Source organism: Pyrus communis, chromosome 2 (genome assembly GCF_041283825.1).
Source record: "Pyrus communis isolate YQ-2024b chromosome 2, ASM4128382v1, whole genome shotgun sequence".
NCBI classification, from domain to species: Eukaryota; Viridiplantae; Streptophyta; class Magnoliopsida; order Rosales; family Rosaceae; genus Pyrus; species Pyrus communis.
This window is the reverse complement of record NC_142566.1, coordinates 17,761,245-17,831,094: the sequence shown is the minus strand read 5'-3', so window position 1 is coordinate 17,831,094 and position 69,850 is coordinate 17,761,245. Positions and strand designations below refer to the sequence as shown.

Genomic DNA, 69,850 nt, shown 5'->3' with positions numbered 1-69,850 from the left:
TGGTCACAGAGCGTGTTGGTGAGGTAGCTTACAGGTTGGAGTTGCCACCGGAGTTGGCTAGAGTGCATAACGTTTTTCACGTGTTTATGCTCCGACATTATGTTGCTGATCCGTCTCATGTGATACCTCCTCAACCGTTAGAGATTAATCCAGATTTGACGTATAACGAGGAGCCAGTGACGATACTAGATTGGAAAGAAAAGGTTCTGAGGAACAAGACGGTGAACCTAGTGAAAGTTTTGTGGAGGAATCATTTAGTCGAGGAAGCTACGTGGGAGACGGAAGATCGGATGAGGGATTTGTATCCTCGATTGTTCTTCGACCACTAGGGGTTGCTGCTTGGTTATTTTGAATTTCGGGACGAAATTCTATTAAAGTGGGTAGGTTGTGACATCCTGTCCCGGGATTATCGAAACGAACGTGCAAAATGACCATTTTACCCCTGGTTTATTTTCGTTGTGTTTTTGGTCATTTGGTGTGGTGTTGGCATGTGTTGGGCCACACCCACCCACACTCATTCTCCCTGTCACTCTCTCTCTCTCTCTGCCTTTCTCCCTGTCTCCTCCCCGAGCTCCCTTTCCCTTCCCTTGAACCTGTACGGACACACACACAACTGCACCAAACCTTGCAAATCGAGGGAACCAAACATACCTTTGAACTCGTGAGGCTCGTGCGAGTGCAACCATACTATTTTCAGGTAAGAAATCCGTCGTTTTCACGTCGATTCGACGATGTCCGTCTTGAGCACTATTCATGCAAACATTAATCTAGCTTGTTTTTGGGATTTTGAAGCTCGTAGTTGTCTTAGTGAGGTCCCAAGGAGCATCGGAGTACTTCGTTGGACGAATTTGGACGTCGGGATAGCTTGGTTCGAAGTTGGCCAGTTTTTGGATTGTGTGGACAGGTATGATTGCGTGGTTTTTAGCCCTTAAAACTTGTTTAGATGTGTTCTACTAGTCCTAGGCTTCAATTTGGTGCAAAAATCATGAAGAATGGTTGAAAAACGAGTGAGAAAACATGATTTGAAATTTTTCCAGTTTTCCGGCGCCGGAGCCTCGCCGGAGAAGGTGACGGAATATTCCGTCAAGTCTGACGGAATATTCCTGACGCCGTTAACGGAATCTGTCAAAACTGACGGAATATCCCTAACGGCGTCAGTTGATGCCGTCCGTGTGCGCCGCACGTGCCTGCGCGTGGCCGGCGCGTGTGGCCGTGCCTTGGCCGGCGCGTGCGGCGGAAGAAAATTTTTCTAAAAATATGGTTGTGATCCTGAGGTTGTGTAGAGCACGTTGGTATATTCAATTGTCCAATTTGAGCAATGTATGAGAAGTTATTACGAAAGTTAGGTTATGTGCTTTAAAGTTAACGTTTTTATAGCTATTTCGCATATAGGTGACACGTACCCCGAGGACGAGCGTGCACACGCGAGGCAGGGGGGCTACGACCCTTCTACATACCAGTGAGTGGGCTTTTGGTTTTCCGTATATACCTATATACTATATTTTCCCAGAAATTGAATAAATGTTTATTAGTTTATGCCATGCATTACATTATCGTTATTCGTGCATCGTTGACAACGTTATTGTTGTATACATATATACATATATACATATGAATATTGGGTGTTGTGGACGCACAGGTAAGTGGTATTCATGTTTACATTCAGTAGTGAATTGAGATAGTTAGAGAGCTCATAACCTGCACCCCCGGTGTTAGTGCTCCCGCCCAGAGTAGGGCACAGTCCTTCACGTGATGTTCACCTCCCGCACCACACGCTCAGCTTAGATCCAAGTTAGGTGCACAGTCCTGTCGTACATACCACTTTAGGTGGTTCCGACTCGTAGGTGACCCGCGATTATTCGCACAGCCTTCACGTGATCGTAGCACTAGAGCGTACATATGTATTACACCCAGGCCTGTCGTACAGACCACTTTAGGTGGTTCCGACTCGTGGGCAGGTTCAGATATTGAGATTGAGATTTGAGCTCTAGATGCAGCCGTACAGGTCACGTTAGGTGACTCCGGCTGCCAGACTGTATGATATTGATATGATTTATACCTGGGCACTTACATATCTTATTGAGATTTCGGCATGGCATAATATTGAGCACGTATGGCATATTATTGAGCATGATTGGCATATATATTATACGTATGTCTATTTTCTGGGAAGTATACAGGTTTTACGGCGAGGGGTTAGAAAGTATTTTATAAATGGTTTTCGAAAGATTTGTTTTTGCCCACTCACGCTTTTGTTTTGCGCCCCTCCAGGTTCTAGTTGAGTAGCAGTTCCGGTGGTTTCCCAAATGACTTTTCCGGCACTTCTGACAGACACCTATCATTGTAGGGTCACCTTCGGGTGTACTTTTATCGTATCGTTTATTTTGGGCTGCTGTAGACTTGCTCTGAATTTGTGACTCTCACGCTAGCACTGTATTAGTACCTTGTATGCTAGTTAGTTTTTAATTATTCATACTTTATATTACTATCTTATTAGCTTCCGCACGTGCACATGGCTACGTCACCTTCGTGTGATGGCCAGCACGCCCTGATCTTGGTCGGGGTGTGTCATTAATATCACAAATCTCCCACAACCACAACAAACATCTTATCTTATCACAATTCGTTTGAAAAGAATAATTTTTTTTCTAACTCAAATAATTTTTTTATTTGAATTCTAAAAATACTCAATCATCCTTTGAACATACAATTATGAGATACTAACAGGATCCTCTTCGGATCATTTTGATGAGGATCCTGGAGATCCGTGAATCGTGTTTGTTCATCATATATCGTACGGTCAGTTTTTGTTAAGTACTATTTGTGTTTAATTTTAAATAAAAATATTTAAAATGATTTCTGACCGCACGATATACGATGAACGAACATGATTCACGGATCCTTGGAATCCTCACAAAGAGGATATGGTGAGGACCGGATACTATACCATTAGAAATGAACACCGTCACTCTCTTCACCACCATGATCCCAGGGGTCCCCATCAACCCCTCACCATCGTTTCCGCTATCCACCACCGTTAACATCATGTTCATTTTACACCAATTAAAACAAATTTATATTGTTAAACGATATGATACTATTTTTTTTCACTCACAACACTAATAAAAATTTAACTTACCAAACACTTAACATCCTTAGTTTAGAACTTACTATTTTCAAAGTACAACAAGAGCAGTTTATTAAAAAAAAAAACAACAAAACAAAAACAATATTAAACTGGCCTTTAGAATTTTTATGCGATCGTTTCCTTGGGTCTAGCTGGAATATACCGTTACCTGATGACTTGAACTATGCTCTAATTCTAAAGGATTAGCATCAAACATGTATACTATTACCGTGACGCCTAGTCTAATAATTCAATATCATGTGTAAGTTTTTTTTCCTAGAACATTACATTATTAGATTAGGACACTATATGACGGTAAACCTATTACATGTAGTTGGTTCCCGAAATGTGCATGTTTTGAGTAAAATGAATATGAACATCCGTAGTCGTCAAAGGAAGGACGAAATTTTTGTGGACACACATGTTCACGCCATGCAACTGCTCTCATGACTCATTTTTTGCTCGCTAAGTTTCCAAAAGATATACCTTTAACTATATACATATATATATATATATATATATATAAAACATGCACCGGTCCTTGGGAACAAGCTTTTCATGCTTCCATAGTACAAACAAAGTGGGAGACGTGGAACATTAATTTCCATTCCTTCCTATGACGTTATTTGTTATTTTCGGGTTCGATCGCATTACACATTATCCACTTGACTCCAATAACAAAGACAACGAATTTTCTTACGTGTAACAAGTTCATTGAAACTCAACTATATTTAATCAATAATAAAGCTTGTTTATTCTGCTCAACATAATATTACATTATCAAACCAAAACACCAAGTTGCACTCCACCGAAGACCTAAACCTTAATTAATCATCCCCTACATATTAGTTAACTTTAATTACTATAATTAACACTTTGAAACAAAATTAATACAATTACGCCGCGATATCATATCTAATGTGCTTGAGCAGCACTGGATTCACGATATCCGGCGAGCTCAACTGTGGGAGATAACCGTCTGAAGACATGACCTCAACGATCGACTTGCCACCGAGATTCTGGTGCAAATACTCGGTCACAACCATGGGGACAGCAAGGTCTTTTACACTCTGTAAAATGTGACATGGCACCGTGATTAACCTAAGTATTTGCCTAATGTCGCTTTGGAATATGGTTTGTGCCACGCTGAGGGAAATGTCCGGTCGCATGTTGAACAGGGTCCGGCTAAACTCCTGGATCGCCACTGAGTCCATGTCGCCGCCCACCACCAGCGATGCGAACCCGGAGCACCATGCCTTGTAGTTGGACTGGATCGCCTCGAATAGTTGCTCCACATCTTCTTGCTCGAATCCTCCGTAGTAGTCCACGTCGTTGAGAAACCTATAAAAATGTTTCATTTTAATTGGTCGAATTGTTAATAGTGTTTAGGAAGTGTAATTAAATAACCTAAAATGGATTGAGAAAGATTGGAGAGTCAACATACTAGTCAAAAGGTAATTTTCGAAGATTTAATTAGTTAATTAGATGGATGGATCCACTTTGACAAACATGTACTAATTTAACAAAAAAAATTACCACATAAAAAGCTCACGAAAAAGGTAAAACTGGAGAAAAATAGTAACAGTTGACTTAATTAGTTAATCAAATTGATGGTTCGAATAAAATTTCAAAATAATCAGTCTCTACTTTGTTGGATCACAAAAATGAAAACTAATATCTTATTGGAAAGGTAAATTTGGGACGATAAAATAATGGGGTTTTCTCCTTCATTGAGAATTCCTTACCTTTACATCCTCACACGTCTCCTCACCTATGACGACTTTTCAGTACAAACACGTGCACAACACGAATAGGATGACGTGAAACACATGACGTAGACAACACAAATTGGTGACGTGGAGCATGTGTGGTTATTGAGTTTCATTGATATGGACTCTTTTATAAAATAGCTTGTATTGATGTATTTTTGTATATCATAGCAGCTGTACATAGGTAGTAATTTATACAAGGATGTGAAGCTATTCTAGGTAAAAAGAAAGCTAATTACAATCAATCACTACAATTACTCCAATCTCTTATTGTGTCCTACAATCACTCCAAGCCATATATGTAAGTTGACTATTTTATTTCCTTTAACATCTTTTACTTTCATATGGTCACATGTCCCCTCATGTATGAGAAATTTTCCAATCAAACATGTAGACAACATTTATTGGGTGTCGTGGAGTACGTGAACCCTTTGAGCTTTGCAAGTTGGTCAACCTGCTTTGATTCAAGAAAGTTGAGGTTACACTTGTCCTTGCAAGGTTGTAGGACTTTTTAACTTCATATATCACAATTAATTCCTAATTAATGTTGAGAGTGAGTCTCACATTGATGAGATGAGGTACCTTGCATGTGCTTATAAGCAAGTTTAGCTACTCCTTATATTGCTAATTGGAATTATGGTAGAACCTCAACTTTCTTCATGATATCAAAATAGGTTGTACCACGTGTAAAGCCCAACAACCACACATGCTCCATGTCACCTGAGTTGTGTTGTCCACCTTGCATGTGTTTATAAGTAAGTTGGGCTCGTCCTCATATTGCTAATTGGTTTTATGGTGGAACCTCAACTTTCTTTAATTAACAGGATCATTTTGGTTCTAGTCCCTAATAAACTTAATTGTTCGATTGAAACTTTGTTTGTTTAAATATTTTGATCGAGGTCTTTAACCTCATTTAAGAGATTTAACTCATGCATTTATACATTTAATGTCCCACAAATTATGAAATTTAAACAAATTTAAATAATTTTTTTAAATTTTAACAAAAAAGAAAAAAAAATATTTTAAAAGTATAATAAATACTTAAAAATTAATTTTAGAGTAATCTTGTTCTTCACAAAAATTATAGCTATATATATATATATATATATAAAATAATGTACCAACATAATTTTTAACATATTTTTTAAAAAATAACTATTGATATATTTTAAAACATAAAATAAATACATATAATTAGCATGGTACATTTAGCAAAATTAAAAATAAGTACAAATAATTTTTTTAAAAAATGAGTACAAATACAAATAACAGTTTAAAAAATATAGATACAAAAAGGAATTAATATATGAGTACAAATTAAAATTGAAAAGAAAATTAGTACAAATTAAAAAAAGATTACAAAATAAAAATAAGTACATACTAAAAATAAAAATACACTATAAGAAATTTAATAATAAACATAAATATATCAAATGTAACATTTCTAACACTATATAAATATATTTAGAAATAAAAAAATATTTTATTATTAAAATAATTAATTACGTTTATCAAAATTGAAAAAGAATAAGATTTAATCTGAAATAGGAAAAATTGAGATAAGAATCTAATTTTTCTTAATTAAATAGATTAATTGGACGACGATGGAATTTTACCTGGGAGAGGCGGCGATCATGATGAGCTTGGTGAAGAGGTCGGGACGGGTGACAGCGGCGATGGCTCCGATCATGGCGGAGATGGAGTGGCCGACGAAGATGCATGACTGGACGTGGAGCTCCTCGAGAATGGCGAGGAGGTCGTAGGCGTAGCCTTCGATGGTGGAGTAGCGCTCGAAGTCGAAGTATTCAGGGTTAGTGGTTCCGGCGCCCATGTTGTCGTACAAAATGACGCGGTAGTCGTCGACGAGGTGGGGGACGAGGTGTTTCCAGACCGACTGATCGGTGCCGAAGCCGTGGGCCAGGACTAGGACTTGCTGACCCGACCCTACGACCCGCACGTTGTGAGCTTCTTCCACTATTCCCATTGTTGCTCTCTCTCTCTCTCTCTCTCTGCTTTTCTCCGTTGTTTGTTGGTTTGGTTGACACGTAACAACTGGCACCGTATCTATATATAAGAATCGTGGTGATAAGATCAGTTGGGAGAGTGGGGGGTGGAGAACTGGTCAGCTAGTGCTGGTGTACTGGAGCTTTCTGTATGTTCCATTGACTGTTTTGACAGTAAACAATTTTATGGAGTTATATTCAAATGACCATCGATTTAGGACAAATATAAGAAGCTAGTTTTGTATTTTTAAGAACGATAGTTGTAGACATGAAACAAGGACGTCAAGGTAGTGGCGTTTTAATCTTTTCTTGCGACGTCAAGTTAAAACACTTGAATTTATGGCGTTTTAATTTTTTCATAGCTGTACAAATTGCTTATGCCCTTCTCCCGTTGAAAAGGCAGATGCTTTTGTTTCCTAAAACAAATTTGTTACCAAAAAATAATATGTAAAAAGGTTAAAAGCATATAATCCATGTTATAAGGTTGACAAACAACGAATTTAGTGTTCCTAATTCATATAAGCCTCCCTTCTACCACAGACATACTTTTTTTTAATTGACCACATAGTCTTAGACTCATACTTGAGGATAGAGTTTTAAAGTCAAAATCTTAGGTTCGTCTTTCTTAAATGAAAAAAAAAAAATACAAATTGATTAATATGTTCAAATAAAAATGTGATTGAAAGCATGAAGATGCTGAGCTTTGTTGATTCATAGGCAGATGTATCACTTAAATATCGATTTATGACCATTTTAGTTGTATAACTAAGTTGAGCTATGAGACTAGTCATAACTAGATATTGGATTATCAAACTCATTATAAATATGTTGTGCTTGCCACTCGCGTTAGACCGGAGACCTCATCTAGTAAAGTAAAGAACAACAACTGCTAAATTCAAAGATGGTTTGGTGCCGTTATATGTATCAATTAAGCTTTTCAGAGTAGTTTAGGTCAGTTTAATTATTGTATAGAAGAATCATGCACCGTATAATCCGTACAACATATTGTTTTAGTAGTGTGAGATGTGAGCTATATCAATTAATTGTGAGTTATATCATTTTGTTGGCATGTCTTGATGGTCATTTATTGTATGGTGAAGTCAGCAATTTAAATCACTATCATAGAACTCAAATTTAAAACTCGCTGTAAATTATTCTTATAAAATTAGCACAAAATTCAATTTTCAGGTCCGCTGTGAAACAATAATTGTACATTGTGGGTATACATCCTTTCGTGTTAAAGCTCATATTAATACATTCAATATTATTTACCCTAAAAGGTGGAGAGTGAGCTAAACTTCTGTTGACCCTAAAAACTATTTAGCCTACGTGGCGCTTAAACCGAATAGCTAATAAGTTAACTACGTCATTCAGTTGAATGTAGGGCATGCCAACTCATTGGCAACCAGGAAATGAATGAATGTTGTTGTGGTGTTGGGTGTGCTGATGACTTCAAATCTTGCGATTACGGCCGAACAAGGAACACATCTCGGCCTTCCAGTTTTAGAGCCTAAAGACAAGGCTGGTAGTTGCTAAGAAGTCCAATATAAATATTCGGCTTTTAGTATGCCGAATGTCGTAACCTGGTAACACCTCACTCCCCATGAAGCTAATGAAGTGACCTCTTCCAACAAGAATTCAAATATTCCTTATTGATCGAGACATGGATAGATAACTAGTCAGTCTCAAAGCAATGTTGTTTATCCAAACAAAGATGTGTTAATAGAAAAAAGGGTAAAATAAAAATCTTAAGATGTTTGAGAGGTTTCGAGTAGAGCGAGAGTTGAGAGGTTTCGCATAAAGCGAGAGTTTACACAGGGCAGATTTGTGTGTTGATTTGAAGGGGGCTTTGAATGATGCACTACCATCTCTTTTTATAGTAGTAAATCCCACATGGCCGAAGTATAATACCAATCAGACTATAATTCTTCGATTTATTTTAAGTGGGCTTCAGCTAATTCTAGTGTTTGTAGGACTCTGAATCCAGCTCTATTATCCTCCAAATTCAATCCTTGATCCTCAGCATATGCTCCTTGATTCGATGCATCACCGATATTTGAGGACTCCTTGTTGTATCAGGACTCGGACGAAATCCTATCCAAGTAAACCAATTCCTGGTAAGACTCAACCGACCCTTTTTGGGCTGGACTTCCTTTGAAAATATCCCAAGGCAGCCTAGGCTTTTCCTCTGGGATGAGCCCATGATCGTTCTCAGCCTAAAACTATTAATTTGGGTTACAACTTCATAGGTTAGCCTAATAAGTTGGTTCAAATTTTCCTTCGCCGAAAATCGAACCTAAAGACTATCACTTACAAGTGAAGAAAATACCATGCCATAGCTATTTTTAGAAATAGAAAATTTAGAATTTGGATCTCAAATAATCAACAATTATTAGTTGTTATATTTTGGCAACTGGAGACCTCAACTCAAAGTAAAAGAATTTTGGCCCCCAATAACTAATAGTACATGTTGCAAGTGTAGCAAACGTTAAGTTTTTCTTTTAATAAATGATATTATCTATATTAAGGGTGGAGGAGTAGGCTAAGCCTCATAATGGGTTAGCAAAAATGTGGTTCAAATTCGCCTTTAGCGAGAATCGAACCTAAAGTCTCTCACTTATAAGAAAAGAAGAATACCACTACATTATAATACTAAGTGACAACATACATGAAATTAAAGAGTGGAGAAAACTACAAGTCCAAAGAGAGACTAAGAAAATTGTATTTGTTTAATACTACGCAATTATTGATGCAAGTTTTGGTGATCCTTATTGGGTAGTGTACATTTCGTTTTATGGGAGAAAAATGGGAATTGCAGGTGTAGCAAACGAATGTTGTGGTACGTGGCAGCTTTAGTTCTGGCAAACTAGTTGCTACAGCTACATTGATTGCGTATCTTTTTTTTTTTTTTTTTTTTTTTTGGTCTTTTTTTCTCGAATCCTTATAGGTAATTAGATATTATATTCATAGAGCTGGTATAGTGGATCCTTCTATAATTTCATATTCTTCTGTTTTTTAAATAATTGTTATGTACGATTTACGTTGTTAGAATGTAACAGTGTGACCTAAAATCAAGGTTCTAAAAGACGCTCATCGCTAATTGGGCGGCAGGCTGGGGCCTAACCTACCTAAGCGCCTAGGCAGATTAGGCGGATTTAAGTAAGTCTATTATATTTTTGTGTAAATACTTAAAATATATAGAATTTCATCATAAACTACATATATATTATGAAGTATTGGAACATAATGAAAATATGGGGAAGAAGTATATAATATGTGTTCATTTAAGTATTCAACAAGCCTTTACAATTTATTAAAGAAAAAATAAAATGCAAAATGAAAGTTATCTCTTTTCTGTCTAAGTGAGTCGTAACCTAGTCGAGTGCCTAGGCGGGTCTAGGCGATCTAGGCGAGCGCCTCAGCAGGTCTAGGCACCCTTTCTTAATTTTCAAATGCCTAGGCATCAATCAGGACGGTGGCCAGCCGCCCAACTCCTAAGCAGGGCCTAGGTGGCGCTAGGCAGAGATTTTTAGAATTGTGTCTAAAATACATATTCAATCCATTTGATCCCATTATTGAGCTTTTACAGAAGTCTAGGTTCTAACATAAAAGTAATTAATTGAAGAATAGTACAATTCTCTAATTGGCAACATAACTAGTAGTCCAAATTCGTATAAGCGCTGCACTTACAAGGTCTCTTATCTTCCTAGCATGAAATTGATACTCTCGACACGTACACTTAACACGTGAACAACACTTATGTAGTTTGGGTACGACATCCGACTTTTAATCATAAAAAAGTTAAAATTTTACCGAAAAACTAATTGACAATAAAAATAAAAATAAATAAATAACCTATTATAAACATGTACAAAATTCCTCATTTTTGGACATGAGGTTGATGCTCTCAACAAAACCAAAAACCCTAGATATATACTATATAGTATATGATGCCACTTATAGCATGTCAAATTTGTGTCAACTCTTTGTTTGTTTTGTTGGGGTCTGTAGTAAGTAGTGCGACGGTGTCTTGTATTTTCCTAAAAACTTTGACAGCTATGAACCAGTGGTTCACATGAAATACCTGTTAGAATTCTTCTGTCCCACATCGGCCAGAAGGCTTGAGAACAAACAATTTAAATAGAATTATCCCACTCTAATTATCACCGAGGCCTTTTAGATTAAAACCCCACACCTGACAGATTGAGTATGTGGTTAAGTGGGGACAGTATCGGTGTTGTTGGAGTGGACCCTCGGCCCGTCTACCGAAATTTAACATGGTATCAGAGCCAGGGGATGGGCCCGTATATCCACGTGAACGGATGGGTCTCCTTTGACCTTGCGTGAATGGGTAAGCCCCGACTTGGCTCCACATAGGCCAAGAGATGCCACGTGAACTGATGGGTCCCAATTGGCCCTACGTGAACAGATGAGCCCTGGCTTGGCTCCATGTGGTTGCCGATGTTTGGAACTCCACGTGTGACCCATAAAATGGGGTCTCACGTGTGGTTGCCGATGTTTAGAACTCCACGTGTGACCTATAAAATGGGGTCTTATGTGCAGAGGAGTGTTAGAATTCCTCTGTCTCACATGAGAACAAGCAATTTAAATAGAATTACCCCACTCTAACTATCGCTGAGGCCTTTTGAATTAAAACCCCACACCTGACGGATTGAGCAGGTGGTTAAGTGAAGACAATATCAATGTTGTTGGAATGGACCCTCGGCCCGTCTACCTAAAATTTAACAATACCTGCCACATTGACACCACATACGAAAAAGGAAGCACTCGTGACAAGATCAGCAGACAAGCATTTACCAAATTAGTACCACTACTCTTGTACTAGAAAAGCTTTCATTACCCACCATAGATTTTTGGGAGTTTTAACGAAAATCTCACGGTACTGTTCACTTTAACGAAAAACCAAATTTTTACACTAAAAAGTCAATCCTGGTACTATTCACTTTACGCTTTATTTTGTCCTTATCATTAAAACCCAAAGTTTTCAAGCCCTTTTCATTAGTTTTCCTTAGATTTTTCAACTGCTAGATATTTAAGCTGTACTTATAATGTACAAAATATAATATATATTTTTTGTGTTCTTTTACGTATTTTATGACACTAGAAGTATACATGCCTGAATATCGGGTACATGAAAAAATTTCTCATTACTTATGTAGTCGTATCACTAAACAAGTTAAATGTTAGTAGGTCAATCATGCAATGAAAGAAATTTCCATGCATTTGAATTCTATGACATATTATTACTAGGCCCGGCCCAGGCCTAGTGCTGGCAGGGCTACCGTCTGGGGCCTAAAAAAATTGGGGGCACCAAAATTATTAGGGTGTTATATTTACATATGTTTTTGTAAGAGTATAAATTTATAAAACTTGGTTTAGTGATAAAGAAATTTAACTAGAACTGGTGGTTTTGTTGTTTAAAATTAATGAGGAGGTCTTAGGTTTAAAACACCATGTGTGCATATTTACATTCCAATTTTTACAAATTTCTTTTTCATAACAGTATAAATTTATAAAAATTGGCTAGATGATCAAGAAGTTTAATTAGAAGCTATTGTTTTTGTTGTTTAAAATTACTGAGATGTCCTAAGTTCGAAATGCTATGTGCATGTTTATTGTTTTCAATTTTTACAAATTTTTGTTTGGTTGTTAATTTATTTACTAGCTAGTAGCTATGAGGGTTGCTATTTTTAAATATTCGTTCCAATTCAAGTCTAATCTTCAACAAAGAGTAACGCGTAGACTAAATTTTTAGACCAAAATTGAAAATAATATTACGTGTCATCAAAAGGTTTAATTTAGTGTTCATTAATTACTTATACATATCCTTAAAGACTCGAAAACATTATTATTTTTTTACGAGATTAGTAGATAAGAAAAAATACCTCACGATTTATACAAAAACATTTTAAAAGTTCAGATGGAAAACAAAATTCATAATCTATCTACTTGTAAGTCCAAAGTTTTTTTGTTTCTTTCTCTCGATACAAAGTAAATTAGTTATTTCGTATTTCTAAATTATTGAGTTTGAATGTTTTTCTCAATATAATCTTATCGATATCGGTCTTATATGTGAAAACAAATAATTTTTTTTATATGAAGTGAGAGTACATTTTTTAGCGCGTCCCAGACCTCAAAAATTTTTGAACCGGCCCTGATTATTACAAGTCAATTACTCAATGCATGTGTGATGTGAGACTGCAAAGCGCATGAATGTAGCGTTAAATGATTAGATAGCAGTATACAAATGGGCATGGCTTCATGAAAATATCGAAACACTCAAGAATGAGTGATTGGCTTTGAATAAGGAAGTTACTTCCGCACGTTTATTTTTATCCTCTGCACGGTACGGTTTAATTCTTGCTTTGAAATTGAACAAAAGAATAAATAATCGATGGAACGAAGTAAACACATGCAAAAGAAGACCAGCGACTGAGCGAGTATTTACACAGCGAGTGACTGTGAGTTGCAGTTCAAGATAAATATAAACTTATATAATAAATCCCAGTAATATACACAATGTGGAAAATCACAACAAATTATACACCGACGAGAGAGAGCTGAAAATGAAGTCAAAGCTCAACGCCGAGAAATCAACAGCACCTTCAATCTTGCCATCAAACAATGTACAAGCCATCATCTTTCCTGTAAAATCTAGCAGCCGGATGCATCTACGTATAAATTTTATCATTCTACTTACACAACAGATGCATATTTTTTTTCCGCCACCGATTTTTTCTCATGGGAAGGTGTGGAGTGATCCGTCTGCTGCTTCCTCGTTCATAGAGAATATATCGACAGGGACACTAGTGCAGTTAAAGAAGCTCTGGTCCTTCACACCAGCATTTGGGGAAACTTGTGAATGATCTAGGAATATCACGATTACAGTGATATCGTCGTGGAAATGGCGCCTTACCCCCCTTTCAATTCTTTTTATGTCGTCATATCTCAATTCTCTTTTCCTTGCAGCCTCGTCGATGGCAGCTCTTACCAATCGCTTTGCTATTCCCTGTAATTAAATTATCAGCAACTCTTAAGTTCTCAACATATAATTTCTATAAAACAGAAAACTACCACAGAAACGAACTTTGTTGGGGCCTTACAGCTCTTGGATTTTTGGAGACGATTTTCACGGCTGTTTCATCACTTAAATGCTCCCAGAGACCATCTGTTGCAAATATCAAAAACATGTCCTGTGGTTGTAACTTTCGAACTACTATCGACGGTTCTGCTGTCATTACAGGCTTCTTTAAAGGAATGGGCATACCGAACTGGTGGAAGAGAGGATATCTGTTAAACTCAGGTTTCTTCAAGTAGACATCACCGATTGACCTTGAGACCTACAAAGGGGAGGTTTCTTCAGACAATAAGCATAAGAAAGTACCAGCGAGATAAAGAAACAACGCACAAGAATATTACATTCACTTTCACAGGAGATATAGGATTTATAAAGTTGACTATCACCAAACGGAACTTTCATCATAAGGCCGCTGGAGTATTTTTTTTGCTTTATGTGTGTGTCTGTAATGAGCATGAAACCTGTCATATCTCTTAATTGCATATGAGAGTGGGGTTCAAAATGATCACATACAAAGAATATGCTCGACCGTGATTTTGACTGGTCACCATACAATACTTTTTAGGCTTTCATATGCATTTCATGAACCGTCATCCCATTTGCTTCAGATACTTTAGTTCTTAGCTGCCTAGAAAGTGGCTAAAGAGTAAAGAGGCAAAACCTGTGAAAATAGATGGATAGGGATAAACAATAAGAGAATACCATATCCAGAAAAAAGTGGACTTTTCCTTCATACTCGTCAGGAAAGAAAAGCTGTAAGATACGGTTCATGCAATGCACCTAATCAGAACAGGACTTTCTAGGACTATGTTCATGCCCTCAAACAATATGCTGTAAGATGGCAATAATGAAAGGCATGAGATAATTAGCCGTTTGTATTACTATTACTGCAGGACAAAATAATATATTACAGGGAACCTCCTCTTCACAGGACTAGAAATACTAATATCGGAAATTCAAAAGTATAACCACACCATTTTCATTACGCTCATACCACAAAGTTTCATAAGATTCTTTTAGTTACAGTAGGGGACAAGTTTCCCCAGATTCTTATGCATCACTGAAATCAAACCTCGGGTTCAGATTCCAAATAACTTAACATTTGAACTAAATTTTTTCAAACAACCCCCTAAGAAAAAAAAGAAATAAACTCTCCAGATATGTTAACCAATAGAACCATCCTTTTGCTATGACTTCCTTTTTACAATTTTATTTCAGGTCTTACAACAGATATTCTACGCATTCATCATATTACTCGATTGATTAACAGTTTAAGATCACTTCTATTTATAAATATATAAAGAAATAGAATATGATAGAAATAGGAATATGATAGAAATGGTAATCATAAATTGATTTATTACCCTTTTTTTTTTTTTTTTAATCCTAAACGGAGCTTCAATACTTCATTTTATTGGCCTAACCAAGACAACCATAAATTATTCTAATTGATAACATTTAATCTGTATACATTCCCAAGAAAAGGATCTAATTGAACTTCACACTCCCAATTTTTGATAATTCAATCAATTTTTCTTGAAGAAAGTTGGGGTTCCACCATAAAACCAATTGGAAAAATGGGGAGTAGCCCAATTACTTATAAGCGCATGCAAGGTCCCTTCTTTTCCCGATCAAGTCTTGGATCATAACACGGATAACTATTTTCAAATGGATTGGGATCGGGGAGAATTCCTGAAATGTAAAGTCAATATATCTATATGTATTAGAAAATCATATGAAAGGGATATTATTATTTTAGTTTGGATCTAAGAAATTCGATGAAAGTATTCTAGTGTTGAAAGCCAAAGGAGAAAGAGAAAACAGAGCTAGTTGTGAACCAGAATAGTGATAAGACAGTTCAAGGGAGTAGTGAATCGGCCATTCCCACGCCCTTGTTGACAATCCTTTACTCCGGCGGCATCTAGGGTTCCTCGAACAATGTGATATCTGACATTGGGTAAATCCTTAACCCTTCCCCCTCTTACTAAGGGATTCATACTGTCAACACTACACTACAACGAAGTTAACTTGCATCAAACTCTAGTATTCCACTAGTCATTAAGGTTTGCTCCTAACATAAGTCAACATTAAATATGTTAACCAATACGAATAATGTTCAGCAAGATAATTCATGAACCAAACAAACCCGACATTTAGTACCTGAATAATGCCCTTAATTCGCCAAACTCCATGTGTATACACCACAATGTGCGCATCATCAGGGTGAAGATCCTTAACCTCCTTCCTCACTTCCTCCACTGAAACATTGTGATCCGTAGACAACCGCTCTGCGACCACGGCCTGGCCATCCGATGCTCTCCTGCCAAGAACTGCCCTCGAATCTCCGAGATTAGCCACATATAAAATACCATCTGCAATTGCACCAACCAGACAACACGATCCTACTGAAGCAATCTGCGGCCGCACCATCCATGATCGCTTAACCAACTCCAAGAACTCCTCCTCTGTTGCATCAAATGCCTTCCTTATCACATCCTCTGACAGTCCACCTTGTTCAGTTGCAAACTCTGAGGGAACAACAAACAACCTTAACTTCAAAGAAAAACACAATTCTTTTTTGTCTTTTTACTTTTTTGTTGAAAAAAAAATGTGAACTTTATCATAATAATCCAAAGAAAAAAAAAAAAAAAAAAACCCATCTGATTAATTGATCAGTAAAATTGAGTTAACAGGAAAATAAATTAATAACTATAAAATGGGATCTGAATTTCTTTAAAATTGTTTAGCTAGAAAAACCATAAAAAATCTGTAAGATCAATAAGTCAACTGGGATTCTTCCTGGTTTTAATACATATAATTCTTCTGCTAATTGGAATAAAATTATTGAAGAAAATAATTAGATAAAAACAGAAAAATACAGAGAAAAAAGAACACGAGCATTTCTGCAGAGGGGTATACTACTCACTGTGAAGGAAGGGGAAGAGGCGGTTAGTGATGAAGCGGGAAGCTTCAGGACCGCCATGGCCGTCATAGACTCCAACATACGTGGCGCAAGGAGATGTGAACACCTGTCCCTGATCCTCCAGAGCAGAATTAGCTTGAACCACTGCAATCGAATAGTCCCCAGAAGAGTGGGGCTTGAGGTCCATGTGCCAAAGCAGCCCATCGCCGCCGTCACCGCCACCAAAACACTTCTCCAACGGCCTCCGACACATCTCCAACATCATTGTCAACTTGGGTCCTCCGGTTTTACTTCGATTCCCACTTTGGTTAAGGGGAAAAACAGGAAAGGAAACACGTGAGTTTTGGTTTGGTTTGGTAGTTGGGCTGTTGGAATAAAAAGAGAGGGACGTGGGGATTCCGTGTTTAAAGGGTAAAATGGAGGAATTTTTCCGAGAAAAATACTTTGGGTGAGGGCGAAAGGCAAAGACTTTGATGTGTTTTAATATTTTAATTTGTGATTTAATTAAAAGAAATGGGGTTTTGGTTTTGGAATGTGGTTGCGAGGCGGACGGAGAAAACTTATCTAGTGCTTTGTAAGACGAGAAAGAGAGAGAGGAATCATGTTCTTAATTATTTTTAAGAATTTGGAAAAACAACAGTGTTATGATGCGTTTAGGAATATGGGATAGGACTCACAACTCATGAAGTGGTAGAGACCCTTTGATTTTCCCAGGATTAAGTCTTTGGTTTTGCCATTTGACTGATCTTAGAAAAAGAAGTAGAAACCGTTTGATTCTTGTTGTCGACATACAACAAGAATTACTTTTAAAATAACTGAAAGTGCTTTCAGATTATCAAAAAAGATTCTAATCATGTTTGACAAAAAAATATTAGTGCTTTTTCATGTAGCACTTGAAAGTTCATAAAAAAATTTCAATGTGTTTTTAATATAAGTGTTTTTATTGAAAGTGAATATGAGCATAAGTGCTTTTTCAAGGGAAATAAAACACAGTTTCGAATGGGTCAAACATTACTATGTTTCGAGTTTTCGAGTAATATAAGAGAGAAGTAATTGATATCAAGGTCTCAAAGTGGGTGAATTGGAGGAAAAAAAATTAAAAAAAAACCTAGCACAAATCGTCAATTTTGATTGCGGGTGTTTTAGGTTGTCTTTGGTAAGACCCGCGGTACTCATCATTATGGCTAACTCTTCTCTAAGGGTGTTGTTGATCCTAAAAATTACTAAGATTACTTGATACGCAGACCAATGAACTAAAAGTTAACTACATCCTTCTTATGGTTGATACGAGTGTGCCAAGGTGAGTCGGGCGAGTAAGATGATGGTGGTGGTGGTGTCGAATTCCATACTTATCACAATCGATGGCTAATCCATAACAGTTTTAGTGTATCTAATACTCCACCGAATCGTGCTCAATTGTATAATCTCTCCACGGCCCTTTAGTTATAAAGACTCGACTGGGCTATTGTTGTCTTGGACTGGAGCACCGAGCACCTTAAACTTACCCAACCGATGTTGGGCAAAATACCAAGCCTTCTACTACAATTTACTTACCCTTGGCCCAAACTTGAATTTTGGGGCCGAACAGGTTTATTGTATGAGTACAATTGTCTTTTAATGAAAAAAACAAAGAGAAGAAAAACAAACTTTAAATAGTTTAGACATTACAAACTCAGTCTTGTGATTAAACATTGGCTTATCACATTGTAAATCAAACAACTAATAATGAGCTTCCAATTTGGTTGGTTCTATGCATTATTGATACTTGAAGGAGATTTAGAAAATTATGTTTGGTTCATCATGCATAACATAAATATCATTTCCTTTTAATGAAGATATTTATCCCCATATAAAAAGGGTATCAATTTCTTCTTGCAAATTGAGGTGACTAAATTACAATTATACTATTTACTCATTTATTTTTCATATGGAATAGAACCAAATCACATCACATTGTGGAACATGTTTGTTATTTTAATTGTTGAAATACTCCAACAAAATATAAAAATAATAACATAGACAAAATCGTGAAATGAACAACATTTTGAGAGGGAACCTTCAAAGTCATGGAGAGCAACTCTTTGAATTTTATTTATTTATTTTTTTTTTAATTTCTCAAAACTCTACTGCATGCATGTAATTCTCCTCAGCTATTGGGATGTAACTAGGAAAGGAAACAATCAAATATATCTCTTCCTGTAAAGTTAATAGAGATGTGAGGAGACCAAAAAAGTCGGTATCAATGTGGAAGTTTTTTATGAAATTCAAAGTTGGCCATTCCATTTCAACAAGGTAAATTTAATACTTTGAATGTACATGATTTAGAAAATTCCGCACTTTTTAACTATTATTTGGAATTTTTGTATCTCTATATGTGCTACAATTTTTTTTTTTTTTTTTGAAAGCTAATTTGAACACATTTTTATGGATATCGCTCTTTACTTTTTGTTATTGGCTTAGATAAATCAAATAAAATCAACGAATAAAATTAAATAGAAGTCTGTAAAAAGAAGAAAACAATACGCGTATTTATCATATTTTTTTTACGAAAGATAAATTTTTAAAGTAGTTATATGAACTTGTACATATTTTTTAATTTGTCATATGAATTTTCTAAAATTGTTAGTTTGTTATCTCACCCTAATTCAGTTAAGTTTTCCATCCAAAAGAAGGGCTATTTTGGACTTTTGACCTCATTTTCACAAGTTTATTCATTTATTTATTTATTGTTTTTATACAAAGATATACGTAGATTAGGGATAGGTGATAAAGAATCTCACATTCGTTTCATAAACTTATGGTGAACTACTAAAAAATACAATAGGCTCACTAACATGGAGTTTCGCTATAATTACAAGCTTTGAAAATTCAATCTGGTCAATCATGTTCATTAAAAAAAAGAAGTTGTAATGTCTAAAATAGCCTTGAAGATAAGTCATGTGCTTAGTACATGGTTTATTTTGGATGAAAAATTTAATGGAGTTGGCAAATTAATGATTTTTGAAACTTGATATGACAAATCGCTTAAATTTTTAGTTTATATGACAAATTAAAAAGAGGGTATAAATTCATATGAGATTTCAGATAACTGAAAAATATAAATCACATAGCTAATTTTATCATTGATATGGACTGCATACGTATGCAAAAAAAAGGGAAAGAGAATGACTCACACTCACAGTATTAAGAATAAGAGTATAAGATACGAAGCTAAAAGAAAGAAGTGGTATAGAGAGCAACCAACAATCAAAAGAGAACGTAGAAACTAGACTACTAAAAAACAATGTACGACAAGAGAGTTTAGCACTTTCTTGATAAATTCCGAAGAAAAGACTTACAAGTTTTTTAAGAAGCAAATGAGACCCCCATTTCCATATCTGGCCTTTCAATTTGGTTTGGTTTGGTTGCGGGTTTGAGCTTTTAAAATCGACTAAAATGAAACCGGATCAATCACTTACACATTGATATTTAATTGATTAATGTATGTGAAGTCTTTTTATTGGTTAATAATTAGGTAAGAAAGTTCAATTTGAAGGTTGATGGAACATTGTAGAGTTTGAGTTTTAACTTTATAAATTGATTACTAATCTTTAAACTTTGATGTTACTTTGGATTTTAGGATGAGTAGATGTATTGTAAGAAAAGTATGTACCAAATTATTGGATTTTTGTTACCGTAATTGGACTATAACGTTGAAAATATGAAAGAATAAAGGATAATTATATTAAGGCTTATTAGTCGAAATGCCTCCTGAAACTACTATTGAGTCTCAGTTTACCCCCTGAAATTAGTTTTGTCTCACTTTGCCACCTGAAACTGACATTTTCAACTCTTTTGTCTCACTTTACCCATTTTCGTTAATGGACTATTAAATTTAAGGGTACTTTAGACATTTCATTTTTTACACATTTATTTACTTCTAGTCTGCACACTAAGCAAGTCTCAGTTTTATTTTTGGAACTCTAATTCAAACCCATAATTTGGGGCATTTTTAAAAATAAATTATTCAATCAATAGAAAATTTATGAGCAACAAAATCATTGTATCAACCAAAATAAGGATTACATTTGTTCATAGAGGCATTTCACTTGCAAGACATCCATGTATTAGCTCAAAACTTTGCAATTGAAAAATATTCATGACAGCAAAGTTATTATACCATTAAGCTATCATATCCAAAATACTTCCCAAACCAAATAAATCATTTAAAGCAAATGTGCACATTTTGAAACAAAAAAATTTTCGTCACAGGGAGGAATCCAAAATGAGGGTGCTATAATCAATTCCAATCACAAGGAGAAGTACAAGCTGTTGGTGCTTCACAAGCTCAACCTGAAGTATTTGGTGCTTCACACACTCAAAGTCAAGTAGAATTTGTTGCCCCACAAGCTCATTCTCAACCACAAGAAATACAACCATCTTTTCAACAAGCTCATGCCTAAAGGAATCAGTGCTCAACAATGTAAATTTTTTTGTTTCAAACTATGCACATTTGCTTTAAATGATTTTTTTGGTTTGAGAAGTATTTTGGATATGATAGCTTAATGGTATAATGATTTTGTTGTAATGAATATTTTTCAATTACAAAATTTCGAGCCAATACATGGATCTTGCAAGTGAAATGACTCTACGAAAAGGATGTAATTATTATTTTGGTTGATACAATTATTTTGTTGCTCGGAAATTTTCTATTGATTGAATAATTTATTCTTCAAAATGCCCAAACTTTATGGGTTTTAATTAGAGTTTCAAAAATAAAATCGAGGTTTGTTTAGTGTGTAGGCTAGAAGTAAATTAATGTGTAAAAAATAAAATGTCTAAAATACCCTCAAATTTAACAGTCCATTAACGAAAGTAGGTAAAGTGAGACAAAAGAGTTGAAAATGTCATTTTCAAGGGGCAAAGTGAGACAAAACCAGTTTCAAAGGGTAAACTGAGACTCAATAGCAATTTCGGGGGGGAGAATTTCGACTAATTAATAAGCCTTATATTAATGCCGAACCCACCAGTACTAAAAGGTTCAAAATTGGTTGGGTTTGGTTCGGTGCACTTAATTCGAATTTTCATCAAATTCGAACCCCATCAAATTGTTATGTAGTAATTGGTTTGGTTATGATTTTTGGATTTGAAAATCAAAATATGCATAATAGACGAACAATCAAACCAAACTAAAAATAGATTACTCAATTAATTGAGCAGAGAGACCACTACAAATATGCCAAGATAACTACATATCAAAAGGACTGACTTACTTGTTCTAGCTAAATAACAAAACATTTTATTTATAGAGTGCTAACCTTAATCCCAAATAGACAAACAAACGAAACCCTAATTTAATGGTCTAAGCCCAAATTTAAACTCACAAGAAAACCAAACAATAAAACAAACCCAAAATACTAATATTTTCCAAGACAAATTCAAATCGGACCGTACTCACCCTTAGTCTGATAACAATATTTTGAGTCTACTATGAACTTGGGGTTTTAAGCCATCTCCAACGGTTGGCAGTAGGCAGAACCATAGCCCAATTTGATTAAAACCCCATATTCATTGTTTGCTAAGATCGGACTGGTTTCGATGAAAAAGATTTGCGAACCGTATCAAACCTCGTTAAGCGTTGGTTCAATCGGGTGTCGTTAAACGGGAACTCAGGTGGAGCCAATCTAAAAACTCAATTATGTTAAATTTGGCTTACATACATGAGTAAATCTGACTTAATTGTGGCTTCTAATGTCGTATGACATAATTAATAGCTGTGAATTATGAGCAAGGGAAAGTGTAGAAAAGATGCGAATTCTATTGAGTAACTGGATTAAGTGGAGATGAGAAGGATGATTTTCTATTTAGCTTGGTTCAAACTGAAAGTTAATGTAAGGGCATTCAAAATCAGACCGGTTTGGTCTGCTTTGGTTCGGTATAAAAAGTTATATTTTCTTGAAAAATGGACCAAAGCATAAAATTCGGTCTAACTCGGTCGGCTTTTCCCTAACCCTAGAATTATCACAGTATCTGTGTCAAAACCCTACTAGTTTTTCTTCTTCTTCTACTTTACTTTTTCTCAACAGCTCTCTTATTAGCTTGTATTCCAAACACCCTTTTCCCATTCTCTTTGACCTTTGAAGGGACTTCATCAGTTTCCATATTCCTTAGCTTCCCTCTTCCATTAGCTTTTTCCCGACCTCTCTTTTTCTCTCTGTCTCGTGCACCCTTGTGACAGTCATGAAATTTCAAACATATTGCAATATACATGCATATCGGAGATGTCTTAAACCCCACCACACAACACAACACAACATCCAACCAAAAAGCTTCTACACTCACACTTTAATCATGACAACCACAACTATATTTTACAATGTGTTCATATGTATATCATCGCCGAGCATGCTTAGGCATATAATTAATCTAATTAAACCCCAAATTCAAAGCTAATTATAAAAATTATACCTAGAGAACCTAAAAGTTTACAACCTCATCCATTAATCTCAAGAAAGAGTTCCTGATATTGGTGCCCCTATAGCTAACAACAAACAACAAAACTATACTAATGTAACATTATTTCAAATTAAAGCGAACCAAAAAAAGCTAAAAACAAAATGATAGTAAAAAAAAAAGTAAATTGCAGGCATGCTAGAGAGCCTATAATTGTTTGTCCAAAGTCCAAGCTTTCTTCAAGAAAGATAAAGCCTTCTAGACATTGGATCGATGTAGCTTTCTAGACGAAATCTTTTTTTACACCAGAGAAAGTGACTTCCCCACACCCATCTTTCTCTCTCGACACGACCATATATGACATTTAGATTTATAAATTAAAGAAGAAACGCTGAACGAAAATAAATAAAAGTGTACAGAAAAATGAAAAAGCTGTAAATAAATCATTTTCCTTTTTAACTCTCTATCCCCACCACCGGTCCACCACCACCGCCACCGGCATCAACTTTAAACATGCACAGGAGGAGAGTTTGCATGCGAGAGCTGCTTTAGCCATTCATTTGTTCTGTGATGTGAAAGGGCCTGCTTTTCCTTTTGCTTACAACTTTGCTGCTGCTTCTTGTTATTATTCTTCATCGTCATCTTCAACTCTATCGCTACTTTTTCTTTCGACTCGGCACGCGTAATCAAATCAGCTGCTGCCGCTCTTCCACTCCCACCTTCATTGATGTGACCGGTACTACTACTCCTACCGCTACTCGATCGGCTCTTGATGATCACGTTATTAGACGCCAGCGTTTCGATCGAGCACTTGCAGCCATGAACATTGCTAAAAAAACTCTGCTTCCTCGGTTTCGAATTCTCTGACTTCAAACCACTAATAGTACTAGCAGCATTGCTGTAATTGGAGACGAAATTTGTACTGTTGGTGCTACTAACACTACTATTTCGACTGACGGAATTTTTCACGTTGTTATTCGCGCGAGTACTACTTGTACTACTATTGATACGAAGTACCTTGTTAAAATCCTGCAATTCCATGTCCGGAGCACGCACCAATCCCAACCGGAAAAAATCCCACATCGAGGACTTATGATGCCGGCTGCCTGCCTTTTCTAATCGAGAATTTGGAATTTTGATTTGCGGTTTGGGACTTGGCTCTGTGTAGAATTGGTTTATTGGTCTTGTTCCTCCTGGCTTTGAAGTAATGCCTGTTACGGTGGTGGTGGAGCTGGTGCTGCTGCTGAATGATGAGTTGTGACTAATTCTGCTTCTGCAACTGCTGCTTCTGAGCCCGACACCACTCAACAGACACTGCCTAGTTAGTCCGTTGGAGCAGGTGTCGGAGCTGACGGAGGGACGGAGAGGTAGAATTTGGCCTTGGAAGAACACTTCATCTGCAGCACACATTTTTGTTTCTGTCAACAAATTATTTGGCCCGCGACGCATTGACGAACCAAAATCAAATTCTTGATCTTGGGTTTCAGCGGCGACATGGTGAGGATCAGATTCGGGATTGGAAGGTTGGGTTTTATCCTGTTTGATCAAATTCACTGGAAGATCACAGAGTGACACGTCATCTTCTTCTTCTTCTTGCTCGAATTGGTCAGAGACAGAGGCTGAATCTTCATCAATCACTATTCTTTCTTGTTCATCATCAGCAATGTTTGTAATTGCTGCCATTGTGATTTCTGAACCGGGGTTCTCCTTTTTTTTTTTTTTTTTTTTTTTTTTACTCTATCAAGAAATGAGAGTTGTAAGGATGTTGAGAAATGAGAGGATTATAAGTAGAGATAGGTCAGAGACTTCAGGAGTTCGGAAGTGAGACGTGGAATATAAAGAGAAGAAAATTCCAAACTTAAAATATTAAAAATGAAGGGGACCCACTAGCACTACCAATACCTTTATAATTTTTTTTCTTAACTTATTAGTGCGATGTGGTCACTTGTCTTATTTAGCCTAAATCTCACTCAAAATAATTTTGTCCTTAAAAAAAAAGGATATTTCAAAAGTAGTTTTAACGAAAAGTCTGTGGTACTGTTTATTTTAACGAAAAATCATATTTTTACACTAAAAAGTCAAACTTGGTACTATTCACTTTACCATTTATTTTGTTCTTATAGTTAAAACTCAAAGTTTCTAAATATTTTTCATTAGTGTTCCTTATTTCAAAATACCCTACGCTTGATTAAGAGATTCTATCTTGAAACCATTGCATGGTCTTGTCACTGATCAATTAAATGTTAGTCATGCGTTAAAATTACTCTAATTCATCAGCTAAAATATTTTTGAATGGTCGAAAACTAAAGATAAGGGTTTTGTGAAATCTTCTAGGATATTAATGGGTAAAAGAATTGGATGTTCAATTGATATTTTCCATGTGGCATGGTCGGTTACATGAGAATATCTCTCCTATACAAGAAGTGAAAATGATGTGCAAAAATTATTTCCGAAATACCAAAAAAAAAAAAAAAAAAAAAGAAGCAAGTGGAGTTCGGAAAAAGCAATAAAGAAGGAATATTAGGAACAGGGAGAGGGGGGAAGGACCCAATTGAATAGTGTCTCTTTTTTCTTGTTTGGGAGTGAAGAAAAAGAAGACTGGACACTGGAGTTTGTGGCCGGCCATTAGCTGAGACCGAGTTTGTCTCTTGTTTCTGTGTTTATTCCTTTTATTTTGAAATATATAACGGGAATTGGAGCGCATGAAAATATGGAAGTGAAAGTGATTACTAATAGTGCATGCCCATCTCCAAGTGGAGTGGTACAAATGATCATTCATGGCAGTTGAGATTCTTCCCATTTTTTCGGTTGGATAAAGTTTTATTCAGTATAAACGATATTCTACATTAGGAAAAAAACGTAATAAATTGAAAAAAAAAAAAGAACCCTAACTGTCGGGACAAAGAAAAGTTTGTCCTTAATTTAATGTTGTTAATGGTTCAGGAAAACAATTTAAGAGACGCGACTGTCATACTATCATATAATGTTATTAGTTCGTATGTATAAATATATAGGGGTTGCATGATTAATATTTTAATAGATCTAGAGTATAATATTAATAAAAATATAAATGTGTTCCAAAATGAATGAATTGATTATTAACATTGTGTGAAAGTGTTTGTATCGAAATTAACGTTTAGGTCAGATATCCGTGATTGTAAAGCAAGAATCTTTAGCGGGCTAGCTTATTTTGGACTTTTGTAAGTCTAAATTCTAAAAGTGATCTTATCGGGTTAGGAGTTTTGCTGAGAGTCTCATATGTAAAAGGAGGTATCCTTGGTGAAAAAATAATTCTATGAGGAATAACATATAGTTTAAAAGGATATGTCTATCTAATTAAGGATGGAGTCTTGGCTAAAGAAGTTTGGCAAATGGGAATAGATTGAAGAAAATCGTCAAGGATTTTATCTTCGCTAAAGGGATAAAGTCATGTGTGGTTATTGTTAAATCTCTGTTTCGCCCATCACAAATATCAACTCTTTTATGATCGGTTATTCCCATATTACTTTCCACATTCGACACAAGCACGCCGAACCATGTTTACTGTTACCTTTGAATATATCTGCTCAGTAAGCTTGATTTCGGTGACGTGGACCTACATCTTTATCAACACTATTACTACTAATACTGATTTTATTACTACTCCTACATAGACCTGTCAATGGATCAGATTTTAGCTCGGATCTGATCCAAATCCTATGCAATTGATAGCATATGAATTGTGACTTTCAATCCAATTATCCGAATAAGATCTAAATCCGATAATTCAGTTATAAATGGATCCCGATATAGGTCGAGGCTAATTCATCTAATAATAAGCCCGACTTAATATAACATATTATTTGATTTATATATATATTATTCATACTTTAGTGTGGTAATTTAAGTTCTTAATACAATAAAAATACACTTATATCTGATTTTCTTATTGTTCAGTATGAAACTTTTAATTAAAAAAAGAGAAATATAAAAAAGAATGAGGGTACTAATTATATTTTTAATTTTCTTAGGCCTTAAATTAGATTTGATAAGGATCTGATTGAATCCGAATTCGACGCTAATCAGATCTGGATGAACAAGTCATATTCGATGATCCAAATAGGTTACAGATCCATTAATCCGATTGTAAATGAATCCGAAAATAGATCAAGGCTGATCTGATTTGAATCCGACCTGTTAATAGGTCTACTCCTACGTCCTTATTACCAATAGTACCACTACTATACTGAGCCTGACACCCTAAATTAAGACCTTCACAATGATATATTGTAATTGCAGTCACTTGTTTAGAAATTTATAGTAGCCAAAACCACACGAAAGTATAGCCTTCTCGGATGCGCATTAGCATGCTTACACCAACTCAAGGCTCTGAATGATGTAATTAGGTCATACATTTACAAAATAAAACTATGGGACCATGATTTTCTAGACCATAACATGTGGCACCTTGAATGGCAAGGGCAAGAAGGACCAGAATGCCCATAGTCCATGAAGTTCAGACGATCAAATTAGTCAAGCGTCATTGTCAAAATCAGAGTAAGCTATTCGTAGATGCGCGCAAATTTAGTTCCAACAAAAACATTTCCTACTTAATATGAAAAATACCACCTATTAGTGGAGATTAAGTGTACTAGAGAAGCACTCCTAAACATACGTTGGTTTTTAAGTTTATTACTTCTTAATCCCTCGCAACATTGAAACTATTCAAAATCTATCAAGTTGGCCATTGTGGTTTGTGAGTATAAGTATGAAATTGAATATTGTAGCTGGCTATAGTGTTTCAATTTGACATGAAAAATTCTTGTTGAATAGCTTGGTAATTTCCTAATTCTTAGGATTATAATTCAGATTGAAATCTATTTGTTTGAACTGATGCACTCAAAGTTTGATATAAATTCTTAGTTGGTATTATATGTTGATTCTAATAGGAGAGTAATTAAGGTTGATCTTTTATAAATAATGGATAGTGCTCTCACAAAAGATACGTTCTATTATCCAAATACCTATTGTTTGAAAGTTTATTGAATTTTGCTAGAGAGGAGAAGATGCTTTGTTTCGAATTTATCATGACTTGTTCTTCAGTTTCAAATTCTGCTAAATTTTCTTTATGGTTTTTCGTGGCACAAGTTCTTTAGTTATTTCTTCTCTCTCGTAATTATATAGCTAAATCTTTGATCTATTGGTTGTGTTATAGTTACTCTTACAGTTTGATTGCAATTCAAAATTCATGAAATTTTAATGAACTCAAGAAAATGATAAGGGGATTTATTAGATAGACACATATATATATATATATATATATGTGTGTGTGTGTGTGTGTGTGTGTGTGTGTGTGTATGTATATGTCTTCTATTACAATACACGAAGAACTTCAGTCAGAATATAATTAATGTCTTCATTTTAAGAAAAATGCTGGAGTCGTCCCTACGCATACGGGCATTGAATTAACATCGTCCATCATCCCTGAAACATACTTGAATCAAAATTATGGACTACAAGCCGGTAGGGTTTGGACGGCCTCTTTTCATGTCTTCATTCTCAACTCCGCACCAAAAAATGCCTTATGTGTCATGAGATAATGACTTATATGAAACAGATGCCACGTTGCATGGGCAGTCAACATATTCCGTATAAATTACTCTCCGTGTGGATTAGTGAAACCTAATATCCACTATATTACAATTACATTTTGAATAACTCCACGTTAGTAGATACATGTTTCAAATTCAAGCCCTATGACCTAGAAATGTTGAATCAAATTAATGCACGCTGAATTATGAAACTATTATTGACCCTCCAAAGAGTTCATTACTTTCTCGTTTGTACTGTTATAAAAGAGTAATGCATAAAATTAACGTTGGATAAATCTAGATGATCCCTAGTTAGATCTGACAACATGATCCCAAAACAAAAACCAATCCATACCAAACACAAAGTCACATTTCTATTGGATCTTGACACAAACACATGCATTACTAATGCAATTTTTTCATAACTAAATAAAAATGTTTTGTGACGTGTTTCACAACAAAAAGAAAAAAATGGAAGGAAACTAAGTTAAATTAGAACTCCTTGTTGGTTAATAGATTCAGTGGCGGAAATATCACACTGAGAGGTGATCGTGGCGCCGGAGACGGTGGGGCCCTCGGTGGAGCCAGCCCCTCGCCCTGGCTGAACCTGCTGATGGCCTTGTGTTCCGTACGCCTGACGCTTGTAATCCTCCAAGTCCTCGTACTGCAGGTACGGACTGTCCTTCATTGGCAGCCCTTCCTCTACCTTCCCTCTTGCCTCTGCACCCTCAGCTGGCTTTCTGTTCTGCTGCTCTTGCTTGCTCGCCATCTCTGAGATCTCGATTTCTCGGTTATATTTCTTCCAATCTTGGACTTCAGTTTTGATTAACTTGGATCCGATTTCTCGTGGGTTTGCATGGCTTTTATAATGTTTTGGTAGTGCTCTCTGACTATGCCACGTGTTTGGACCAAGACACGTGTCCCGCGGATAGGAGTTGTCGGCTTTGCGTGGCTAGCCAGGTAGTATTTTATTGTGTGGCTTGCTACATATATCCATGACAATGAAATCGGATAAGCTTAAAAAAGGACAACGGAGTAGGATCTGCGGTGAGATAAATGCAAAATTATTGCGTATTCGGTACTTTAAAGTGTTCTAACGGTTAGATTTTGATTTTTGCATTGTTAACAAAGATCTACAATTAAAACCTTCAGAGCATTGAGTACTCTATACCACCCAAGAAAGTCCCATGAATTATATATGATTCAATTACTATAGATTTGCATATAATTGGAGGCCTTAGTGGATGAATCCCCAATTTTTTTAAAAAGTGGAGATTAGTTGTAGGGTTAATACCACATCAAATTTCAACGATTCAAACGGTTTGTTTTTCAATTTGCAATTTATAGATCATCATTGCAAAATATTAGCCAATTGAAAATATTTTAGACATCTAACTGAGTTCAAAGAGATTGACAAACACTTTATTCTATAAAAAAAAAAAAAAAAAAAAAAAGGGAAATCGCCATTTTTTAGTACTACAGTCTAGTACTATTCCTCTTCATTGGTAAGTGAGTGGTCTTAGGTTTAATTCTCGTCAAAGACGAATTTGAACAATATTATTGCTAGCACTTTGTGACGCTTAGCCTACCCCTCCCCCCTCATCCCCTCACCCCCACCCTTTTAGTGTAGATAAGATATTGTTCAAAGAAAAATAGGCGCTCGGATTGCATTGAATTTTTGTAAGGAAAATCTAGGAATCGAAACTTACAAAATAAATGGTTCGGATCATTGAAGTTTGATGTGGAATGAATCTCACAACTACTGTCCATCTTTAGAAATAATTGGGGATTTACATATAATATTTACAACATGGACATTTGTACGGGGAAATGCTGATTTCTTTTACTTTGTACACTCATTGAATTATCACAATATTAATTCAACGGCTAAATGAGTTTGAGTTTAGTAATATTTTGCACGAATGGTTCATGAGGGATGGCTTACCGTCTCGATTATGGTACAACATTACATAAATTAATGAAGAATGAAGGAAAAAAAATAGAAATATGTGCACAGAGACGGATCAATAGTCTAATACCGATATTGCTTCCAACTTAGGTACTTTTTATATCGAGAGAAAAGCATCAGTTCTTAAAAATATGTCATGGTAACACTGGTGGAATTGCATGTTGGGTGTGGCTAACATTTTGCAAGTTTTGTCTACGGAAGTGAAAGAGGTACAGTAATTGAAACATTGTGTGTTCTAAGATCCCTACATGGTAACGGTACTTTGCTCGAATCTGGTGGCAGAAAGCTTAGACAGCAGCAATTAGTGCAAAATCGACGATCCACTATCCTGCCATATATTAGTGTTTACCATGACAGTAGCATATACTGAAGGGCATTTTTCTAGAGTTTGCAGAGCTTCTCTGGGAGGGGTACCGTTTGGGCCTAACTTACACTATGATATGGTGTACCTGTTAGCATCCATGATCACAAATGGCTCTTGGCATATTGTTGCGGTCCCATTGTTTACAGCTCACAGCCAGTGCTAGAAACCTGATTGCCAGGGATATTGTTTGTGGACTTACACTAATTTGGTTGAGCTATATATGGTAGTATAATGAATGAGTTCTGACATCAGAGGCGCTGCTTTTGATTTGACCAAAAATGCCACCAATCAAAGTTGTTTGGATGGCGGATGTCGTATGCATTGAACGGCATGGGGGGTCAGCTGCCCCTCTGAGCTTTGGTGACGTCCATGTATACTTTGGGTGTTGATCTTTTGAACGGTGAATATCCATGGATACCTTGGGTGCTGCTTTTTTGAAGATTAGAGTTGGCTTCATACATGCCCTCCAACTGTTTGATAAAATGTCTGAAAGAAAAGTGAATAAAATGGTGATTTCAATGAATAACAAAGCATCATCATTCTTGGACAAACATATTAATGGGATGTAATGATATCAAACATTGTTAGTGTGTTCAAAATAAGTGTGTTTCTTTGTTAAGCATTCATATGGGAGCAGTCTTGGAACATGTTAGTTACTTTTGCAAATGAAGCATTAATAGGTATGCAGTATGTCTTTCCAAATGACTTCAGGCCTATTAAGACTCGATGAAATGGAGATATGCATGCTATTTCTGGTAAAAAACATTTGCACACTGCGCGCTATTCTTACTGACCCTCCTAATATTATTTCCTAGATCCGCCGTTGTTTGGATGCCAAGTATGGCTGGCACTTACTATCCAGAATATATCATTTTTGTGTCGTGTTATTGGAGACGGAGATGACTTCACATACTGTTATCAAGGTTGTAAAGATTATCATTTACATATTTGAGGAAGCATGACTGTCTAGTTTTTCCGCATCTGTTGTCCTGATTCCTGAAGCTGTTCTCAGGAATTTCTGTTGGAGGCAAGATAATATGCAGTACATACATCTCAACCCCATGAGTCCAGTGATTGAAGAGTTATCTTCTTTTCCAAGTAGTTCACTTGCTAAAAGTGTCCAGGGTGCAGATGCCGTGGAAGCAAACCAATGGTATTTGATGTGCCTCATGTATGTATATATGTATGTACCTATACAGTTCCATTTTTTTTTCGTTCCCTATTCTCCATGTTCATCATGGATATTTACTATAACAACCGCCAGGTTCTTTGGGAAAGTTATTGATTTTTCCTCTTCCATTAATGTCATAATGTACAGACAAGTAGTAAATGAAACTTGATGTGCTCAATTTTTGTCACTTCACCTTATATATATATATATATATATATGTTCCACATTGTATCATTCTCCCATTCTTTGTTTTATGTTTGTTTTCTGATAAGTTTTCTCCTAGAATAATGAAATAATACCTTTAGATTCTGTTGTTATATGTTACAAATTACAAGCATAGTTATCAGCATTTGTTCAAAGACTTGCACAAAATCTGTTTTACAAAATGCTGTAGTGACTGAGAGGCATTCCACCGTCTCACACCACGCTTCCCTCCCCATCTATTTGTGGGTGCTACTGGATTTTCCTTAAACGACATTGGCATTTGCATGCAGACCCCTACGTTTTTTTGTAATACAATTTTGTAGAATTTAGAATGGCATATGAAATATGATTTTATCTTTTGCCTTTTAAGCATCACTTAAGTAGATCCTCCCATTTGCAGTACTGTCCACCTGCTAATGCACGATAAAACCTATCTCGGCAGTAGACTGGTCTTCCATCAGCAGCCTCAGCAGCTGCTGCTGCTAGATCATCATTGGCCTTCACGTCCGTAGGCAGTTTAAGTAACTCCTCTTTACTGCAAGATTAACATTCAGAGAACAAAGTAGAAAAAATAGTACGTATATATTTGATCATAGGGTAGGAATCTCTATTCATCTATAAAACCTTATATTGAGCTTTGAGCTGATCTTTGAGGCGGAAGCACTTGATGGGTTTTGTTTTGTGCCGAATGTGGTGTGAGTGAAATCCTCCACCTGTGTAGCAAAGATAAATAGCAGCACTCCTGTAACAAGTAATGCTCCTGTTCCCACTAGAGTCTGCTTCAGCAATTTTATGACTGGTTTAACCTGCACGCATGAATTTCAATTTTTCATGTAAATCCTCATATTCATCCTTGACTAGGTTATATTTTGATAGTTTTCACGCGTTTCAGTTTCCGGTTACTATTACCTTGTAAGAGCCCAATAGTCTGTCGCGAGCCAGGACCTACGAGGAAATTTTTGAGCTGTTAGTTTTTAATTACCAAACCATACGCAAGCGTGATTCCTGCATTAATCTGTATGAGTAGCAGAGTGAAGGTGAAGGATGATCTTATGTCCTCCTTCCTTCCATATTCATTTTGCTCGTTAACTCAACCGGACAGCTCCTAGAATGAGCTGATCTCAAATTAACAGATGCTTCATTTAGGTCTGCTGATATCATTATTTCAGTGGTTGTTGGCAACGAGGTGAAATGAGTGCGGTACAACATAGTAGATGAATTATGACAGAATATTGTGGAAGTACTTACCCTGTTTTCTCAGTTCAGCATATCCTTACAAGGTGCTCTCTTGCTGCGTGATGTTTATTTTTCTCAGTAATAAAATGATGAAATTTACTGATACTCCATTGATACTTTCTGCCTAATTTATGGGTTACCATGGGCAAATGGATGTGTTTTAACCTTTAATTGATTCTTCACTTTTCATTCATATTACGTGGTACATAGACCCTTTATATGAATTGTTTAAGTTGCTTAATGACCAATTTTGGATATCTTCAAATTTGCACTGTCTCCAATGACCCTTCTCAGTTAATATTTGGCATACATATGCACATATACACCACACAGATGGACATAGTCCGATTCTTGGAAACTTTGTTCGAGTATTAAGCCTAGTGATAAGCAACATGATACAGTTTCCATATAGCATAATCAAATTTTCGAAGTTTTGATTTAGAGGCAATATATGCATAAACGCTAAGGCTTATGTGATCAGTTAATATCATTGAATGTTAAGGCTTATGTGATCAGTTAATATCCTTGAACGTTAAGGCTTATGTGATCAGTTAATATCCTTGAACGTTAAGGCTTATGTGATCAGTTAATTTCTTTGAATTTCATCATACCTTGATCCTTATTAACTGAGAAAGGATAAGGAGGCTGCTAACCTCAGGTGGCTTTACCCACATTTGTCCGTCATACCAGCCACTCTCTTCGTAAGGTATAACTGCTGATAGTAGCCTATCACCAACATAACTCCATCCCTGCAGTACGGTAATTATATGATTTACTTGCCTTAAAGATTCTACAATGAGAGACGTTCTACTAAACAAATATTAAGCATGAAAATTGCTTGGATGTGCTTGTTTTTCTTTCTTATTGCTTACAATACTACTGTTTAATGCCTCAATATGAAATTTCAAGCGTTGCATTTGTTTTCGTGCAATCCATACATACCGGGGAACCTGTAGTAATATATGTTCTCTGGTATTCGAATTGAATCCATGGCTGTCAGCATTACAGCAGACCATGTAGCGGCTGTCTTATCTAATTTTAAGTTTTGGTTGTGAGGTTTTCTTAGTGCTCAATACAAAACTTTCACTCATGCACTGCAGTAGTGATTGTAAGATGAAGTAAGCTAAAAACCGTACCAGATAAATTCTTAAGACAATCAACGACACAACAAAAAGAGTTCCAGTTCCAGCCGCTAGCGCAAATCTTAGAGGGTCCTGCAAGGTTGGAACATACAAAGTAAAGACAAATGAATTACCTCTTGCTGGGGTAGATGTATATTTCCTATTGAACTTGTTTAGTAGCATGTCAATATTTCTGTATGTCATTTTGCTGACTGTTTGAGTATAGCCTTAGCCTTAGGCATGGAAGCACAGAGAACATTCTCTTCCGGTTTCCGAAAACCTGGTGGTGCCGAGACATTAATCTTTTTCGCTTTCTACACTACAACACATATATTATGATATCGGCCAAACAAAAAATGTTATTGCTATGGGAGCATGCACAACTACAAGGAGGATGTTCAGTACTGATTCTCATCATATCCACATATATTTTCTGATGTTGACTTCCAAATGCGCAATATCTGTATCTTACCCTTGATGGATTGAAGCTTGCAGCTGCAATAGGCAATCCTAGGGTTGTGAAAGTTACCAACCACAAACCTCCAAGTCGAAGTAAAAAAGGCCCAGGTCCCAGTTCGCCCCACGAGTACAAGACTCCGTCCTTCAGAGACGAGTACTCATTCACCTGCCATGGCATCAAATTACTGTAAGTGCGGATTTTTGATGGCATATATATTGTAATTGCATGGCATGATGCGCCGGGATCCATTTGTTTTGTTTATGGATTTTCTTTGCTGCTCAATGGGCGGGGTGCATAATAAGGGATTCAATCACCTACTTGCTTTGATTCAATCCCATGACTTAAAGTGCGGATAGAGGTTACTCTGCTGTAAGAGCCAGAAGTTTGTTTTGAACTGCGGATATAGAGAGGTCACTCTCATACTCATTCTTCTTGGTTATGCGTCCTTTAATATTTTCTGATTTAGAAAACTAATATCTCAATTTGTTGTCCTCAAGTAGTGAACCGCGAGTTATTACGGACTGGACCTAGCTAAGAACAACGTGTGCCTTCTGAATTCTCTGTTGAACGATGGAGGAGCGAGAGTACAGAAAAAGTAGACGGAGAAAGTGAAAACTTACCGGCCTTTGCTCAAAAGGAACCTCAATTTCTGACCCGGGATCCCAACTCTGCCCGCGGAAGCCGCTCGTTTCCCCACCTGCCCCATCTTTCGAGGCCTTGACAGAAACCTCCTTGGGTAGCCTCTGAGCACTACGGTATTGGATCAGCCATGAGCTAGAGCTGCTACCAACCTTCACTAACTTGACTTGTGGAGGACTAAAGAGCAGAGAGCAATACACCTGCGCCCGGAGCATTTATTTCCTAGAAATCAAACCGAACTGGATCGCGGCCGAGGGATATTCGAAGTTTCTTTGTTCAACGGGCACGAAATCGGGGAAGGAGACGAGGGTTTCTTCAGGGATGGTTGTGTTTTTTCAGGGACCCCGCATTATTTACGTGGAGGAAAACAACCAATTCGGAAAATCATATTTGTAATTTACTTGGAGGGGAACGGATCAGGATCCTCTCCTGATCTAAGAATGAGGATCCTCCTGACTAAGGAATATAGACCGTTGGATGAAAATCCAACGGTTATAATTATTATAACTTTAAAGGGATCCCCCTGTTTGTAGTCGTTGAATTTTCATTCAATGGCCCACACTCTTGATCAGGAGGATTCTCATCCTTACATCAGGAGAGGATCCTGATCCGAGGGGAAGGGTTTGTTTGGACAATGACCCAAAGCCAGGTAAGCAAAATGTGCGATATTTAAAGGAACTGGATCCTCTCCTGAGCTCAGGAGGATCCCCATCCATTGGACATGTGTGCAAGCTCTCCTTTGTGTGTGTACTTTTGGACCGTCCATTATGTAGGCTTGAGAATCGGATTATCCAAATGTTAGGGACTTCGGAAAAATAATTTTGTTCTTGTGTAGAAAGTGTGTTGGGGATGTTGATAGTGCAAATGCAATGTGGAAGTCTTACCCTTCCATGCAGTTTTGTGTGGATTCCTCATGCTTTTCATAGGGTGGCGTAAGCGGCCAGTAGCTCAATTCACTTGTTAAGAGTGTTGTTTAGTAGCTCAGGTCATTTTTTAAGACCATTTACTCCTATCCTGATGTATTTAGTTTGAATCTGTCTCGCCAAGTATCAGTGGCGAAGTCAGGAATTGACCAAGGGAGGGGCGAAATTAAAAGATTGCAATGTTCAAAAGAATAGCAACAACCAAATCTTTTTATATAGTAATGTCTTCCATAATTTATCAATACAAATAAATTACAATTGTTGTCGGCGATGTTTCATATCATGAAAACGACGCATAATAGACTCATTATCAATAAAAACAAATACAAATTATATGAATAATTGTATACATTGTGTAATAATTCAATTAATTAATCAATAACCAAGAATTCAAATTTTAATTTTCACCCTAAAAAATAATTTCATAATTTCATATAAATAATCATAGAATCATATCAATAATCAATAACCAATAACTGCATTACCATATGATTCTATACCAATTAAACAAAATTAGTATTAAATAATTAATTAAGGTTAGGGATTATAAATTTAGGGATTAAAAAATTTACCTTTTAAGGTTGGAAGCCGACGGCTCATCGGCTAGAGAGTGGTTGGAGTGGAGCCTGGCCAGTAACAGTAGAAAAACCAATAGGAGCAGGAATTAAAAATTGGAAACTTTAACGAAAAACTTCCGGTACTATTCACTTTAATGAAAAACTACATTTTTACATTAAAAAGTCAATCTTGATACTATTCATTTTAACTTTTATTTTATAATTATCGTTCAAATTCAAAATTTTTAATTTATTTTCATTAGTTTCTTTAAAAATTTAAAGGTTCTGGATTTTGGGGGCCAGAGCAGCTTTGCTCTCTATCTTTGATTGGATGGGAATTGGGAAAGGGTGAAAGTAAAGGGGGACACTGACTCTGACACACGGAAAGGGCTGAGGGAAGGGGGGGACACACGGTCACCCCTATACATATACATATATATATTTATTTTATTTATTTATTTACTTTTTTTTTTTTTCAAACATGCGAAACGTACTGTTCTGTTTTAGTTTTTTTAATTTTTTTTTTTTTTTTTTTTTACCAAGACCAAAACAACATCGTTTTGGTCTGGATGTTTGACAAAAAAAAAAAAAAAAAGCCAATATGTTGTTGTGCGCAGCAGAACCAGATGTCGGAGGGGATGAACTAGTCGAATTTTCTGGCAAGGGGAGGGGCTGAACCCAGAACTCCAGTCGTGTTTTCTGGCGAGGGGAGTGGCGGCCGCCATTCCTCGCCCTCACGTGGCTTTGCCACTGCCAAGTATTGATTGTATCAAAACAAAAGGGGTTGGAAGTTCAACCTAACAAAGGGAATTCTTGGGTGTTATCGGGTATATTTCCCCATTAGTGTCTATGTCATCAAACGACACTTGCCATATGATTTTCTTCTATAATATATGTATAGTTTTAGTGGCATCACCTATTCAATGAAAACTCATAATCCATCCATCTAATAAAAGAAGGGTTGTCCTCAAAGGTAAAAGGAACAATTACCACAGTAAAAAAGAGCAAAAAGGAGTTCAACGAACTATGAATAGAACAAAGAATTAATGGGATATATATGTGTTGACCCTAAAAACTACCAAGCCTACATGGCGCGCAGGTCGAGTAACTAATGAGCTAACTACGTTATTCGGTTGATGTAGGGCATGCCAACTCGTGGAGTAAAATTAGTTGATGTTGCGTTGAATGCGCTATTGACTTCTTGATCTTACAACTGGGACCGAGGTAGGAACACGTCTCGGCCTTCGGGTTCTTGAGCATGAAGACAAGGCTGCTAGTTCTGCGAAGTTCACGAATCGTCGGCACCGGGTTCAGTCACGATGATTATATTCGTAAGAGTATAAGCACGTCAAATCAGCTTTAAATTATATGGACACAGGTACTCAAAAGAGATGTATGTCTTGATGGTAAATGTGGTTCGGCCGTCAGAATGCCGAACTCTGAAACTCACTTGTGAGTATCCAATCATAAAATCACTCAGCATTCAATGTGTCAAATGTAGTAACTTGTAACACTTTACTTCGCTGAGAAGGCTAATTAGATAACCTTTGCCAATAAGGATTCGGAAACCCTTCTTGACTGAGACTTGGATAGGTAACCAATCGACCTCAACGCAGTGCTGTTTATCTAAACTAAAGGTGCTCATCAGTCGGTTGATTTTATGGCAATAGTGCTGTTTATTCAAACTAAAGATGTGTTGGCGGAAAAAGGAAATAAAGAAAATCTCAAGATGTTTGAGAGGTTTGCGCAGGGCAGTTTGTGTGTTGAATTGGAGGGGGTTTGAATGACGCACCCCCATCCTATTTATAGCAACCAATCTCATCTTGGCCGAATCAGAACTATACTTGGATTAGTATTCTTCATCCTAGTCCAACCAGGGGTCGCCCAATCCTACTCCTGTTAGGACTTTGAACTAAACACTATATCTGGCCACTTCACTTCTCAAATCTCAACGTCCTCCCGACCCATCCGTTCTTATCCAAATCACTCCTTCTTGCAATAAGACTCGACCCCTTTAACTGAGCGGCTTACAACCGCTAGACAGCGCATAGTACATTAGGAAAAGTTTTGGGCCGAACATAAACCTACGCTCGGCCCAATAATATTATTTTGGGCCTAAACAATATGATAGTGCCCTTGTGAATGTCACTTGGGCTACCTTTTCTAGTAGAATGTCTTAGGCACTCAAGTGGTGCACTTTTCTTACTAATTTCCTTCTCTCATTTTTTTTCTACTTTTCCTTTTCCATGGTTGTTTTTTAAGGGAGATGATTCTTTTCGAATTCACTTTGTGAGGATCTCTAGTCATTCATCGTATATCGTTCGGCCAGTTTTCGTTAGATATTATTGGTGTTTAATTTTAAATTAAAAAAGTCAAATAATTTCTCATTGCACAATACACGATGAATGACTAAGATGTGAGGATATCTAGGATCCCCACAAAGTGAATCCAAATGGGATCCAATTCCGTGTTTTAGTATTTGCAATCCAAAAAGATTGAAACTCGTTTATTTGGTTGCAACTCGTTTATTAGGTTGTTTGTCCTATTTTATACATTTATGTTTATTTTAGACCATCAGATTAAATAAATCAAGAGAATTAATGAACAAAAAGAAATAGAGTATGCAGATTGAATAAATTAAGAGAATTCATGAACAAAAAGAAATAGAATATGCAAAAGGAAAAAGAGAAATTGTGAAGATCATTTTCTTTCTTTGTTGTCTACCACTCCATCAACCTAATCATGTGATTATAGAGAGAAATTAGCATTCAACATGTATGTGAGTTTCTTTTGTTTACAATGGCATATTTAGTCCGAGGCCATCGGAGATACTACTCGACTTTTATTGAGAACTTACGTGAAAATAAGTCTTGATTGTATCTCTAATCACGTCTTTTTATTTTCTCAACATAAAATGCTAAACATGCCACATTTTAATAATAAGTCATTTTTTTGTATGACTAATTGGAATCAAAAGACTCATTACCTTAAAAAAAAATTAAGAGACTCGAAAAAGGATGACGAAAATTAAGAAAATGTTGTAGTCCTATTAGATTAGGAATGTGATTGTGTAAATCCTATCATATTTGAATATCCTTATGGGATTCTACCATATGTCTTAGACTAGATATTATCCTATTAGAGCTGTAATCCTATTGAGGTAAGGAATTTACCTTCCCTACTATTATATATAAAAGCACAATGAGTAAGATAATACACACCTCACAATTACACATCTCTCTATTTCTTTCTGTTGTTGCCGCACCCCCTTTCTGTCCTTTATATGATTTAGTAAATTAGGCTTACAACACGTTATCAGCACGCTTCTGACGCTGCACTAAAGAGAGTTTGTTCTTCAATTAGGGGAGTATTGCGTTTTAATCATTCTTTTTATGACTAATTTATTACTTTATTAAATTGATCTAAATGCTATTGATTCAATTTAATTTTTCTTTGTTAAACACGATGCAATGCATTGGAGATGCAATTCCGATATTCTAAGAAGGATCTTCTACAACATCAAAGGCTCAATTGTTTTCTACCAATCAGGTTCTTTTAAAATAAATTAAGATATTTAAAACGACCATGAAGCATGAAAACATTCCCCATGAAGCATGAATCCCTACATTTATATTTTCCTTCCGTTATATATATATATTGTATATGTTTATATATTTATCAACACACACACACACACACACACACACACATGTTCATGCAATACGCAATTATGTTGTGTGGAATTTGTGAGTCAACGCATCAAAATAATTTAGAAGCAATTAGAGTTTTCAAACCCTAGATGTCGAAAAAAAATTAATTACTTAATTTTTGGGATTTTTGTAGTTGAGCTGTAGCTCCACGTTGCGCCGCTAAGCTGAGTTGGTTGGCTTGCAACCATGCCACCACCTTGGACTATGTCATGGACAACCTGTAGGCTGGTGGGCTTGCTACACCTGCACAGACAACCAGGCCTTCGGCTGGGTTGGGTTCCTACATGGGCCTAAAGCCTAGAGCCCACCAGCAGGCCTGCAACCTTGATGGGTTTGTGCCCACGCACACTGGCCCAACTAGCAAGCCAGCTTGCTTGGCTTTGCCTTAGTGCACCGACGCGCCTGTAGCAAAGCCTACTGCAATTGCTAGGCTTGCCCGCGTCTTGACCCATATCCAAAACAGCCTTGCAAAGTGATCATAAAGCGTAATTCAATGATTGTCCAGACCTTGGTGAACACATCAAGCTTTTAGTTTCAACCTAGTGCTATGCAATCTTATACGAAGCTATGTTGGTCCGCCTTGAAGCCCATGTTATCCATCATATTTCGACGTTACAGTTGGTTACTGGGTATGAACCTAGTGTTTCTTACTTACGCAATCGGGTGTGCATTCCATGTGCCAAATTGCGTCGCCGTAACATACCAATATGGGTCCTCACATAAGGATGTGAATCTTTGTCGATCATGATTATCCTTCAAACTAGCTCTCTTAGAGCTCTTGCAAGCGATCTTTTTACCGTTCATTTGCGAATTGTCACTTAAATGAGGCAGTCTTATCGCCATTATGGAGAGATAAGAACGAGGCGAATTTGTGTGGATGTTGCCCACTATGTCTCATCTTGATCCCCGTATCGCACAAGTATGATAAGCAAGTGCGATGTATTCTAGCCTTTAAAATGTTTCTCCAGATGCATTCCTCTGATCTAGCTAAAGTAAGGAGATCATATACCAGCTGCAAATATGCATACGAGGATAGATGTACTTAACAGACATTGAGTCAACATTCACGAGGGGTGTGTCGCCTCTATTAGACTGTGCAGTACATTAGCGGATAGCTAATCAATCTGTCTTCGCCTGAAGCATGATAGATCACTCAGTTTATAGAATTCACTTCCCTAGAAGAGAAAGGTCACAACACAAAATGAATCTATACTCGATCGCTGTCTCAAATCATTTCCATCTCATGAGATTAATCCATATTACTCCCAAGACATGAAGTCTTGGTCTAGTATACTAGTTTGGATGAGATAATGGAATTGGAATGAGATTATCATTGATGATGTGTTCATTTATATGCTAACTACCGACGTAAATGAAAAACAACATTATCAAACCATGTTTCGTTGATTAGTGACAATGTAAAACTGATTGGACAATGGAAATTACAATCTAGGTTAAATTCCTTACCAAAGTGTATTTGGACATGTCGTTCCTACACTGCCCAAGGTAACCTTATTGTGTTACAAGTGACAAATGAAGCGTAACAAGATCAATGAAACAGTGTGATATGATGCACGCTTTACGATGCAAGGTTTCTTTCAAACGCCCTATGATTGATTGCAGCATTACAAAATGTGGTTATTGTTTCCCTATGGGGATATAGATACAGAGATTTACATGTGAGTTCCTGAAGAATTACATGGACTGGTTCAAATAGTTCCAAACCACATAACACCCTGTCAACTTGTTTGAGGCGTTCACTTACAGATTGAAATAATCCGGTGGATGTGGTATACCCATCTAAGTGATTATTTGATCAGTCAGGGATATGAAATGTTATTCCTAATTGCTAGAGTTGCAGTTTATGTCAATGACATATTTCTTACTAAGACTCTGGAAGAGCTTGAGAAAACTGCCTTGCACCTAAAGATGGAATTTGAAATTAATGATCTTTGGATAACTTGTTTACACCTTAACCTGAAGTTCAAGCATTGTTTTGACGGTACTTTTGTCTATTAGTCGAACTACACCCCAAATCTGTTACCTTTGAATATACCTATGATCTTTCATACTCTATATGCAAATAAGACCCTTGAAAAGGTTATGGAATCTGAAGTTCCATATCTGAGTTCAACTTTGCGCTTTATTGTAATTAACTCATTGTATTAGGCAGGACATCTTATTCGCCGTTGATCTATTGGTAAAGATGCAGCACCGCGCCTACATGTATCCACTAAATTTGTATTAAAGGCATTTTTCCGCTACCCTGAAAGGTACTATGGATTTGGGCTAATCCCAATACATCTTGAGCGGATCCGACCCCCTGATCCTCGGAATGATGTTTGCCTTGTTAGTTATGCTGACATTGGTTACTTATCAAACATGCACAACATACATCCCCGAATGGTTATGCCTTTATCCTTAGGGATATCGCAATATCTTGGAGGTCCATGATATGTCCTTAGTTGCAAAATCTTCGACTTGTTCCAAGACTCACTTTACTTCACTAAGCCTCACGTGAGACATGGTTGAGAGCTCTTGTTGAGCACATTCGAAGTACTTGCAATGTTTTCATTTATCGTTGAGTCCTGATGACAATTTACGAAGATTATGCCACATATATCCACCTGACTAAGACTTGATACATCAACGAAGTCAACGCCAAGACATATTGCCTCTACATCACATCAGCAAAGCATCAGGAGATTGAAGTCATGCAACCTGATCCCAGACAACCTTGCCGACCTCTACACGACGTCACTACCGAAGTCAACTTCTAGGAGCTTGTCCGAGGAATTGGTATGCCTAACTATTCATATGAAATGCTTATAGTTCTCATTTGGAAGTTTTGTCAAACTTAGGGGGAGTATCTAGAAGTATACTCACTTAGTCTTAATGTACTATTTTTCTCTATGATTAGGAGCATTTTTCTCACTGGTTTTTTGCTACCTAATTAGGTTTTGAGGAGGCACCCATGGTGGGCTGGTCATACCCTTGTAAGCTATTCTACTTGCATCCAGAAGACGTTTAGTTTTGACTTAATACAACTTCTTACCTTTTGCCTTAGTCTATGAGTTTTTATCCCACCTTGGGTTTTACCATAATAAGGTTTTGTGAGTTTTACCTTTTATGCATTCTTCCGTTGATTTGAGACTTACATTTGCTCATTGTGTTGACAACTTCATCAATTGAGCTTACTTCATCGCTAAAGACCTGATGCACTATTTGTTTGAGTATTTAACACTCAAGGGGGAGTGTTGCAGTACTATTAGATTAGGAATGTGATTGTGTAAATCCTATCATATTTTGGATATCCTTATGGGATTCTACCATATCTCTCTTAGACTAAATATTATCCTAGTAGAGTTGTAATCCTATTGGGGTAAGAAATTTACCTTCCTTACTACTATAAATAAAGACACAATAGGATGAGATAATACACACCTCACAATTATACATCTCTCTCTTTCTCTTTATTGTTACCGCACCCCTTCTCTCTGTCTTTTTTATGATTTAGTAAATTAGACCTACAACAGAAATGATAGTTTGCCAACATTTTTTAAATGTTATTGATGCAACCCTCCTAGATTAGAAGGAAATTTCTATTTCATCATGAATAATGTTAGGGAAAATGATAGACACACACTATTTTTTTTCTCTTACTTGCTCTTATGAAATTATGTGTGCCGTTTTTATTTGATTTATTCAATTTGTGGTTAGAAACAAAGATGGTGTGTGTAAGAAGCTAAAAAGAGTGCGAAAATCGGCTCCTTGCCTAAATTGCTTATAATTGCCACGTTAGTTTGTGATTTTATCTCAGATGATTTTATTTCATTGAAAATTGAGTTTATTTTATTTAATGATAATTCATCACATCACATGTCACATCAAGTAGCATGGAAAAAAAAAAAAGTGATAAATATAGCAATTAGAGGAGCCAATGCGGGGTCATTGGCATCTCCTTACCCCAATAAATTTGTAAGTTTACCCTTTTGAAGAAACATTTAACCCCTATACCAACAAGCAGCAAATGAAATAAATAAGGATTTTTAATCAATATTTTTTTAATTGACACAAAACTATGTCGTTTTGTTCCATTTCCTTTAAAAAAATTGAGCATGCTAACTTCTCAAATACGCACAAGGTCTTCCAGTTCTTCACGCCTGACTCTGTGACTCCTCCACCTGCATGACAAACTTCATATCCTCGAGTCAAATTCTAAGTATCTTCGTTGTTCAAGTTTAATCAGGCACTCCAATCGCTTTTTTTATTTTATTTTTTATGACAGGAAACGATAGTGTATTTCATTAATCAACACGAACCATTACAAGGGTGTCATTGGGTATATAACTTCAGTTACCAATAAATTGATCTGAAGTGAATTACTCAAATAGACAAATAAGAGGAAACCCCTAAACGATAACCATAAGAGCTAACATACAACTGTCAAGCATACAAGAGCTACCAGTACAAATCTGTTACAATAAACGATAGCAGCAATAGAGAAATACAACTACACTTGGTTGTACTATATGGGAATCCCTAATTTCCAATCATTGGTATTTCTTTCATCTTAAATCTATTGGGGTTTTTAGGTTTTCATTCAGTTCCAATTTTGAACAGATGGAAAGAAGGGATCAGAGGAGGAAACAAAACTTACAAGGTCTGAGAGTGCAATCATCTCCATTTATAATAGAAAAAAAGTGTTGAATGTAGCATAAGTTAGTCAAATTTAGGTATTCATTTGGTTCATATGGTCACTTCGTGATTGTTTATTCCAAATTTCATTATTTAATTTCCAATACCGTTGGATTTATATCATTATATGTGGTAATTGGGAAATGGCTTTTATATGGTTTATGATCGTTCAATTTACATGGCTTGAATATTTGCTTTATATGAATATATATGATAATGAATTGAAGACTGAAAGTGCCGAATTAGACTTTTTATTGCTTATAGTTTTGGTGGATTCAATGATTGTTAATTTGATCAAACTTATGTTATGTTGACTCGTTTTCTTTTGTATTATTTAAAATGGTTATGGAGAGGTATTTTAAGAGAAAATCAACAGAAGATACTCTTTCATCACCCTCTACAACAAATATTCATGAAAGTTCAAATGAAAGTGACATAGATAGTATATTAACAAATCTTACAGGAGATCCTGGATTCGACTTTAGATATTAGAATATGATCTAAATATTAGAGATCAAGTCCGAAGAGTTTATTTACAGAGGGAATTGTTTCAACCTCGAAACCATCAATTTCCGTATACATCATTTGCAGTAGTACAAGGACGTTCCAATCCTAAATGGTTCGATGACTTTTCTACTTGGTTGGAGTATAGCAAATCCAAAAATACTATTTTCTATCGAAGTTGTTATCTTTTCAAGCTCCAAGTTCCAGACCAAGCAGGTAGTGACAATTTTACTCCCAAAGGTTTTTATAATTGAAAGAAAAAAGGCCAACTCCAAGTTCATGTTGGAGGCCCTAATAATGCTCACAACCAAGCTTTACTTCATTGTGAATCTTTAATGAATCAAAATCCACATATTCAAACAATTGTCCACAAGCATTCGGATTAAGCACCTATTGATTCGATTGATAATGATGTTGTGATACGACATTTTCAAAATATGAGAACACGTCCTGAACAATTATAAATGAAAGTACAATCGAATTTTTGAAAACATTGTAAATTTGTTTGCTCCGCCACTGGATATAGCATCACTCTTGATCACTGAAAAAAAGGGAAATTGGGCGTACTAGCCCCTTACAAATACATCAACCAAAATTAGCCATGTTCTCAAAATGCAATCTAATAGCCCTCTTTGACAAAATATCTCAAATTAAAAGTCTCTTACTAAAAAATATTATGTCGATAATATATCAATATTGTGTCGATAATGTATTAATATGTATCGATAGGATATTAACTTGAGATCATTTTCGTCCAAGAAAACTAGTAGAGATTGCATTGAGAGCAAAGCTACATTTTGTTGGTAAGTTTGTGTAAGAGCTCTAAGCCCAATTTCCTAAGAAAAAAAAAGAATAGTGAGTATATTGCAATGAGAAATGTTGGAAGCATACAAAAATCCCAAGTCAATAAAGTGAAAAATTACATATAATTTGTATTGAGTAATTTTACTTTTAATTAAACTAAAAAACTATTACATTACGTAAGTCATGTTGTACGGTCAGATGCAAATTAGAGAACGATATCAGCGTGGTTAGTGAACTCAATTAGTGTGAAATCTCCAAAAAAAGGTGGAAAAACTGAAACCGCATAAGCAAAAAGAAGAACATGCTCCACACCACATTGCCCACCAATTTCACAATTCTGTGGGTAATGACTTTGGATGCTTGTTGACTGAAAAACAATAAGACTTTGGATGTCAGCACTTTGCGGAAAAGCAGGCAAGGTCGATAATTTTTTCTCCCCCACCAACTAAAATTCCTAGTACCATTGGATTCCAATTTCCAAATCTCCAAACCCCAAACCCCAAATCTTACAAATTGACTGTACCCCCAATAATTTTGGTAAATAATTCAAATCACAGTCCCTGTTTGTCACAAAATCTCAGTCTTTTTTAACACCAAATCCCGCCGTGCCGTGCGTGCAATTAGATTTAAAGAACACGGTTTGCTTACTCAAAAGCCACGGCAGAAGAGACCAAATAGAAGCCACCAATTCTCCAGCAGCAGCAATTGAAGAGTAGTAAAATTACCAATGAGACCCAAAAGCGGGAAGGGGAATTGGAGCTCCAAGTTCAAGTTCAAGGGTACAATTGGGTTACCCACTACTTTCATCTTCTGCTCCTTCTTCTTCCTTGCCGGCTTCTATGGCTCCTCCCTCCTCTCTCAGGTCAAATTTTCATTTTTCCTCTATTGGGTTCCTTCTTCTGATCAAGAACTTTAATGGGGTTTTTCAAATTTTCAAAACTGAATAAGATTATTTTTGAAAACTTTGAATTTTTTGCAGGATGTCAGTGGTGGTGGTGGTAGGCTGAGAGCTAGACTGTTAGAAACAGAGTACACTTCGATGCTTTGTGGAGAGACCGGTGACGATTCTTTAACTTCCATTCCCTTTCAGGTGTCTGGTTTATTTATTTATTTATTTATTTGTTTATCTATTTTGCTGGAATTGTTATGAACAGTTTGATCCATTTAGGAGTTGTGTCAATTTTGTGGGATCAAAGATTGAATTTTTCATTAGCTAAGCTAACCAGAAATGGGGGCATATAAACTGTTTAGGTCTTGAGTTGGTATCCCCGAGCATTATATTTTCCTAATTTTGCAACTCCGGAGCAATGCGAAAGCATAATTGGCTTGGCAAAGCCACACCTTAAACCATCGACTTTGGCTTTGCGAGAAGGAGAGACAGAGGAGAGCACAAAGGATATACGAACAAGGTACATTCTCAACATTTGGTGTGGCGAATCAGCAAACCCTTTTCAGGATTTGCACTATTAGTACTGGTTACGCGTCCCATTTTTGTGGTTGATTGTTGATATAAGCTTAGAACTAATAGCATTAATGTGATCGGGTTCACATGTAAGAAGTTTTCGTAAAGATGAGTGGTTATGGATGCTACTTTCATGCTTACACGGTATTTTGAAGCAGTTCCGGCATGTTTCTTTCCGCTTCTGATGATAAATCCGGGACTCTGGATGCGATTGAGGAAAAGATTGCAAGGGCTACAATGCTTCCCAGGATACATGGAGAGGTACCATTTAGTTAGAGTTTAGAGCTTATGATTACATCCTCCTCATTTCCCTATCTATATCTATACAAAAATCATATTGACTCATCATGTTTCGTTGTAAGCAATACTTTGCGAAAGTTTCTCAATTATGTGCGCACTTGTAAGTGTAAATGTTCTGCAAGCACAAACTGGGTTAGGAAGGGATAATGGAGTTGGGGGAAGACGGTTGTTGCAAAATAATCCTCTGTTAGTTTATGGCGGAGGATGACCCTAAACAGTTTTTGCAAACTCTTTTCTTTTATTCTGTTTCTCACATGTCTGTGTGTTTCTGCTACGTTCCCACCATCCAATAGAAACTTAATAAGTGAAATCGTATTGTGTCGCTGAAAGTCGTTGACCCTTTTGTTGAATTAGTTAACCTTTTATTTCAGGCCAGTTTGTAAAATTGTCTGAGCTGAGGATGTCATCATGTTTCAGGCATTTAACGTCTTGCGCTATGAGATCGGGCAGAAGTATAATTCTCATTATGATGCATTCCACCCTGACCAATACGGTCCACAGAAGAGCCAAAGGGTACATCTTCAGCGTAATACATGCATTTTCGTTTGGCCTTTATTGGTTTCATGATCATAATGTTTGTGGTTGTGTATCACCGATACACTTGCACTCCCACATCCAGATAAAACTAGGCAAAGATAAACCTTAATGTTCTTTCCCCGTACATTTGCACAACTATTACAGTTGATGGAAAGCACAGTTGGTTATTCTGTACTCACTTCAAACGTATCGGAGTGTACTACCTGGATAAATTGGATTAGCTAGTTCGAAACCAAAAGGATGTGTTGGTCTTCATGTCTTATGTTACAAAAAGATGTTCTACGAGAACTAGAATTCTTTCAAATAGTGTGGATTTGATAGAATTGCATTGTTTATTTACCATAAGCTTTTAAAGAGTCTTATTTGAACTTGTGCAGGTTGCATCGTTCTTGTTGTATTTAACTGATGTTCAAGACGGCGGTGAAACCATGTTTCCATACGAGGTAAGATCAAGACCTCTGTTTTTCTTATTGCCCCTTTGGTTTGTTCATCATCGATCATCCCGTTTTTGATCTGCAGAATGGCTCAAACACGGATGGAACCTATGATTTTCGGGAATGTGTTGGCTTGAAAGTGAAGCCACGCAAAGGGGATGGACTTCTGTTTTATTCATTGCTCCCAAATGGTACAATTGATCCGGTTAGTGTTGCTTTGCTTCCATTGTCACTATTATTACCATCATTTCCAGAATCATCGACGTAAAAAAATTAAGAAACGACGTTTTCCTCAGCTTGTCTCATGAAATTTATCCCGGCTGGTGCTGTATATCATTCCGACTGAGAGAATTTATTCGTTTATTTTGTTGGCGTACAATGCATTGTGCACCGAAGCAGTAACCGTTAAACGTTCCTATATATGACTGTTTACTCGTCCATTCTAATTTCGGAATTCGGTTGATGCCTCTGCAGTTAGCGTTACACGGGAGCTGTCCTGTAATCAAAGGGGAAAAATGGGTAGCTACAAAGTGGATCAGGGATCAAGAACAAGAGGATTAGTTGCAGTTGCTAATAGCATTGTTGTATAATGCTCAAATTTTCATCCTCACTTGAGCATTAACCGCACAACCTCAGCCAGCGGCGGGGGGTCTTTCGTGTATGAGCCTTCGTTTTGGTATGGATCGGAGTCTCGAGAAATTTTCCGGCGTGTTGACATCTTGTATCTCATCTAGCAATTCAATTAAATAAGTGTAGGAGGTTTCATTTGAAGCCAGATATGTGAAATGTAGCCGGTACAAATAAGATGTATTATGCAATAAAAGTAAAGAATTTTGACAATTCCATTCTGTTTCAGCTCCATTCAATGACAGCAAGTACAATTTTGCTAAACTATAATGCTAAATATGTCACTTTAGGGCACAAATGTTACAACCTACACAAAAAATTGAAAAAATTGACCTTCGGGATGAGGATGGCGGAGATTTGCAACTCTCAGCTACCGTTCGGTTTATAAATCCCTAAACAGCAACAATGCCGGTAATAAATTTGTAATATCTGATTGTAAACATGTAAATTCCTTGCTATTCTCCAAACCAGCAGACTTATCCTGAAATTTAAGAGGCTGAGATGGATTTGGCAAGCTGAATTGAACTGAGAGATGAGGAACCGATAATTGATTTCCGCCCTGCAGTCATTCAGTTGATCCCTAAGGAGTATACAAGACCATATCAATCTAATCTTACTCACTTTTTTTTTCAATATTTATGTTTCCCATACTTTTCTATAGTGGCATACCTCAGTCTGGATTCAGAGACACGTAAATTCTTCTTTAAACACGTTCATTTGTGATAGTCAAAGACTAAATGAAGTATTCTCCAACTCAGCCGATAATCTGGTGATAATTAGGCAAAAAAAATCACAATTTGTGCCAGTTGTGATACGGTTGCTTCCCCCATCGCTTCAAGACATGCATACAACCAGCTGCTGTGAATAGCCCAAGCGCAGCAAACGCTATGATTGTTGAATTCCCAATGTTATAGTAGTATTTTCCCTGCATCAATAAAACAGTAGCAAGAAAAGTGAGAGGATGGATAACTAATCAATAAAACTACATGGTCGAATTTATCAGTTAAATAAGAACTTCTGTTACTATGGATGCTCACAACAACAGGTAGCCCACGCCAATACACAACTGAGCCAGGCGGGGATGCTTAACCGTATGTTTTCTTTTCTATGTCAAAGTGATCCTAGGAAGAGAAACTCACTTGCACCAGAAAAAGCAGAATTGCTGCATTTGCAGGGGCTTGAGAAAGGCTTATCATCCCTCCACGCAGTGCATTAGGGACATACCTGTGAACAAACAAGTAAAAGCAGCAAAACTATCAGATAAAAAATCCACGTAACAAAAATTGAGAGGAGAAATCAGCTAAAAGAAAGAAAGAGCATTTGTTTAATTTACATGGTCCTCAATCTGGCAAGTGAAGGCAAAACCACGCCAAGACCAGCGTGAAATATGCAAAATAGTGTCGTTAAAACTCCAATTTCCTGCATATCAACAATTAAAATTTTAAACTTCCGAACAGCTAGCATCAAACAGGACTGATGATTATCTTTCTTAAATTTCCAAAAACATCTTCACCTGATAATCATAAGCTGTTACGGACAATACAAGCCCGAGCATGATGAATGCATATACTAGGCAATCCTCAGTTCTAAGGGACGACAGTCCACTATTCAGCCACGGAAATACTGTGCTTCCAAGCATTTTTGAGCCCATAAAACATGGATATATCAACCCTAGGTGCACTTCCCGTCCATCGGCCTAAAATCATGTTAATAAAATTTCGAGAAGAAACTGAAACTCACTAGTCTCAAGAGATATCTAAGGTCCAAAACTTAAAATCCATTTTTAAATTAACTGGGATGGAAGAAAGAATTCTTTGTTCAAATTATGGAGGACAGAAAAGAATCTCATTAGTGTAAATTTCAAAGTCCTTAAGATATTAAGCAAGGTGACTTTCACTTCTATTAAATAGTTTGATTTAAATTATTAGATAATCATACCACTATCGTAGGGGCCCATAGTATCCAGAAGACTGTTATAGAGAAGTGAAGACAAGCTTGTGCCCATGCCAAAAGCCATATTCTTTTATCTGGCCATCGTATAAAGTTGCAACAGTAAGAATAAACCACAAATTCGTATGATAACACATCACATAATCAAACCTCTAACCAGTAAATAATCAGTCATGAGAAACGGGGACCTTTATAAAACAAAAGTTCCACATACAAAGTGTGAAAATGCTCTACAAGCACTCATCCTATCAGAAAAAAGATGGCATCACATCAGTGACTTAACTCTTTGAGACGGTAAAGAAATGGTGAAACATAAACAACAAGTATCAATGGAGGGGCAAGTATAGAGAGCTGAGTATCAATGGAGGAAAATGTAAACAACGAAAGAAATAAAGTGCAATGCAAATCAGCATTTGGTCCTCCTGAATGGAGGCAAGCATCTAACTTTGACAAATCATAAATGATTAGATATTCAGTCTCAATCAAGCTCATTTAATAACTGATTAATTTTGATAACGAATGTATTGAAGCGGTATAATTTGTTTTGAGTATATTAAGAAGGAAAGTAGACATACATTTATATACAAAATGCAACACTTACCACCAAAAATATATGCAGAGAAAGACGCTCTATACTCCTTAAGAGCTACTTTTTGTGGGGTTTGTGTCCATCCTCTGAGGAGGCAGACTAAGCCTATCATTGCCAAGAAGATGGCTGCAGTAGAATGTGAAGCCATGTTTTTCTCCAAATTATCACCAATGAGCCAATTTGAAAGCACCTGGCTTCCAATAAGAGACGCGGACTCAAAGAAACTCATTAACCAAAATGTCTCTCTCAACATATCTTGCCTATGCCCTTGCTGCAAACACAAAGCTTATATATTAATCACTTCGTTTCCTAGAATAATTTCTACACACAAATCAAATGTGAAATACGACATTTCTTAACAACCTCTTCATGTTGAACTACCATCCACGTCTCAAAACTGAACGAAAAACTCGAAGCTGCAAGTGACAAACAAATTCTCGCCACCAAAATGCTCGGATGATCAGTAATTCTCTTCCACAAGCCGACAAAAAGGTGTAGAATGCAAAAGAGGATGCAAACTTTCTTTGGACCACTACACAAAGTACGAAAAACAACAATCGGAAATTGATAAGGGTTTAACATCAAGCATTTGAGTACCAAGCAAGAAACAAGACTGAAATTTTAGCTAAAAATTGACACTCACATTAAATCCGAAAGCACGCCTAATAAAGAACCAACACACAGAGACGCAGCAAATCCAACACAGAGAGAAAACATCATTTGCTCTCTGCTGAAACCGTAGTAAGCTAATTCGAACTCGCCAAATACAGACCACACTCCTTCCATCACTGGCATCATAGAGTGAAAAATTATCCGATCAGTGATTGCAATTTAATAGCTAAATTACTAATCAAAATGCGATTTTTGGTTTAAAAATCTAAAGATGAAGCTTTTCTAAGTAAGTTGAGTTCAATTTTCTCGGCAACCAAACAAGCTGAATTCAAACTTAAATTACGAAACAGAGGATCTATCTGGAAGTGGAAGGGAATAATAAACGACGTCGTTAGGAGTACGGACCTGAGGCGAGAGAATAGATGAAAAGGAAGTTGCGCTGGAAGCGAAGAGAGGAAGCGGTGGGGGAGATTCCATGGTCGAAGAGCGACGGAGCTTTGCCAGAGCTGCCGCCGCCGCCGCTGCTGGAAGCGTAAGGGAAGACGAGGATGGAGAAGAGTGAGGCCAGGAAGATGAATATGTATACGCCGGGATTCGGTTCCCAAACGGAGCTCTCAATCACCACCGCCATTGATTCCGATTCGGAGCTTCTTCGAATCGATCAGAGCGAGAAGCTTCGGATCTCAGAGATTGGAGGCATTGGTGCGGATTGGTCCTGTGACTCTCAGTAGTACAACTGTAGACGAAGCTGGATGCGTCGTCGTTTCGGGAGGAAGTTCGGTTATCCGTCGGCACTTCAACAGTTCACTGAAGGTAATTACCGCGCAATACGCAGACTCTTCTGTTCATGGATCATGACGGATTGTCCCCTTTTTTCCTTTTTTTTTCTTTTTTCTTTTTAACTACATTTCCACCCCAAAATTTAAAGTCATTTTTCAAAATGTACCGATCTGGTAATTCTCATTTTCTAACTCTTCAAATAACGTAGTTTTCAAACTTTTAAAGATCAAGTTTTTTTCCGTCCTAACGTCATACATAAAGTGAGAATTATAGAATACTTTTGTACATTTGATAGGTTTTTTTATGAGAATCTTTATTAACTTGTATTAAGAGTCACGTGTCAATTTAATCCCACGTGAACATTAAAAAAAAAAAAAAAACCCATAATTTTGTAGCCTTTTTCTTGACCTGCATCATTTTGTGAGCTGAAAAAGTATCTAGTATTTATAGTGTCCTCGTCCCTTAGCCTTATATTGTTATTTATATTAATTATAATGAATTTTCTTGACTTACAAATAATACAAACTTACAAGGAGTTGATTTTCAAACTTATTAAGATTCTACTTTAAATTCACCCAATAACATCTCTAATTAATAATTCTATTCATAAAAATTATATTAATAATATCGATTTAAAAAACTAAATTTATCTCAATTAGACCAAACTAACGAAGCCGGTCGGTGTGGCTTTGAACTGGTATTGGGCCCGCAAGCCTGGACTCCATTAAGACCGTGTGGGTCACGTGACGTTGATGTCACGGTAATTATAGATTCACTCGCCACTATACCAAATTAGCAATCAATACCATGACACAAGGAAACTCATCCAGAAGTTTCTAAAGATATAAACTTGACCTATTCGCCTCCCCCTTTCCACCTAAGAGGCACAGAGCTCAATTGCCCAATTAGGGTTTCTAGCTCCTCCTCCTTTTCTCTCGATTTACCAGACGCTATGGGAGGAGGCAACGGTCAGAAGGCCAAGATGGCCCGCGAGAAGAACTTGGAGAAGCAGAAAGCTGCCGGCAAGGGTAAATATTTCTTCCTCTCTTTTTTTTTTTTTTTTTTTTTTTTTTTTTTTTTTGTTTATAACTTTATTTTAACAAACAAAAATTACGCTTTTCATATGATAAAGAAATCTAGAAAATGAAAATTACAAATTTTGTAATTCGAGTTAGGTTTTAGTTGCTTGCAAGCTTCTTTTGGGGATTAGTGCGCGTAAAATTTCACTGAAAATTTGTCCGTTGTGAGAAATTACTAGGAAAAAGAAATTGAACTTTTATGTTTAATAGCTCGTATTGGGGGTTGTGGTTAGATCTAGTTGTTGGTCTAATACGAATATTAATTTGGGTTAATTGTTTGATTTGAACAGGAAGTCAGCTTAAAACAAACGAGAAAGCCATGTCAATCCAGGTAATTACTTCAACTAATTGGTGATGATTTGCATCATGGTTAATCCATAAAATCGTTTATTAAGCGTTTCGATATTAGTTGCGATGGTTCGGAATAAATATTTTCATTCTTATTTGTTTAAATGGATGTGATTGGAACTGGGTTTTCTGAGAGTGTTAAATTTGTGCCTTTTATCGTATTTTGAGGTGATAGTGATTATCGTATTTTGGCTGAGATGACTTTGCATATAGTTTACGAAAGCCTTTTAGTTTCAACCCCAAGAGATTTTCTTTTGGGGGGTGGGAGGATTCTGTTTCGGGCACAAATGAAGTCTGTGCCATCAATTCGCTTATGCAGCGGTCTCAAGAGTATGCTATTGTATAATGTCGATAGTTGGGTAGGTTTTGATGAAGGCCTGGTTGATCGATATATGTGAGTTTCCAATGTAATCAAATCTAATTGTTCCTCAGGCGAGCTAGTGCATTTTCTCCTTCATCTGGTTTAATATGACGATGATTATATGTTGAATGCAGTGTAAGGTGTGTATGCAAGCATTTATGTGCACCACATCGGAAGTGAAATGCAGGGAGCATGCTGAGGCAAAGCATCCCAAGTCTGATGTCTACGCTTGTTTCCCTCATCTCAAGAAATGAAAGAACATTTGGTAAGAAGTCGCAGGGACAAATTGTGAACGTTGTGTCCCTCTATAGTAAAGCCTGGAATGAATTTACTGAGTTCTTCTAGAGCGATAGCTATTTAATACTGCTTGTGGAGTTGTTTTTGTGTGTATGTGATGTGTGTGAGTGAGGGAGAAAAGAAAGAGATGTATCTCCTTGTTGAAACGAAACTCGGTCTTATATGATTGTGAATGTTGGTGTAACTCTTGAAAAGAGTGTGTTTCATGGAACCTTGGTTCACGGCGTTGTGTTGTCTATACGGGTTGAGTGTCGAGTTTGTGGAACTGCTGTTTGTCAAGCAAATTCACACCAAACCTTGCCTCTTTGGTAATTAATTTGTGTGTCGAAGGTTCTGTTAAGTTTCTTATTTGGTTAACAGAAAAACTCAGTTTTGTTTGCCGTTCTGCGAAGAACCCTTTTGCGAATTTTGCTGGGAATGGGAAGTCTGGCTGCGGGAATACACTATTGCCATTCCATTGTTTGGTTTGTGCAGTATTGGGTATTAATGTTCGTTTCATCTTCCAAATATCATCCATCGTTTGGAATGTGCTTCACCAAACCCGGAACGAACGCATGTTATACCTTCACATATTTTTCTCCTTTTGCACAATGTTCAAAGACCAAAAATAGACAATGGCTTATAAGAGGAGAAAGGGGGAGCCGGAAGATCACTTCCCATTCTGAAACTTCTGATCTATGAACCAAACGGGCCGGAGATTTACAACCGGCGTTGAAATTTTGTGTCAATATCGAATAGAAGGGATGAGCATCTTAAAAATCTTTACATCTTATTCGTTCATTGTCTATCGCGTGGTTAGTTTTTTGGCAAGTACACTTTGTTTAATTTTAGATAAAAAATTCAAAATAATTTTTAACCGCACAATGTACGATGAACAGACATATGATGATCTAAGGATCCGGATGGAATCCAAATCCGAATCGAGGATCTTGGGTGTGACACATTGGTTCAATTTGGTTTATAGAATTAAGCAGAAATATTAAAAGAAAGAAAACTTGTTTAAACGACCATGAAAACATACAATCAGTCTCCAACATACAACAATTGACAATGGCAAACCGCAGTGATGATTTCCGGATAAATAATACACTCCCCATTTCAAATAGCATATATAGCATGGACCTCTAGTTTATGTAATCGACCAATTACGTCCGCATCCTGCTGCTTTCTGCTGCCCTCACCTGAGAGAAATACGGATGGCCCTGCAGAGTTATCGCCAAAAGACATTTAAGCATAGAACATAGCTCGTATTAAATAAAAGTCGGTGATTAACTGATGTTGGTAAAAAGGAAAAGAAAACGAGGAAAGAACCGGGTGTCACCATTGTTCAGCCTGACTACAAGACAACTAAATGCTATATTATGTGAGCTCGTGCAGACTTACCATTGCCTCTTTTGCAGTTAATCTGTCTTGATGATCATACCGGAGAAGTTTATCAAGAAAATCAATGGCCTGCATGTCAAACACCTTTGAAAAATCAATGACGAATGTAGGAGTTGAGTGACAGATAACTAAATTAGTGTAAATAATCAAGAAACGGTGACCTCTGGAGAAACTAGGTGCTGATTATCTGCATTAATAAACTTAGACCAGGGCTTCCTGCTGTGCCTGCGGTAGTGTAGCAACGCATCAATATACGTATACAGATACTAATTCCAAGTTATTTGTTATGGCAGGATTTCAAATGCATTTTTAACAGCAGCACCTTTTTATTTTGTTTGATAAGTTAAACTGCATTACTTCCTAGTGGAAGATGGAACCACTGCAGTGGCATGCTAAGATATTTCCACAGAATTTCACATTACAACAAAATTCACCTATTACTGGTTTACAGAGAATTGACAAAACTTAAAGAGTACTGGTTTACAGACAACTGACAAAACTTATTACGGCATTTATGCTGAACATACCTCCCAACCAGTGCATCAAGTTGAGGATCAAGCTCTAAATGATACTTGTTCAGATATGCATTCAGCTCATCAGTCCCAAGTACCTGGAAATGCATATGAAATACCAGAATCCGTTAACACAAACATTACACCAGATACTGTTTAGACCATATATATGTATATACTAAGTCATTGGGCCATATGTGTATGTGTATATGTGAGTTGGGGCATGTCCCTGCCTATTGATGTGAAGCTGCTTTAAGTTCTATAACACACGTCGTTGTGTACTATAAACAGAAACCACTAATTTGATTCTTTGCAGGAACTTTACCAGGAACCATATCATGCATACAGAATAAGTCATGCCAACCACCAATGAAGTACCGACATTACCTTGGCAATTTTTACCAGCTGATCATGGTTGTCATGACCATAAAAGAAAGGTTCCTTGCGAAATATCTACACCACAAAACAAGTATAATGAGCAATCAACAAAGATTATATGCTTTTTGAAACTCTAGCACATTCTAAAACTGGAGTTAAAAGTAACTAACACCAGAATACAGTAACTGTAATTCTTACCATTCCAGCAAACATACAACCAAGGCTCCACATGTCCAAAGAATAGTCATAATCTTGCAGGTCGACTAGAAGTTCAGGGCCCTTAAAGTATCTAGAAAAAAACCAAGGAAAGACATTTCAGTTATTCCACAAAGATGAATATACAAACTGAAGGATGCAAGGAAACTCAAAGGAACCCTCACAATGCTAAAACCATTAAAGAGATTTTCTACTCTAGCCTTAAAATTCTGGAAATTATTTTAAGCATTTGACTACCCTCTAACTGCAGATGCCAATAAGCATGCACACAATGTTCAAATGTAGTGCCAATACGGTATTTTGAAAAAAAAGAACCTAATTAAAATAATTTTCATCCTAGCCACCTAAACTGATCAGTACTAATTTAGGCGACATATTCGCCCGCTCGAACAACTCCAGTTTCAATGTTCATTCATTAACATGCATGCTCTTTATAGGGGACCACTATCAAGAATACGCATTGGTCCTCTATTGCTGTAAATTATTACCTTGATGCTACACGGACATTATATTCTTTGCCAGGGTGGTAGAATTCAGCAAGACCCCAGTCTATCAAGCGAAGTTTTCGCAATTCATGGTCTATCATAACATTGTGAGGCTTCACATCTCTATGCATTATTCCTTGTGAATGGCAGTAATCTAATGCCTGCAACGTAAAGATAATTAACTTGTGAAAAGGCACAATTAAACACTACTTGGACATTAAATTCACAAGTACTTAAAACAGATCCAGAAACAGATGTTGATCCAGCATTCTTAACATCCAGAACACATAGAAAAGTTGATAGCAATGCTTTGGACTAAGGTAACTAAGGTAGATTGACATTAAATTGCATATTGTTGAAGGAGAGTGTGAAACATTTCTTACAAGTTAACATACCATCATTAAAAACAAAAGCATACAAAAAATAGCCAAACTACGTCAATATAGCTAACAAAACCTTTTAGCTTCTGATAACACAAGATCTCAAGTGGCATAGTAGTCATTATGCAAACCTTTACATGGACTGAAATTAAAACCCTGAGTAACTTGGAACAGCCACAAAGCACTTTAAGGTCCATAGGATTAAAAGCTAAGGCTACAGATACATTAGATGGAAGGTAATTTAAATTACTACAAATAATGAATCATTTGAGATCCATGTTTTTGTTTTCCTTCCTTTTCTTCTCATAAAAATTATACATATCTATGTCTTGTAAAGGTCCTATGACTTCAATCCAACAATTTACAAACATATTATCAACTAATTCCCTAAATTTGAATCAGTCATCTCTCAAGTGATTAAATTCCTCCTTCCTGAGAGAAAGCAACAACCATTCAAGAAGGAATGCAAAATTTAAGAAACAACACATTTATACAATTTCTAGAAAAGTTGGAACAATTATCTGTGGAAACAGCATGATCTCTCGTTGCTAAATTCAACTCTCCTCTCATTTAACAAAGTGCACCATTGTGGACCAGCAGAAAAAACAAAGATTGAACATGACTAATTCCTATCTAGTATCTACTCATCGCCCTACCAAATGAGCTGGGGAAGAAGGGAAGGAGCACAAGCAAGTTACAATGTTTACCTTGAGAAGCTCATATATGTAGTAGCGTATGTCATAATCAGTCAGCGTGGGGTACAAAACTTTAAAATCTGTACTGTTCACAAACTCAAATATCAGGCTTGGGGTTTTCGAGTGCTGATCTCGAACAATGTCAAGAAGCTTGACGACATTCGGGCCCCCACAAAGGTTCTGGAGAATTTTGATCTCTCTCTTAATCTGCACAAAAGACAACAACAAGGTGTTCTAATGTTACCATTATGCACTTGCTACAAATGCATATTAAAAAGTGCGGAATGGGGTTATTGGCAACTGATTCGAACAAAACATCAGAACCGAAAACCCTAATCTCCAAATTTCCTAAAAGGCAATTACTTTACCTTCTTTTTCTTAACAGGCTTGAGGATCTTGATTATACAGCGCTCGTTGGTATTGACATTTATACCTTCGAAAACCTCGCTGTACTTCCCCCTTCCGACTTTCCGAACAACTTCATAATCATCTTGATCACTGGAAACCAAAAAAACCCCACAAAAAGTTGTAACTTTTAGAAATTAAAATTGAAAAGGAAGGGGGTAGGGTAGGGCACCCATCATTGCCACAGATAGCACAGTAAATACACAATTAAATCCCTAATTAATTCTATATTAATCTTAATCAGATTACTATTGCCTTGTATCTTAACTCCACTACAAGCTTACAGAAATCCAAATCATAAATCAGCAATTTCAATTGGATTGAATAATCGAGAAAAATCAATAAAATTAGAGAAAAAATTAAACAAATTAGGGAGGTGAAAATGGTTACCCCCATTGGACGGTGAGGGACTCGTAATCCCAGTACTCCTTAGGACGGAGGACATTGACGTCGGTGTAGACGCGAGCTTTGGACATGGCTTCTGCTGCTGCTGCGGTCGCGGCGGTGGGATTGCTCGAAGCCGAGATCTGGCGAGGAGTGGTTTGGGTGGTTGTGGGGATCTGCGTCTCGAGGGGAGGGTTTGGAAGATGGGGGGAGGGGGTGCGCACGATAGGAGGGTGCGCGACCGGTGCACGCAAGGCAACGAGGGCGCACACTAGCAGGAAGCGAAGGGGTATTCCTGGATTTGTGCGCATATATCATGTGCTTGGGAGGAAATTGTGGAACGACGACAACGTTAACGTCAAACGACGCCCCAACGAAAAACCTGCGTTTTGGGGGTTGGGTTGGGTTGGGGGTTGGGTTGGGGGTTGGTTTGGTTCGTAATTTTAGTTACTTTGACGGTTAAATATTCGTTGGCGGGCAGGTAATGGTTGACGTGGAAAGTGGTGAGTGGACAACAATGGCTGACGTGGAAAGTGGTGAGTGGCCAACTGTTTAGTGATTTGTAGGCCAAATTGCACCAAAATTCCTGCTATTATCACTTTCTCCTTTTCGTTTTTGCCCTTGCACTTGCAGTTTATTCCGATAACACCGCGTCAAATTAGTCAAAATTCCTTCAAGGTTAGGTTTTCCAAATGAAAAGACAAAAGTAAAAACATAATACAAGTGCAAGTGGCCCTTATCAAAGTGGTGAAAATGAATTGAGCATTTGCATAATAATGTGTATTTGAATTTCATTTGTGGTTAATCTAAAAAAAAATAAATAAATAAGCTGAATGGAGAAGTCTCAAGATAAATAAATCTTTGCTAATCAAAATGTTAGACGACAAAATCTGAATGGGTAATAATTAATAAAAAAAAAAAAAAAAGAAGAATTAGAGTTATGTTGTAAGTCTATTTGACTGAACTATATTTAGGACTAAGGAGGGAGAGATGCCGGCGGCAAGAGAGAGAAGAGAGAGATTTAATTGTGAGTTGTACCTCATTGTGTCTTTATTTATAGTAGTAGGATATGTTAAATCCTTACCAATATATGATTACAACTCTAATAGGATAATATCAATTAAGGAGAATATTCTAAAATATCCCTAGATACACTAGGATTTACACAATCACATTCCTACTCTAAATATAATTGCAATACTTCCCCTTAAGTGTGGAAATACTCAAACAAAACATCGCATCAGATCTTCAGCAGTTAAGGTAGAACAATTGATGAAGTCGTTGGCACAACGAGCGAATGCGAGTCTCTAATATAAAAAAAAAAAGTATGCATAGGTAGTAAAACTCACAAAACCTCACCATGGTAAAACTTAAGGCAAGTGAAAACCCGTAGACTAAGGAGAAAAATAAGAAGTATGCATAATATCTTAAACAAACGTCAAACAAGACGAAAGTAATGAACTCAACGGAGTATGATAATCCCAGGATGGGTGCCTCATCAAAATCTCGTTAGGTAGCAAAAACCCAGTGGGAAAAATGCTTCTAATCATAGGAAAAAGATTACATAAAGAGCACGTAAGTATGCTTCAAGATACTCCCCCCGAGTTAGACATAACTTCCAAATAAAAGAACTACAAGCAATTCAATTCAGATAATTTATGCATATCGATTCCTTGGACGAGCTTCTGAAAAGTAGGTAGACTTGGGTAATGACTTGGTAAAAAGATCAGCCACATTGTTCTAGGAATGGATTTGCTTGACTTCAATGTTCTGATGTCATTGTTGCTGGTGTGAATAAAAGAATTTCAGCGCTATGTGCTTGGTGTTGTCTCCCTTGATGTATCCCTTCTTTAACTGCTCGATACATGCTGCATTGTCTTTAAAGATCGTCGTAGGAAGGTCAACGACGGTAGTAAGACCACTGTGCTTCGAATATGTTCCGTGACCGCTCTTAACCAAAAGAACTCACGCGATGCTTTATGCAAGGCGAGGATCTTAACATGGTTTGAAGAAATCGCAACTAGTGTTTGCTTGGTAGACCTCTAAGATATAGCAATGTCTCCAACGGTAAAGACGTAACCCGTTTAAGAACGTGCCCTATGTGGATCAAATAGATAACCAACTTCTATGTAACCAACAAGGCGGGAATCAACCTGAATACCGATGAGGGCGACTACTCATCTCGAGGATTCGTGGGTGTAGAACAAACCCAAATCTGTTGTACCCTTAAGGTAGCCGAAAATGTCTTTAACATCATTCCAGTGTTTGCATGTAGGCGCATTGTTATATCTAGCCAAAAGATTAACAGTGAAGGAGATGTCAGGTCTAGTGCTTTAAGCCAAGTACAATAAAGCACCAATTGCACTTAGATATGTCACTTTAGGCTCCAAAATCTTTTCCTCATCCTCATTGGCTAGCCGTTAGTGTACTGGGCCGCATGGAAGGTACGGTTACCCCACCCTCAGGGACAGTTCGGCCTTCCCAAGCGATATTACAGCGTATTCTAGGTACGTCGATCCTTGCAGGTGCATTTGCAGCAGGTACATATGATCTCGTCACATTTGCTAGATCAGTAAAAACATCTGACATGCTTTGAGCGATGCTCTAAAGATCTAGAATACGTCGCACTTCAGTTTCAGACTGGACAGTACGAGGATCTAAACGAGACATAGTGGGAGCATACCACGACAATTCGCGATGTTATACAGGAACGTTAGAGTTCTTACCTCCCCCTAACGACAGGAAGACTGTCTTATCAAAATGGCAATTTGCAAAACGTGCAGTAATGAGATCTCATGTCAAGGGTTATAAGTAGCGAATAATTGATGGCGAATCATAACCGACATAGATTCCCATTTTGGTACATAGTGGCTGCGTTGTTGGCACATAAACTGTGTACCTAAACATACGTAAATGCAAAACATCAAGCTCGTATCCAGTAATCAACTTTAACGGTGAATAAGGTTGGGTAGCGATAGGCATCAAGTAGACCAACATAGCTGCGTGCAATATTGCATAGCCTCAGGCAGATACTAGTAGTTTGGTTCCCATGACCAAAGTCCGAGTTATTAATTGAAGGCGCTTTATGAAAGTTTCTGCTAGGCCATTTTGGGTGTGAACATGTGGTACAAGATGTTCAATTTCAACCCCAACTGACATGCAATAATCGTCAAAGGTCTATGACGTAAACTCTCCAAAATTATCCAGTCAAATCGACTTAATCGGATAATCAAGGTGGTGAGCCCTTAGCTTAACAATTTGTGCTAGGAGTTTCGCAAATGCAGCGTTGTGTGTGGACAATAAACAAACATGTGACCAACGTGTCGATGCATTAACCAACACCATCTAAACGGTCCGCATGTTGGTTGGATAAGTTCACAAATATCCCCTTGAATCCTTTGAAGAAACTTAGGAGGGTTGTGAATAATATTTGTAATTAAGGGTTGAGTATTCAACTTCCCCAAAGAATAAGCTTTGCATGATAGGAATCCAACGTATGAAGGTAAATGATGCCCATGTGATGATTTGAGAATATGGTGCATCATGTCACGTCCGGGATGTCCCATACGATCATGCTAAAATAGCAAAGTGCCCTGGAACTCGGGCTCATGGCTAGCCATATGGTGGGTCTCTATGCCGCGAATAGTTGTGATGTACAATCCACTCGGTAAACGTTCAAGCTTTTAGTGAATACGCTTTTGGCCATATTCATAAGAAGTGATATAAAGAAATTCAAAACCATTCTTTTCAATGATTTCAACATGATATTGATTATCTCGAATGTCTCTAAAATTCAGCAACGTTCTTCTGGAACGTGGAGAATAGAGGGGTTCTTTAATGGTTAAGACAATACCATTAGACAACATTATACGGGCCTTTCCGTATCCTTCAATCATGTTGGATGAGCTTGAGAGGGTTGTTAGAGGTGCATTCTTAGGTATGAAGTTAGTAAAATAGTGTCACTTACGCAAGATGGTGTACGTAGTAGCACTATCAACCAGACAACTAAATTCCCCACTAGTCATACCTAAAAATAAATTAATTGAATTGGTCACATGTATAAATATAATTCTATTCATTCAATTAATCAATCAAGAAATAATGTCCATAAAATAATTATCCATAATTTAAAACAAATCAAAACCAAACAAATTATTCCAAAGACTTAGAAAAATTGTCCAAAAATTAAAACATAAATCTAAAAAATAAAGGGGTTCGGCCACTCCTAGTGGGTTCAGCCACTAAGGGTAAAAGCACCCTAAAAAACATGTCTAGAAGAATAAAACTTATTCATCCATAGAAGCTGATACCTCCTAAAAATCTGATATCTTTATGGATGTAGTAGCATCTTTGGGATGTTCCATATTGGCAAAGTTAGACTCATGACGAGAATGACACTTGACAATAGCCTCGAGGGTAGCTCTGCATACGTGTGACCAATGATCTTTTGATCCACAACGGCAGCATATGTCCATTTCAGTGGAAGTTGATTGAACGGTTGTTTTTCCCTTGTTCTTGAAGTTTAAGGCCTTAGGTTCAAGGGGTTGGCGCTTCTAGGTCAAATTTCCTACCTTAGGTGGGCCTTGGCTCTGTTAACCTTGGGCTTGTGGGTGGGCTTGCCACCCATTACCATAGCCACGATGTTTTTTTCGTTATTTGTTGTTGCTAGAATTGGTTGCATGCGCTTCAAGAGGAACGTTTGAGCTAGTGGGTCAAGTTTGATGATTTCTCATCAAAAGCTGGTTCTGCTTTTCAGCGGGAAGTAAAATCGAGATCAAATCCAAAAATTTGGTGAACTTCTGTGCCCTATATTGTTGCTGCAAGAGAATATGGGTTGCATGGAAGGTCAAATAGGTATTCTTCAAGAGATCTACATCTGTTAAGTCCATTTTATAGAACTTAAGTAGTGATCGGATTCTACAAACTTCAGAGTTGTATTCATTCACGAACTTAAAGTCTTGGAAGCGTAAATATTACCAATCGTATCTTGTTTCAGGCAAGTAAATGTCTGGTGATTAAAACGATCAGCCAGAGCAAGCCAGAGATTATGTGGTTTCTCCTCAGCGAGGTACTTGATTTGCAATGTATCATGGTTGTGTCTTCGAATGAAGATCATTGCAGTAGCTTTCTGAGCTTCATCGACGGGGTTGGCGTTGGTTTGATGGTTGCTCTACTATCCTTTGCAGTAAGATGAAGCTTCACGTCTTGAACCCACTTTAGGTAGTTTCTTCCAAATACTTCCAGAGCGGTGAAATCGAGCTTGTTCAAGTTTTACATGTCCCTAAAACGGAGAGTACAATGAGACGTGGTTAGTTATATGGTAATCCATAGACATTCATTGTAGAACATTCGGGGTTCTATATACATGTATTGGTTTAATTTAAACATGAAAGCCACATGTTTCATGTGGTAAGTTTTGAATGAAAACTTCGGGTTCAAAGGTACTAAATATGAAACTACAGGTTCAATTTAGTTTTATGAATAATAGTTCATAACAGAGATGTTCTTGCAAGAACATAGAATGCAATATGCTGATTTAAGTGTAGTGGATTTTAGTTGCTTTGGGAATTCAAGTGTGAGAGTTTCAGGACTACGAAAGGATGTCAACGATTCAAAGTAAAAAAATAAATTATTGAGTTAGTGTCCAAAAGTGATATTCAGGTCAATAATTTTGGATTAATTATCATATTAATGGACTGCATGTCACTTTTAATTAATTCAATAGATTGAGACCAAACAGGGTAGATTATGGAAGCAACATAATGACAGATGGGTCATATTAGGCTCGATTGGTGATATACCAAGTGATAATTATATTAGAATTAATTGGCGTGCCCTAAAGTACCCCAAAAAAAATTTATTTGGGTATGAGTTATAACGCGGGCATGCCAAAAATTAACATTGGGTCAAAAGTAAGGATGTGGCCCAACAAAAAAAAGGGGCTGGTAACAACGCGTGGACAGGCCCTGCAGTTCTGTTGCAGGTCATTGGGGCTCAGGAGGGCTACATGCCTTTGGGTCGTGTGGTATGTGTGAGCTCAGCAGCAAGTGCCGCTGGTTTAGGCCAAAAACAAGGCATGAGTGTAGGCCCAATGTTGCTAGCCTGCGGTTTGGTGAGGGGAAACCCAATCGAGGCTGGGTTTCGAGTTTTTTGACCGGAACAAGTTAAGCCCTGTAGCATAAGTTGCTGGTAACTTGGGCCGAAGCTGGGGGGAAGCCCATCAAGCAACAGTTGCTGAGGATAGGCCTGGGCATGGGACATGAAAGGCCCAACATCTATGGGCTGTTAGAGTTAGGCCAATGACGCGCAAGACAAGGCCAAGGAAGCTTTAGGCCTTTTCGATTTGGGCTAGGGGCTTTAGGCCCGTGATTACCTTATTAAGCCTAGGGCCTAGGTTGTTTGGCGTAAGCAGCAAAGCCCAAAGAGCTGCTGCCGTGTGGTCCAAGGCATCAAATGACGATGTTCCCATGTTTGCTCCATAGGTTTGGGCTGCAGGCCAGCTGCAGTGGTCGGCAATGGTGCCTACAGCTGCCTGGCGGAAAGCAGCAGCCATGCTGTATAATTCCTAATTTTTATTTATTTTTCTTCTACTTTTCTAGGGTTTTAAGAACCCTAAATTGCTTCTAATTTATTTATATGCTTTGACTTACAAATTCCACATAGAAAAATAATTGCGTAATGCATGAAGCGTATATATATTGATAAATATATGAATCATATACAATATATATATCGGAAAGAAAATATAAATATAGGGGGTTCATGCATCATGAGAAATGTTTTCATGCTTCGTGGATGTTGCAAATATCTTACTTTATTTTAAGTGTACCTAATTAGCAGAAAACAAATAAAAACCTTTGAATTTTGTAGAAGAAAGCCTCCTCCTACGATCCTTCAGTTCCTTAGCTTCTGACAATAGCGTACTGATAATGTGTTGTAATCCTATTTGACTGAATTGTATTTAGGACTAGAGAGGGAGAGAGGATGGCAGCAAGAGCGAGAGAAGAGAGAGATTTAATTGTTTGGTATGTGTTGTATCACCCTATTGTGTCTTTATTTATAGTAGTAGGATAGATTAAATTCTTACCAATATAGGACTACAACTCTAATATGATAATATCTATTAAGGAGAATATTCCAAGATGTCCCTAGATACACTAGGATTTACACAATCACATTCCTATTCTAAATATGACTACAACAAGTTAGACTTTGCCACTAGGATTTGGAAAGAGAAACTTTCTCTCTTTCTTCTTTGTTGAAACTAGAACGGCACACAGAGGAACGACAGAAACAGACCTGGATTTGGATGGACAAAAAGCCCAAGTGAATGCATGGGTGCGCCTCAGCTGCCTCGGCACACCCCAATGCCACCTTACGCCACCCCCACAAAACAGAGGCGAAAACCCAGCAGCCCCGCCTCCAAGGGCACCTAGGCCAGCCCCGAGGCTAGTTTTTTAAAACACTGCTTAGAATGCTCTTAACCAAGTATAAACTCCTCGGATTTCAATTTGTATTTTTCATCCACATTATAGCGAATCTCATCTCATTTTATATCACATTAGTGTTGTTAGATATCGCAATCACATGATTCAATGCATGTATAACGATTAGAATATGAATCTTTCATCTTCACAGAGTCACAGCTTTAAGTTGGGTTTGTTCAAAATCGAAAACCTCAAACATGAGGCGTCCTACATGCGAGGCCATGAAGGGCTTGTTGAACAGCAGCATGAACTGGGTCGGGAAAGATGACAAACTGATGGAGACGCTTCTCTCTCAAATACCTCCCGCAGAATTTGTTCATGAGAACACGGCGATATCTCTCTGCTAGCCACTTTCCAGGAGCATCAAAATCTTTAATCAACAACCTTTCCGCCATCACAACCACAGAACTGTCAACACATCTATTTGGTACAGGAAAAGAAAAATATGAGGTCTGCTACACAATTGGCCAACATATTCTAATGGCTCGTAAGAAAATCGAGGATGCTCAAATTTTTGCTTCGACGGATGCAAGAAAGATAGCTGAATGCAAATAAGAAAGCAAACAATACATAAAGATGCAGGGCCTGAACAGACTATAAACACTAACAAATACGTGTAAGTATATTGAATAGAGCATAACAGACATAACCTATCCACATTTGGTGGTTCTAAAATCTTGGGATAGGACGATCCACCCTAGTAAACTTTGAGTGTGAGAGAGCAAATACTAGCTAGAAATCTGGCAACACATATGGAAATGGTAACATAGCACGTCGGCATGTTGCCTTTGTCTTCTCTTATTTTACTTCAACCTTTTTCAGATTATTCACTACGTTATATTACGATTAGCTTAAATACAATTGCA

The 69,850-nt window shown here is 37.1% G+C and overlaps 10 protein-coding genes across 12 annotated transcripts; 2 read left to right on the top strand and 8 right to left on the bottom strand.

Annotated features, from left to right (window-relative positions):
* Positions 1–3,853: 3,853 nt before the first annotated feature.
* LOC137746667 (karrikin insensitive 2 receptor CA-like) lies at positions 3,854–6,925 on the bottom strand. Its single transcript, XM_068486667.2, has 2 exons — positions 6,513–6,925; positions 3,854–4,468 (listed from the first exon to the last, which is right to left on the bottom strand). Exons 1-2 carry the CDS (start codon positions 6,878–6,880, stop codon positions 4,024–4,026), a joined length of 813 nt encoding a protein of 270 aa, XP_068342768.2. The 5' UTR covers positions 6,881–6,925; the 3' UTR covers positions 3,854–4,023.
* Positions 6,926–13,386: 6,461 nt separating this feature from the next.
* Positions 13,387–17,656, bottom strand: LOC137747267 (putative protein phosphatase 2C 78). The gene is made up of 4 exons (XM_068487344.2): positions 16,925–17,656; positions 16,159–16,526; positions 14,024–14,260; positions 13,387–13,929 (listed from the first exon to the last, which is right to left on the bottom strand). The coding sequence occupies exons 1-4, from the start codon at positions 17,184–17,186 to the stop codon at positions 13,660–13,662; spliced, it is 1,137 nt and encodes a 378-aa protein (XP_068343445.2). The 5' UTR covers positions 17,187–17,656; the 3' UTR covers positions 13,387–13,659.
* A 5,862-nt stretch (positions 17,657–23,518) lies between these two features.
* Positions 23,519–25,182, bottom strand: LOC137749058 (uncharacterized). Its single transcript, XM_068489241.2, has one exon. It carries the CDS (start codon positions 25,034–25,036, stop codon positions 23,861–23,863), a length of 1,176 nt encoding a protein of 391 aa, XP_068345342.2. The 5' UTR covers positions 25,037–25,182; the 3' UTR covers positions 23,519–23,860.
* A 4,093-nt stretch (positions 25,183–29,275) lies between these two features.
* On the bottom strand, positions 29,276–29,755 carry LOC148698672 (uncharacterized). Its single transcript, XM_088685078.1, has one exon. It carries the CDS (start codon positions 29,690–29,692, stop codon positions 29,411–29,413), a length of 282 nt encoding a protein of 93 aa, XP_088541204.1. The 5' UTR covers positions 29,693–29,755; the 3' UTR covers positions 29,276–29,410.
* A 2,944-nt stretch (positions 29,756–32,699) lies between these two features.
* On the bottom strand, positions 32,700–36,458 carry LOC137748949 (protein CONSERVED IN THE GREEN LINEAGE AND DIATOMS 27, chloroplastic-like). Its single transcript, XM_088685072.1, has 7 exons — positions 36,069–36,458; positions 35,461–35,613; positions 35,004–35,081; positions 34,521–34,616; positions 33,541–33,576; positions 33,256–33,437; positions 32,700–33,166 (listed from the first exon to the last, which is right to left on the bottom strand). Exons 1-7 carry the CDS (start codon positions 36,300–36,302, stop codon positions 33,004–33,006), a joined length of 942 nt encoding a protein of 313 aa, XP_088541198.1. The 5' UTR covers positions 36,303–36,458; the 3' UTR covers positions 32,700–33,003.
* An 11,108-nt stretch (positions 36,459–47,566) lies between these two features.
* On the top strand, positions 47,567–50,856 carry LOC137747483 (putative prolyl 4-hydroxylase 9). The gene is made up of 8 exons (XM_068487598.2): positions 47,567–48,145; positions 48,263–48,373; positions 48,535–48,692; positions 48,904–49,006; positions 49,463–49,558; positions 49,960–50,025; positions 50,102–50,221; positions 50,491–50,856. Exons 1-8 carry the CDS (start codon positions 48,011–48,013, stop codon positions 50,575–50,577), a joined length of 876 nt encoding a protein of 291 aa, XP_068343699.2. The 5' UTR covers positions 47,567–48,010; the 3' UTR covers positions 50,578–50,856.
* On the bottom strand, positions 50,796–54,768 carry LOC137747482 (uncharacterized). 3 transcript variants are annotated; one of them, XR_011069975.2, is made up of 10 exons: positions 54,200–54,746; positions 53,826–53,970; positions 53,546–53,714; positions 53,195–53,453; positions 52,582–52,670; positions 52,157–52,339; positions 51,977–52,062; positions 51,783–51,867; positions 51,313–51,568; positions 50,796–51,223 (listed from the first exon to the last, which is right to left on the bottom strand). XR_011069975.2 is itself a non-coding variant. In XM_068487597.2 (9 exons), exons 1-9 carry the CDS (start codon positions 54,423–54,425, stop codon positions 51,434–51,436), a joined length of 1,377 nt encoding a protein of 458 aa, XP_068343698.2. In that variant the 5' UTR covers positions 54,426–54,768; the 3' UTR covers positions 50,796–51,433. The 3 variants fall into 3 exon arrangements, 1 of the variants encoding a protein (XP_068343698.2); XR_011069976.2 differs by having other exon boundaries at positions 50,796–51,202; XM_068487597.2 differs by having other exon boundaries at positions 50,796–51,568; positions 54,200–54,768.
* Positions 54,769–55,381: 613 nt separating this feature from the next.
* Positions 55,382–56,999, top strand: LOC137747278 (uncharacterized protein At2g23090). Its single transcript, XM_068487357.2, has 3 exons — positions 55,382–55,602; positions 55,944–55,984; positions 56,497–56,999. The coding sequence occupies exons 1-3, from the start codon at positions 55,527–55,529 to the stop codon at positions 56,614–56,616; spliced, it is 237 nt and encodes a 78-aa protein (XP_068343458.1). The 5' UTR covers positions 55,382–55,526; the 3' UTR covers positions 56,617–56,999.
* Positions 57,000–57,638: 639 nt separating this feature from the next.
* LOC137747347 (casein kinase II subunit alpha-2) lies at positions 57,639–61,934 on the bottom strand. The gene is made up of 10 exons (XM_068487444.2): positions 61,504–61,934; positions 61,077–61,206; positions 60,721–60,915; positions 59,637–59,794; positions 59,131–59,221; positions 58,942–59,007; positions 58,570–58,652; positions 58,204–58,267; positions 58,043–58,111; positions 57,639–57,861 (listed from the first exon to the last, which is right to left on the bottom strand). The coding sequence occupies exons 1-10, from the start codon at positions 61,806–61,808 to the stop codon at positions 57,805–57,807; spliced, it is 1,218 nt and encodes a 405-aa protein (XP_068343545.2). The 5' UTR covers positions 61,809–61,934; the 3' UTR covers positions 57,639–57,804.
* A 7,167-nt stretch (positions 61,935–69,101) lies between these two features.
* LOC137747852 (ribonuclease III family protein) lies at positions 69,102–69,304 on the bottom strand. Its single transcript, XM_068487993.2, is given in 2 exon segments — positions 69,102–69,196; positions 69,198–69,304. Coding segments are annotated over 2 exon segments (174 nt in total). The 3' UTR covers positions 69,102–69,129.
* Between the last annotated feature and the right edge of the window lie 546 nt (positions 69,305–69,850).

Bases quoted from the DNA above. Each gene is read 5' to 3' on its own strand.
- LOC137746667 (XM_068486667.2), bottom strand. From the start codon at position 6,880: ATGGGAATAGTGGAAGAAGCTCACAACGTGCGGGTCGTAGGGTCGGGT. The intron at 4,469-6,512 runs GTAAAATTCCAT...ACATTTTTATAG, and splicing joins ATGATCGCCGCCTCTCCCAG to GTTTCTCAACGACGTGGACT.
- LOC137747267 (XM_068487344.2), bottom strand. From the start codon at position 17,186: ATGATGTTGGAGATGTGTCGGAGGCCGTTGGAGAAGTGTTTTGGTGGC. The intron at 16,527-16,924 runs GTGAGTAGTATA...TTGTTCCCTCAG, and splicing joins CCTCTTCCCCTTCCTTCACA to AGTTTGCAACTGAACAAGGT. The intron at 13,930-14,023 runs GTAAGGCCCCAA...ATTTAATTACAG, and splicing joins TCTCCAAAAATCCAAGAGCT to GGAATAGCAAAGCGATTGGT.
- LOC137749058 (XM_068489241.2), bottom strand. From the start codon at position 25,036: ATGGCAGCAATTACAAACATTGCTGATGATGAACAAGAAAGAATAGTG.
- LOC148698672 (XM_088685078.1), bottom strand. From the start codon at position 29,692: ATGGCGAGCAAGCAAGAGCAGCAGAACAGAAAGCCAGCTGAGGGTGCA.
- LOC137748949 (XM_088685072.1), bottom strand. From the start codon at position 36,302: ATGCTCCGGGCGCAGGTGTATTGCTCTCTGCTCTTTAGTCCTCCACAA. The intron at 34,617-35,003 runs GTACGGTTTTTA...ACCGTACTGCAG, and splicing joins TTGTCTTAAGAATTTATCTG to GGATGGAGTTATGTTGGTGA. The intron at 33,438-33,540 runs GTAATAGTAACC...TCATGCGTGCAG, and splicing joins GACTATTGGGCTCTTACAAG to GTTAAACCAGTCATAAAATT.
- LOC137747483 (XM_068487598.2), top strand. From the start codon at position 48,011: ATGAGACCCAAAAGCGGGAAGGGGAATTGGAGCTCCAAGTTCAAGTTC. The intron at 48,693-48,903 runs GTACATTCTCAA...ATTTTGAAGCAG, and splicing joins ACAAAGGATATACGAACAAG to TTCCGGCATGTTTCTTTCCG. The intron at 50,222-50,490 runs GTTAGTGTTGCT...ATGCCTCTGCAG, and splicing joins CAAATGGTACAATTGATCCG to TTAGCGTTACACGGGAGCTG.
- LOC137747482 (XM_068487597.2), bottom strand. From the start codon at position 54,425: ATGGCGGTGGTGATTGAGAGCTCCGTTTGGGAACCGAATCCCGGCGTA. The intron at 53,971-54,199 runs GTCCGTACTCCT...CTATGATGCCAG, and splicing joins CATCTATTCTCTCGCCTCAG to TGATGGAAGGAGTGTGGTCT. The intron at 52,340-52,581 runs GTATGATTATCT...ACATGATTTTAG, and splicing joins TATGGGCCCCTACGATAGTG to GCCGATGGACGGGAAGTGCA.
- LOC137747278 (XM_068487357.2), top strand. From the start codon at position 55,527: ATGGGAGGAGGCAACGGTCAGAAGGCCAAGATGGCCCGCGAGAAGAAC. The intron at 55,603-55,943 runs GTAAATATTTCT...TGATTTGAACAG, and splicing joins GCAGAAAGCTGCCGGCAAGG to GAAGTCAGCTTAAAACAAAC. The intron at 55,985-56,496 runs GTAATTACTTCA...TGTTGAATGCAG, and splicing joins AGAAAGCCATGTCAATCCAG to TGTAAGGTGTGTATGCAAGC.
- LOC137747347 (XM_068487444.2), bottom strand. From the start codon at position 61,808: ATGCGCACAAATCCAGGAATACCCCTTCGCTTCCTGCTAGTGTGCGCC. The intron at 60,916-61,076 runs GTAAAGTAATTG...TCTTTTGTGCAG, and splicing joins AGCCTGTTAAGAAAAAGAAG to ATTAAGAGAGAGATCAAAAT. The intron at 59,008-59,130 runs GTAAGAATTACA...TTTGTGGTGTAG, and splicing joins GTTGTATGTTTGCTGGAATG to ATATTTCGCAAGGAACCTTT.